At 35.1% G+C, this 72089-nt stretch overlaps 2 protein-coding genes across 3 annotated transcripts in view; both read right to left on the bottom strand.

Moving 5' to 3' along the window:
- LOC101887228 (aquaporin-like) overlaps nucleotides 1-3157 on the bottom strand; it is a 5997-nt gene extending 2840 nt beyond the window's left edge. The window contains exon 1 of the mRNA XM_059127867.1: nucleotides 2957-3157. Within this exon, the coding sequence (XP_058983850.1) occupies nucleotides 2957-2982 (26 nt within the window). The 5' untranslated portion in view covers nucleotides 2983-3157. The remainder of the gene's footprint in view (nucleotides 1-2956) is intronic.
- Nucleotides 3158-15166: 12009 nt separating this feature from the next.
- Nucleotides 15167-67928, bottom strand: LOC101901020 (aquaporin AQPcic). Of its 2 annotated transcripts, none has more exons than XM_005182943.4 (3): nucleotides 67772-67928; nucleotides 15698-16262; nucleotides 15167-15633 (listed from the first exon to the last, which is right to left on the bottom strand). In XM_005182943.4, the coding sequence occupies exons 1-3, from the start codon at nucleotides 67774-67776 to the stop codon at nucleotides 15421-15423; spliced, it is 783 nt and encodes a 260-aa protein (XP_005183000.1). In that variant the 5' UTR covers nucleotides 67777-67928; the 3' UTR covers nucleotides 15167-15420. The 2 variants fall into 2 exon arrangements, with proteins under 2 accessions (XP_005183000.1, XP_011292304.1); XM_011294002.3 differs by lacking the exon at nucleotides 67772-67928 and adding an exon at nucleotides 38861-39064.
- Nucleotides 67929-72089: the final 4161 nt, after the last annotated feature.

The raw sequence follows: 72089 nt of genomic DNA, 5'->3' as shown, positions 1-72089 counted from the left end.
AATGGTACTAATTTTAGTACAAATTGTGATGAGCAGATGGAGCTGGAATCCTTAAATTTGGCACCAAAGGTTTATTGGAAATTGGAACTTCAAATTTATGAAATTTTCTAAAATGATTCTAAACTTCTAAAATGGTACCATTTGGTATTATATGAACGGATAAGACTAATAACTTGAAATTTTGTATGAGAATCAAGGTTGGAAAGTAAGATTGATATATGAAGGTGGTTTTGGAAATGTTACTACACATTTCAAGGAAATGTCCTAAATGGTACTAAATTTGGAACAGCTTGGTTTAGTGTGAACGGATGAAACTGCAATTTTGTATTGGGATTCCTGTTGGTAGTAGGTTCGAAATAAAGAGGTGGGTTTAGAAATGAGTACAACAAGCTCACGAAAAGTACCGGATAGGACTAGGTTTGGCACAATTTAGCTTTGGTTGACAGATAGTGCTTTAAATTTGACATTATTGTCGCTGTTCATGTATAGCCTGGACATATGGAAGTGATTGCAGAAATGTGTACTTTAATTGTACGAATAGTACTGAGTGCTACTATACTTGGAATTGGGATAGAGATAAAATTCTGAAATTTGATATTAAAATTACTAAAGGTATTTGTGTTTGAGATATGGTGGTGGTGGCTTGGAAATTCGTTCTATATTTGTACGAAATATAGTAAATGGTACTTTGATATTGAGATCTGTGTTCGGAACCCGGCATTTGATTTTGAGTCTTCTGTTGGTCTCTGGAATTAAGATATGGTTTTGGATATTGCACGAAAAGTACTAAATAGTACTAAATTTGATATTGGGAAAGGGATAGAGCTGAAACCGCTTAAATTTTATATTGCGATAACTGTTGGTCTCTATGAATATGGTTTTTGGCTGTTTTACAAATGAGTGCTAAAAGTACTAAATAGTACTATTATACTATTATATCATTGGATAACGCTGGAATAGCGCTAATTTGATATTGAGGACTCTGTAGGTATTTGGATTTGACATATGATGGTGTTTTTGGATATGCATACTGTAATTTAAAAAAAAAGTACTAAATAGTACCAAATGCGGTATTGGGCTAAGGAAAAGAGCTAAAATCCTGTAACTTGAAATAATTGTTACTGTTGGTGTCCTCTATTTGCATGAAAAGTATTAAATGGTACTCAAATTCATATTAGGTGAAAGGATAGGGCTGAAGTCCTCAAATTTGATATTGAGGTCTCTGTTGGTATCTGGAATTGAGATATGGAAATGGTTTTAAAAATGTGTACTATAATTGTACGAAAAGTACTGAATGGTAATATATTGAGGGAATCTATGGAGCTGAAATCCCAAAATTTAATATTGAGGTATCTCTCATAGTATCTTGTCTTGCGATATGAAGGTGGTTTTTGGAAATATGTACCATAGCTGTACTAAATGGTACTAAATTTGGCAGCAGAACTGAAATTCTGAAATTTGATATTAAGGTCACTGTTGGTATCTAAGGTTGAGATATGGAGATTCTTTTGAAAATGTGCACTATAATTTTTCCAAAAGTACTAAATTTTCTATTGGTTGAAGGGACAAAGTTGTAATCCTCAAATTTGATTTGAATTTGTAGTACCTACTAATGCAAATATCCGAATATCAAACTTTATTAATTTCCTTTCCTTTATTGACCACATACAATTTTTATACCCTCCACCATTCGATGGAGGGTTTATTAACTTTGTCATTCCGTTTGTAACTCCTCGAAATATACATTATAGACCCTACAAAGTATATATATTCTGGGTCAGCGTAAAATTCTAAAACGATCTAGCGAAGTCCGTCTGTCTGTCTGTCTGTCTGTCTGTTGTAATCACTCTATCTTTCGAACAAATTGAGAGAGGAGGCTAAAATACATTTGCATATATGCATAGTTCACCAGTAGACAGGCTAAGTTTGTAAATGGGTCATGTCGGTCCAAGTTTTCGTAGAGCCCCCATATTATTTACCGGAATTATTTGAAATTTCATATTTAAAGTTCGTAATTCGTATAGGCCCCATATAACGGTACCTTCCGATAGTCGGTATTTTGACGTTTTTAACAATATTATTCACCGGAATCGTTTCAAATTTCGTATTGAAAGATCTTAATGTAGGTCCACGACTTCGTATGTCCCCATATAACGATTTTCATTTAAGTGGTATTTTCCAGATTTTTTTTTTTAAATTTTTCAGGTTCCTTCCAAATGGTGAAGGGTATTATAAGTTCGGCCAGGCAGAACTTAGATGCTTTTTTACTTGTTTTAGATTTTAGCCTCAGTCTTGTCATCTGGGCATTCAGTCTCTTTAATGCAGCACTTGTATGACTATTAAGCCAAGTTCAAGGTTATTTTTCAAATAATTGCTGTGATGGCAACACTGCTCTCTCTCTCTCTCTTTCCCTCTCTCTCTCTCTGACATGCAATATCATTTCTTGTACCACGTATATACATCCAATTGGAATTTTTCCAATATTTCGTGGTATTATCTAAAATTAAAGATTTATATCTTAATTCAGTTCACTACCACCTTGGCAATAGCCAGGGCAACGCACGAGTAGCAAAGAAATATTTGTTTTAAACAATTTTTTCCAGTTAAAACAACTTTTTTGGTTATCTTCAGACAATGTGGAGTGCTTTTCAAACCGTCAGTTTATCATTTATTAACGATCAAAATAAGTAATATATAAATAAATATTGGCAATGGCTGGAATTTTGTGGATGGCCATGTTAATATGTCTGCCATTCTATTAGACTACCTAAATAGACGTCATGATGGACGATATATTTTCAAAATTGTAATCATTTTTATATCACAGGGTTATAACACTTTATTTTCATTGACACTTTGAAAATTTGTTTTATTTATTTATTTATTTATTTATTTATTTATTTTTTTTTTTTTTTGTTTGGAAATTTTCAATGACATTTATGAAAACTAAGCCCACCTTTTAAACGCTTCATCTGCTTTCATTTTTCGTTTCAAAAAAAAAATAAGACAACAAAACCGGAATTTTTCTTTCAAAATCAATGAATGTTTTTGTTGTGGTTGGTAAACTCTTTGGCAATGAGACAACACTTGTCGTTTTTCCCGCTTAAAAAATCTCTGACTTCCTTACATCTTAAGACCACAATTGAAACTGTGTGTGCGGCGCATTTGTCTGCATTGCAGTCTGCAAGAGAATTCCGATGAAATATTACAAACTTGTTGTGTGTTTTGTGACCATCACCAAATGCATTTTGTATCTTTGAATGGCTAAAAAATTTAATCTTGGAATTCCATAAAGCCTAGGTACAGGCTTACGCTCTCTCTCTCTCTCTCTCTCTCTATTTCTCTCCCGCAATGGATACCGGTGTCGTGGTTGTATTACAAGAATTTCTTGATTCATGTTCTGTGTCAGAGGAATGTGCGTTGTGTGAGGTGCATGTCAATGAACATATATACATACATACTTATATTTGTTTAACGGAATAATAGCCATTGGCGTAGTTTTTTAGATTTTGCTAAAATTTGAGTGCCCCTTCAACAAACTTTTCATTGGCACCAAATAAGTACCCTGAATCTTCAGAATCAAGTGTGATAGGAAGTAGTAACGAATCGCTGACTTGTTTCGCAAGTTACGACAGATAACATTATTGAACCAGTAAAGAACGTCTTAAAGTCGGGCGGGCCGACTTTATGATACCCTACACCACTTTGCTAATTTAGTAGAACACCGCATAACAATTAAAAGTTTTTACGGGAGAATTCAATCATACACGCAATGATTATAATTATAATTTAAAGTTCAAAAGACTAAATATGCCAAAGCATTTGTATCTTTTAAGTTCGGACTTGTATTTGTATTGGTGCACAATTAATTTGGTGCACAATTAATTTGAAATCGGATAAATATATATATATGGGAGCTATATCCAAATCGGAACCGATCTCGATAAAATTTGGCAAAGATATTTCTGAGCTGTATTTGATGTATTTCCCTGCATATCGTTGTTACGGAGTGCATATTACGGCTGTGGGTAACAAATATAACAAATCGGATAAAGAGTATATATGGGAGCTATAGCTATATCTGAACCGATCTTCACCAAATTTGACATACTGGCTTCTAGACTCAATTCGGTCGTAAGTGCCAAATTTTATCCCATTTGGGCAAATATTAGAGGTGGTACACAATCAAAGGTAAATCGGACGAAGTTATATATGGGAGCTATATCCAAACCTGAACCGATCTCGATATAATTTAGCAAAGGTATTTCTGAGCTGCATTTGATATATTTCTCCAAATATTGTTGTTACAGAGTGCATATTACGGCTGCGGAGGACAAAAATAACAAATCGGATGTACAATATATATGAGAGCTATAGCTATATCTGAACCGATTTCGATCAAATTTGGCATACTTATTTTTAGGTCCAATCTGATCATACGTGCAAAATTCCATACCATTCGGTCTGATATTACACGTTTGGAGCACAATAAAAGGCAAATCGGGCGAAGATATATATGGGAGCTATATCTAAATTTTGACCGATTATCTCCAATTTCAATAGGGTTCGTCCTTGGGCCAAACAAATGATTTGTGCAAAATTTCATCTGGATAGGGCAATAAATGCGAACTGTACTTTGTTTACAAAAATACATGGACAGACGGAAGGACGGACGGACATGTATAAATCGGCTCAGAATGTGATTCTATGCAGATCATCAAAAGGAACTATGGGTCTATCTCGTTTCCTTTTGCCTGTTACAAACAAATGCACAAAGACACAATACCCTGACCACCTTGTTGTGTAGGGTATAAAAATGTGTTATCTTGGACCCCATATGGGGGAGCCACCAGAAGAAATGGTCCGATCTCTAACATTTTTATAATATATCTTGTGTTAATGGAAATATTGGAATGTAACAAGTCTGAATGGAATCGGATGTTAATTTTGTGTTTTATGAGCTCAATGGATATTTAAAATCGTTACCCTCTGTAAGGGAGGTACTAGAACTGGAACCGATATATTCCATATCCACATCAGACCTTGGTTTAATAAAAATATTGTGATGTGTGTAATTTGAAGACACTCGCGCTGTTACATCACATGTTATAAGAGTTATAATTCAAAATTTTGAATCTTTGTGGGGGACGTTCATGATAGAGTGGACCGATATTACTCATCTCCAAGCTCTATCTAAATTTGACAATAATATTACGATGTACCAAGTTTGGATCAAATCGAATACTCCCTTCGAGGGTTATGGTGCTCACAAGCAGCCAGACAGACGGACGTCGCTAGATCGACTCCAAATGTCCTGAAACGGATTTAGTCCAAAGAGACCTAGGGTCTAAACCAGTTATTTCTGTGAGGCACGTTTTGCCGTATCAAATGATATATACTCTCTTTAGCCATATGGCTGTGGGTATAAAAAAAAAGTATTTCTCAAGAAGAAGTTCTTTTCTTCATAATCACTGTAGAATCCACATTATCTGCAACCAAATTAGCAGAAACTTGACAATAGGGGTTCTCGGTAGGTTTATACTCTTCTTGCAAAAAATATTTGATTCAGGGCCTCAATTCTTGTTCTATGAAAATGCGAAATGGAAACTTTTATAAAGGAAAGAAATGTCAAATGAAAAATTTTATAAAGGAAATATTTTTTCATTTCATATTTTTATAGAACAAGAATCCAGCCCCAGGTCCATTACTTGGTATAGCCCCCATATAACGGTATAACGGCATAGCCCTCATATAACGGTATTTTTGAGATTTCTGACACAATTTCTAACCAAATTACCTGAAACTTGACAATTGGGGTTCCCGATAGGTCTGTTCTCATTTTGCGAAAATATTCGATTAAGGTCCGCTAATTGGTATATCCCCCGTATAACAGTTCCACCCATTTTATTGTAATAGAAATTTGCATATACAGGTCCACATTTTCGTATAGGTCATATTTAAATGTATGTAACTTTATTCGGTATTTTGACGATTTTTCAATTATATCATCTTTATCAGCCGCTTATTTTGATCTAATTATCACCCAATTTAAACCTAAATGATAATGCAAATAAATCGGCACATTAAAGCGGCATTAAGACGTTTACACGGGCTTAAACGCAAATCAATCAAAATCAATTAACACCTTGAGAACAATTGCAAACGAGCCGAATGAGTGAAACATGTGTCGGCGGGTATTTAATAGATTAAATAAATAACAGCGAAATGGTATGGAATGTGATGTACATAAATCGTATGTATTTTTTGAAAAGTAGATCAACGATCTTTACTCACAGGTAGTTCTCAAATTTAGGAAATAATTTAGTTGTTTGTCTTGGGTACGAGATTAATATTTTGTATCTAATACCAACAAATATTTGAAGCCAGACACTTGGGCAAATATTTTCAACCAAAATACAATATGCTAGACAAAAGTTTACATAAATAATTAACTTAAACATAATAGCATGAATGGAAATTTCTGATTAAGTAATATTTTTTTATAAATATTTTTATTCTCGCCTACATCAAAATATGATATTTTTTGCTTAAAAGGTTCTACATCACACAAATATACCACTAATACTTAGACTACGGATTTATATAACCGACATCCGTTCATCAGTCCATGTATTTGTACCCCACAACGCTATGGTGTGAGAATATTTTAAATTTGCTTAGGTCAAACAATTTTTAACACCTCGAAATAATTTGAACTAATCCCTGTATTTTGAAGTAATTTTTATAGCCAGTAATATTAAAAACTACAGTTAAAAATATATCTAATATTATGTATTGGCAGCGACAGTAAAGTTTGACTTTTTGAAAAGATGTATCACAATTCCTCAACTACGAAAACAAAAATATATCACTTGCTCTCGGAAAACCTAGAATGGCAAATAAAAACTGAATAGCTCGAAAAGTTAGATGCACACATTAAATAAATTCAAAACAGGAGCGAACTTTTCAAAGTGGCGCCCAATCAAGCATAAGGTTTTTAATACCTCGAAACATTTTACAACAATTCTTGTATATTAAAATAATTGGTATTATCAGCAAAATTCAAACAAGTAAACAAACCTGTAAGTTCGGCCGGGGCGAACTTTGAATACCCTCCACCATTTTGGTACAAATTTAGCAATTTTCAAATAATTAAAATCCGTTAAAAATTCTGTTAAAATCTTCAAAAATACCGAATGCAGCCGTACATTAGAGTCTATACGACAACGTGGACCTGCATAGGCAATTTTTGTCATAAGCTATTACAATATTCAAATGCGAAACTTGAAAAATCTGTTTATAATGAAGCTAAAATCATAAAAACACTGAATATCAGAGGGTACCTTTATATGAGTGCTATACGAAGACGTGGACAGGCAATTTTCTGTCATAGGCTGTAGTATGCATTACGAATACCAAATTTGAAATAGTTCCGGTAAATAATGTCGCTAAAATCATCAAAATACCGAATATCGGAGGGTATCGTTATATGAGGGCTATATGAAGACGTGAACCTGCACAGACAATTTTCTGTCATAGACTGTAGTATTCATTACGAATTTCAAATACCAAATTTGGAACGGTTCCGTTAAATAATGTCGCTAAAATCATCAAAATACCGAATATCGGGGGGTACCGTTATATGGGGGCTATATAAAAATTTGGACCTACATGACCCATTTACGAACTTAACCTGCCTACTGGCAAAATATACATGTGTGCAAAATTTTAGCCTTCTATCTCAATTTGTTCGAAAGATAGCGTGATTACAACAGACAGACAGACAGACAGACAGACGGACAGGGCTAAATCGTCTTAGAATTTTACGCTGATCAAGAATATATATAGTTTGTTGGGTCTGACGTGAGTATTTCGAGGAGTTACAAACGGAATGACAAAATTAGTATACCCTCCATAGTATGGTGGAGGGTATAAAAACTACAGTTAACAAGTTAAAAAGCAGTAAGTTCTGCCGGGCCGAACTTTTAATACCCTCCACCATTTGCAACGAATTTGGAAATGTTTAAAAAATAAAATCCTTAACAAATTCTTTTAAAATTTTAAAAATACCGAATATAGCCGTTATATTGGGGTCTATACGACGTGGACATACATACGCATTGTTTGTCATAAGCCATTACCATATTCAAATTCGAAACTTGAAATAAACAGTGAATAATGTAGCTAAAATAATCAAAATATCGTATATAAGGAGGTGCCGTTATATCGGAGCTGTGCGAAGACCAGGACCAGCATAGACAATTTTTTGTAACAGGCTGTAGCATCCATTATGAACTTCAAATTCCAATTCTCAAACAATTTCGGTGAGTATTGTACCTAAAATCGTCAAAATACCGAATATAGGGAGGTACTGATATATGGGGCCTATACGAAGACCTGAACCCGCACAGACAATTTTCTGTTACAGACTGTAGTTCCCATAACGAACTTCAAATACCAATTTTGAAACAATTCCGTTGAATAATGTCGCTAAAATCATCAAAATACCGAATATTGGGAGGTACCGTTATATGGGGGCTATATGAAGACGTGGACCTGCACAGACAATTTTCCGTCTTATGGTGTAGTATCCATTTTGAACTTCGAATGCCAAATTTGAAACAATTCCCGTGAATAATGTCGCTAAAGTCATCAAAATACCGAATATAGGGAGGTACCGTTATATGGGGGCTATATGAAAACGTGGACCTACATGACCCATTTACGAACTTAACCTGCCTACTGGAAAAATAAACATGTGTGCAAAATTTTAGCCATCTATCTCAATTCATTCGAAAGATAGCGTGATTACAACAGACAGACAGACAGACGGACAGACAGACAGACGGACAGACAGACAGACAGACGGACATCGCAAAAATCGACTTAGAATTTTACGATGATCAAGAATATATATACTTTGTTGGGTCTGATATGAGTATTTCAAGGAGTTACAAACGGAATGACAAAGTTAATATACCCTCCATAGTATGGTGGAGGGTATAAAAATATGTCTAATATTATGTTTTGGCAGCTGCAATAAATATTGACTTTTTGAAAAGATATATCACAATTCTTCAAATACGTAAACAAAAATACATCACTTGCTCTCGGAAAACCCAGAATGGCAAATAAAAACTGAATAGCTCGAAAAGTTAGATGAACACCTTGAATAAATTCGAAACAGGAGTGAACTTTATAAACTGGCGCCCAATCAAACCTAAAGTTTTTAAAACCTCGAAATATTTTGCAATAATTCTTGTATATTGAAATAATTGGTACTATTAGCAATATTAAAACAAGTAAAAAAACCTGTAAGTTCGGACGGGGCGAACCACCTCCACCACTTGGTACAAATTTAGTGATTTTCAAGAAAATAACATCCGTTAAAAATTATGTAAAAATCTTAAAAATTCCGAATGTAGACGTATATTAGGGTGTATACGACAACGTGGACCTGCATAGGCAATTTTTGTCATAAGCTATTACAATATTCATTGCGAAACTTGAAAAAAAATCTGTTTATAATGTAGCTGAAATCATCAAAATACAGAATATCGGAGGGTACCGTTACATGAGGGCTATATAAAGACGTGGACGACGTATCCGTTACGAACTTAAAATAACAAATTTGAAAAAATTCCGGTAAATAATTTGGCTAAAATCATCGAAGTACCGAATCTCGGAAGGTAGCGTTATATGAGGGCTCTACGAAGACGTGAACAATCATGTCATAGGCTGTAGTATGCACTAGGAACTTCAAATACCAAATTTGAAACAATTCCGGTAAATAATGTCGCTAAAATCATAACAATACCGAATATCTAGAGGTACTGATATATGGGGGCTATACGAAGACGTGGACCTGCACAGACAATTTTCTGTCATAGGCTGTAGTGTTTATTTAGAACTTCAATATATATATATATATATATATATAAACAATCACTTGTTGTCGAAGCTTTTATTTGAAAAAAAAGTAATAATAACTTCGTCAGCAAGTGAACAAAATGCAGGTCGCATTTATTTTCCCCTCGAGATGACATTTTTAAACAATATTTGTTTATCCAAGGGATGACGCCCAATTGAAATTAGTGACAATCGGTTCAAATTTAAATATAGCTCCCATGTGTATCTTCAACCAATTTCGTGTTAATTGTGCACCAAATGGCCAATCTCAGTCCAAATGACCAGAATTTTGGCACATCCGACCGACTTCAGTCTAGAAGCAAGAAAATCAAATTTGAAAATCGGTTCAGATATAGCTATAGCTCCCATATATATTATCCGATTTGGTGTTTTAAGTCCCTCATATGCGTAACATGCACTCCACAATAATCATATTTGAAACTAGATACACCTCAGAAGAAGAATTTGGACAAAGCTCCTATATATATTTTTATCCGATATCAGGTTTATTGTGCACCAAATGGCTAGCATCAGCCCAAATAAACTGAATCTTGGCAATTCCGACAATTGATATTTAAGTTCCTCTAACAAATTTTATCGAGATCGGTTCAGATTTTTATATACCTTCGATATACATCGATTTTACGGTTATTGTCCACAACACCTATATGTAATATCAGCCCAAATTGGATAGAATTTTTAATATTCAACCAAATTTTTCCATTTAGTGAAACTCGGTTCGATATATCTATTGTTCCGATAAATATTTTTTTACCATCAGTTATATGGCTAGAGAGAGTATATATACCGTCAAAACATGCCTCATCGAAATAACGATTTTGGACAATAGGTCTCTTTGAACCAAATCCATTTCAGATCAAGTCGATCTAGCGATGTCCGTCCGTCCGTCCGTCTTTCTGTCTGGCTGACTGGTGGGAAGAGAGTATCCGATTTGATCCAAACTTGGTACATCGTAATATTAATTTCAAACTTAGATCGAGTTCGGATATGGGCAAATATCGGTCTACTCCTTCTGGTACATCCTCCACGAAAAATATTTTACATCACAGAGAGAGAAAGGATGATCCGATTTTACTCTAACAAATCCTAATATTTGCAACAGTGCCCCACAAAGGGCCAACATTTTGAATGACAAAAACGATTATAGAATCCGAAATATGAATCCGGTTCTTTTCAAATTTCACAAAGATGGGATATATCGGTCCACTCCTTCTGTTACCTCCCCCACAAAGGGTCAACATTTTAAATACCCATGAAGCTCATAAAACGTGAAACTAAGATCCGATTCCATTCAGACTTGTTACATCTCAATATTTCCTTCAGCACATTATCTATTATAAAGATGGTAGAGATATAACCGGTCCTGCTGATACCTCCCCCACAATGGATCAAAGTTTTTAATAACCAACACGATTATAAAATCCGACATAAACATTCGGCTTTCGTCATATTTCACATATTTCTTTATTTCTAGTAACACAAGATCTGCTGTATAGATGGGATACATCGGTCCACATTTTCTGGTACCTCCCCCACAAAGGGTCAAAATTTCAAATATCCATGAAGCTCATAAAACGTGAAATTAACATCCGACCCGATGTATCTCAAAACTTCTATCAACACAAAATCTGTCATAAAGATGGTAGAGATCGAAGCATTTCTTCTAGTAGCTTCCCACATAGGGTTCAAAATTTTGAAAAACAAAATGCCCTCACAGCTGTTAAAAAAGTTCCAGTGTCAGCTCATTATATTGTTACAAGCGTACAAAAGCATTTTGGAGAGAATTTTCCAGAAAAAAAGTTATTCGTGATGGAATTCAAGTGTGATATCTTTATATTTGGCTGGAAAACCACAAGTGACTATCGATGGAGCACTCCAGCATTTAAATGTGAATAAATCGTTTATGTCTCGTACAATCCCTCGTTACCGTGAAACTGGTAGCGTAGCTCGACGTCAAGGAAGTGGACAGAAGAAAACAGCAACATCAGCAGAAATGGTTCGAAGAGTAAAGAAGCGACTTGATCGAAACCCTCGTCGCAGTGGTCGAAAATTGGCTCGTTAGCTGAAAATATTGCAATATTCCAATCGGCAAATATTGAAAAATAAGCTCGGGGTAAATCCATTGAAATTCCAAAAAGTGCCAGAACTAACACCGCAACAGAAAGAAAGTAGACTCAAAAGAGCTAAAGATTTGCTTCGCTTGGTCGAAAGTGGTGAACTGCCGAATTTGGTTCTCTCCGATGAGAAAACATTCGTTGTCCAGCAGTTTGTAAACACAAAAAAATGATCGTGTTTACTTACCAAAGAGGTCAGCTAAAAAAGTGTACCTTCGGTTGACCATCAGAACTCAAGTGCCGGTCATGGTGATGGCGAGGGCCGTAATAACAGCCGATGGTTCCTCTCCACTCGTATTAATCGGCCATGACATTAGAATAAATGCCGAATATTATCTCGAAAATATTCTGAAGGATGTATTAAAGCCTTGGGCACGCAAACATTTTGGCCGCAGACCTTGGACATTCCATCCGGACTCAGCACCATCGCACTCAGCATGCGCCACCCAAGAATGGTTACAAAATGAGGTTTCTCGCTTCCTTTCCAGCGCACAATGGCCACCAAAATTTGCCGGATACCAATCCGTTGGACTATTGTGTCTGGAGTATTTTGGAAAGCAAGGTTGGCACTAAAAAATAACAAAGTGTCGATCACCTCAAGCAAGCGAGCGAAGAACAACATTCGGCAGCGTGTGACGGTTTCATTGGCCGTTTGAAAGCCAGAATTCGCGCCAAAGGCGACCAATGCGAACAAATCTAAACTTATTCTGAAATTTGATTATATTTTCGACATTTTTGCTTTCGTTCAATAATATTAAAAAAACAGTAAAGAAAGTCTTAAAGTCGGGCGGGGTCGATATTATGATACCCTACACCACTTTACAAATTTAGTAGAGCTCCGCATAACAATTAAAAGTTTTTATAGGAGAATTCAATCATACACGCTATGATTATAATTATAATTTAAAATTCAAAGTACTAAATATGCCGAAGCATTTGTATCATTTAAATTCGGACTTGTATTGCCCATTTGGTGCTCAATTAATTTGAGATCGGATAAAGATATATATGGGAGCTATATTCAAATCGGAACCGATCTCGATCAAATTTAGCAAATATATTTCTGAGCTGTATTTGATATATTTCCCTGAATATCGTTGTTACGGAGTGTATATTACGGCTGTGGGTAACAATTATAACAAATCGTATGAACAGTATATATGAGAGCTATAGCTATATCTGAACCGATCTTCACCAAATTTGACATACTAGCTTCTAGACTCAATTCGGTCGTAAGTGCCAAATTCCATCACATTTGGACAAATATTTTGTGTACAATAAAAAGTAAATCGGATGAAGTTACATACATATATCCAAATCTGAACCGATTTCAATAAAATTTGGCAAATGTATTTCTGACCTGTATTTGATACATTTCCCCAAATATGATTGTTACAGAGTGCATATTAATTATGCGGAGGACAAAAATAACAAATCGGATGAACAATATATATGGGAGCTTTAGCTATATCTGAACCGATTTCGGTCAAATTTGGCATACTTATTTTAAGGCCTAATTTGGTTGTATGTGCAAAATTCAAAACTATTCGGGCTGATATTACACGTTTGGTGCACAATAAAAAGCAAATCGAACGAAGATATATATGGGAGCTATATCTATATTTTGACCGATTATCGCTCTCTATTTCAATAGGGTTCGTCCTTGGGCCAAACAAATGATTTGTGCAAAATTTTATCTGGATAGGGCAATAAATGCGAACTGTACTTTGCTTACAAAAATACATAGACAGACGGACAACGGACGGACATGCATAAATCGACTCAGAATGCAGAATGCATGCAATATGCAGATCATCAAAAGGAACTATGGGTCTATCTCTATAATACCCTAACCACATTGTGGTGTAGGGTATAAAAATGTAAAAATTATGGCGTTTGACTTTTTTGCAGTGTTTTTTATCTCACCCTGTATATGGAACGTCACACACATTTTAACATTTTCTAATCTATCAGTAATCCAAACCTGGCACGTCGCAATATTTTTACCATATTGGTGTTGCAAATAACATGTGAACAATATACCAAATTATTAATATTGGCCTATTCCTTCGAAATGTACACCATAGAGGGTCAACAGTTTGAATTCTCTTAACAGAAGTCAAAATATATTTAGGCAATCGAACATTGACTGAGGATATACATCTGTCGGCAAAACCGACTGATTCTTTTTAACTGGTTTTTCTAAGGGCAATTCACACAGACTAAGTTGTAATTTTTTCAGCTTTAAGGAGTCCTTTCCCCATTTCCTAACCCTTTTTATCCCAAATATTTTACAGGGTTGCCCACATTCGACGGACCTTTGGGCCCATTCCAATCGACGACGCATGACCGCAGGCAACATTCTTTGCGTCAATTGAATTTTGTACGGGAACAAATGCAAATCAATGCGAATAATCCGTTGTAAAGTGGACCGAGCCATGCCCAACTGCAGAGAACGGCGTTTTTGGGTTGTTCTTGGGGACCTCTCAACACTGGCTCGTACGGTAGCGATATTCTCGGCCGATCGCCTTGGTCGACTTTTATATGGCCTCTTCGGATTAGAAAGAGCCATACCAGTCGAAAATTTTTCGTATAAATGCATAATGGTGTTCCTAGAAGGCGCACTTCTCACATTTTTTTTCACAATTGACTTCTTCTGTTGAATGTAAATTTCAACTATTTCAGAGCGCTCGCGTGGCGTGTATTGGTTCATGGTAAAAATCTGCTTGGACTGACGCTTCAAACGCGGTATGTCATTAAGCGATGTGACATCTCTGTCAAAAGTTATGGCGTTGCCAGATGGGTCCGTCGAATATGGGCAACCCTGTTTAAAAATAATGCGATCATAATGTGTTTTCCATTTAACTAAGAGAATATAATTAAAAAACTTTTCTGCAACATATTTTTTTTAAAAATTAATTTATTATTAAAATTCAACAAATGTAAATGCATTTACAAATAAAAAAATTCTTGTCAATTTCTCCGCGTGTGCCTTCAACACAACACATTCGAGGATACGTTTTTTTAAAAAAATATTTTATTCAAAGTTAATTGACTCTAAAAAAAAAGAAACGGAGGCACTTGATTTTTTTGTTTTAAATTTAACTTAATATAAATATTTATGTGTATGTTTGTGTGTCCATTTGATCTAAACTAAACAGAATAGCTTGAACTTTTATTACTCGGTAATAGAAGACAAATTTTACGAAAAAAGAAGGGGGAGAAAATAAATTCTATATTTGGTGTTAACATCCGCTTAAATGATATAACTTAGACGACAATCTTGTATCATATGGCAAAATGGCATTCTTTTTGGGGAAATTCTTCGTAGAATTGCCCTAAGAAGTCCTGATGAGCAATGGAGGGAGCAATGGATTTATGACAAGGGTACATCCTCCAAGTTGCGCAACTTGTGGTGGACGGCTTCTTCTTTGACTTCACGTCTGAACACAATCTTGTAGCCGAAGGCAGCAATGACGGCAGCCGACATGGGACCAACCCAGTATACCCAGTGCATGGTGAAGTTGTTGTGCCACAAGGCGGGGCCAAAGGAACGGGCGGGGTTCATGCTGGCACCGGTGAAGGGACCCTATGGGAGGAATAGACCAATGAGTTATGTTGAAAAATCCCGGGGAAAAATCCGCAATACTTACAGCAGTGATGGCCAAACAGGCAATGGCCAAACCGAAACGAATTGGTACGGAATCATGGAATTTGGCATTGCGAGGATCCCAGACACCACAGCAAACCAAAATCAAAATGGCGGTAATAATGAATTCAATAATGCAACCCTGGCCGGCAGTGATCTCGGGATGAGGCAAAGTTACACACAAACCAGTCGAGGGGGTATTGATGACACTGTCGGGCAACACAACCTTCAACAGACCATAACCAATGAAACCGCCCAACATTTGACCACAGAAATAGACAATGGCCATGGGTGCCGAAATCATTTCATAAACATAGGCAGCAATGGTAACGGTTGGATTCAAATGTGAACCGGATACACAACCGAAACATTGAATTACGACCATGACAACCAGACCGAAATTCAAACACATTTGCAAATGGTTGTTGTGGAAAACGTCGGTGCTGACACAACCCATACAGCCTAAAAAGACCAGCATGGCAGTGCCCAAGAGTTCGGCCAGGAAGACACAGATTTTATCCAAAGTATCAGTCTTCATTTTTAGTTTTTCCGCTAATTTGTTGCAGCAACTGGAAGAACGGAGAAGAAAGGAAATGAAAATTATTAATAAATTCATTTAAATAATAAATTGTTTAATGCAGGACTTTTCAAGGAGTCATTCTATAGTTATTATAGAATTAATTAATTAATTATTTAACCCTTATATTTTTGTAAATTAACATTAACTCAAAAAATATATCTGCAAATAGATATACCTCCAGATATCAAGAAATTTTTTAAAACCTTAAATTCTAAGACTGTTCTACAAGCCCCAATTACCTCCCAGCAGACCACATGCCATTAGGTCTTTGAGATCTACAAATTTCCATTCACAAACAACCCCCCCCCCCCCCCCCCCCCCCCGATATCTCAAGCACTCATATATCAACAAATTTCAAAGTTCATCAAACATGGGCGATAGCACATGTCAATCGCCAAGGTGCTTATCTGAGAACTACCTCCTCCAGTAATTTCGCCCATATTTACTTAACAATCATTAATTACCCGATGGCTTCCTTGAGATTCATAAACTTCGTCTGTTTTTATTGTTTGCCTTCAATAAATATTTGAATAATATCTGAGTCAATATTTGGAATCGATCAATCGATTCTACTCATACGACGAAGCGCCTTCGCCATACGATTATCTAATCGCTTCGGTTGATGATTATTTTCAAAAATATTCTATTTGACATTGCTAGGAAAGAGGGAAGGAGGAGGGGGTTGCAGTTTGGGGCCACATGTCGTCGATAATTGAATAAGGTTGCTTTGTTGACAAATTCAATATTTGTGTTGCAAAATGTTGCAACAAATTGTTTGTTTGCAAGGTGGTTGGATCGATCATTGACTGTAATGAAAGAGAAAGAGAGGCAGAAAAGTGGAAGAGGTCAACATTTAAGAGAGAGATGAAAAGTTAAGCTCGTCTGTAGAGGGAACAACCGATATGATTTCAAAAGTAATTTTACCCTCCACCATAGTATGGAGGTTATATAAACTTTGTCATTCCATTTGTAACACCTCGAAATACACATTTTAGACCCCACAAAGCACAAAATTCTATGTCGATTTAGCGATGTCCGTCCGTCTGTGGGAATCACTCTAGCTTCCGAACGAAGTAAATTAGATTCATAAAATTTTACTCAAATGTATGTTATGTCTGCAGGACTTTTGGTATTGAAAATGGGCCATGTAGGTCCACCTTTTGGTATAGCCCACATATAACGGTACTTTCCGATATTCGACATTTTGATGATTTTAGCGACATTATTCACCGGAATTGTTTCAAATTTAGTATTTGAAGTCCATAATGGATACTACAGCCTAAGACAGAAAATTGTCTGTGAGGTCCCCGTCTTCGTAGAGCCCCCATATAGCGGTACCTCCCGATATTCGGTATTTTAATGATTTTATGGACATTTTTTCACCAGAATTGTTTCAAATTTGGTATTTGAAATTCGTAATGAATACTACAACCTATGACAGAAAATTGTCTGTGCAGGTTTACGTCTTCGTAGAGCCCCCATATAACGGTACTTTGATGATATTAGAGACATTATTCACCGGAATTGTTTCAAATTTGGTATTTGAAGTTCGTAATAATTACTACAGCCTAAAACAGAAAATTGCCTGTGCAGGTCCACGTCTTCGTAGAGCCCCCATATAACGGTACCTCCCGATATTCGGTATTTTAATGATTTTAGCGAGATTTTTTGCCGGAATTATTTCAAATTTGGTATTTGAAGTTCGTAATGGCTACTACAGCCTAGACAGAAAATTTTCTGTGCAGGTCCACGTCTTTGTATAGTCCCCATATAACGGTACCTCTCGATATTTTGTATTTTGGTCATTTTACCGGAATTGTTTCAAATTTGGTATTTAAAGTTCGTAATGGATACTACAGCCTGGGACAGAAAATTGTCTGAGCAGGCCCACGTCTTAGTATAGCCCCAATATTTATTTTAGATACCTTATTCACCTATTTTTTTCGTATTTGAATATGAATTAGTTTCGTATTTGAATATGACAAAAGTTGCCTATGCAGGTCCACGTCGTCGTATGGAACCTAATATAACGGCTACATTCTGTATTTTTAAGATTTTAACAGAATATTTAACGGATTTTATTTTTTTTGAAAATTGCCAAAATCGTTTCAAATGGTGGAGAGTATTCAAAGGTCGGCCTGGCCAAACTTACAGCTTTTTTACTTGCGGTAGTACTCTCTACTCGAATTCAAGCCGTCATTTCGGAAGTCTATTAAAACCAGGAAGCCTTGTGCAGATCCTTTAGGTTCAAAAGACGACGCAAAGGCTTTCCAGAGACAGAAGATAGGCAGAAGACCTTTTACCTACTCTTTAGGATCGGAAGATCTTATATGGGACTTTGTAGGGGCCTTCCATGCTCAGAAGGCATTGCAAAAGTCGTTTTGAGACCAAATGATCTCTGAAATCTCCTAGAAGCAGAACAACTTCTAAAGGTCTTCAATAAACTTAAACGGTCTTCTGGGACCAATATCCTTCGTTTAAGATCTTCAGAATTAGGTCCGAGATTTTCTAGAAGCACACTTTAAGGGTATTAATACCCAGTAAGGATACTCCGTGCCAGAAAGCGTTTTTAGGGTCTCCAATACGCAGACAGGTCTTTAACGAACCTTCCAGTGGCGAAGTCCTAAGAAAGTTCAATAGAACTTCAAAAGGTATGAAGACCTTGTAGAGGTCTTCGCAAATATGTTCTGGGATCGTAAGAACTTGAAAAGGTTTACTAGGGACAGAGAACCTTGCAATGGTCTTCAAAGGTCAAAAGACGTTTTATAGGTCTTCTAAGAGCAGGAAACTTAAGAGTCAGTAGACCTCGTTTATTATTAGAAGACCTCTAAAGTGTCTCTTATGTTCACTGGAATACATTTTTTTAAGGATTCCAAAGACATTGTATACGTCTTCTTCGACCAGATCACTTTTTTCTCTGAACTGGACCGGTATGTACTTTATGGCTACTCCGACGAACTCTTTGAGGTGTTACAAACAGAATGGCGAATTTAATATACCCCCTTAGTATGGAGAAGGGTATATAAATTACAAGCAGTTTTGCGCGTGTAGCGAAACCACAACGCTTCTTTCATTCTTATCAGATGCAATTGAACAATGATTGCAAAACGATTGCCCCACATTTGTGGCTGTTGTTATTGTTGTCGTTCTTCTTATTCTTTTTTACATTATTTAAACAATTTATTATCTACTTGTTGTCCATTAAAGTGCGTATGGCGAACGTATAGTTTTCCACAATTCTTATTGTTGTCTTTTTTTAAAGTCTGTGATTTCATTTAACTTTTACTCGGAATGTTGACGCACTTCAGGCGAATGAGTGAGTGCGTATGTATGTTTCTTTATCAATATTGACATTCTGCCAACATTCCACTTAAAGAATTGTATCGCGGGGACTTCATCAATCAATTTTGCATGTTACTTCGTTTATTGTGCCCTGGATTTCTTTGGCGTTGTTGTGGACAACTAGAACTAGAACTCCTCTACCGATGACAGTCTATGGGGAATGCCATTGATGATCGGATAGTTGACAAAGATATATTATTTACAGTCAATAATAGTTCAATAATTGACAATTTTCAATTGAACTTCGCTTTCATGTCGATGATATTCAATCAATTTTCTTGCTGGATTTTTCTTCGGTCAATGGCATTTGCGAAGGATGATAGTCGGAGATATTCAATGACTCAGAACAAAGTTTGTAATCTGAATATTAAACCAAGGTAAATGGAGACTAGAAATGTCTGATCCTGGAAAATTAGCATCACGTGAATTCAAGTATATCACTACAATAGCAGTCCAAAAATTGAAAGAGAGAGAGAGAGAGAGAGACAGAAAGATATTAAGTTTATGTGAGAATAATGTTCCCTTGTTAACCATCGGCTGACGGAGACATAAAGTTAGGGTTTTTTATACCCTCCACCATACATATTAAGGAGGGTACATTAAGTTCGTCATTCCGTTTGTAGCTTATCGAAATAATAATTTTAGGCATAACAAAAGATATATATTCTTGATTCCAATACGATTTAGCCATTGTCTGTACGTCCGTCTGCCCGTCTGTTGTAATAACGCTAGAGTCAAAACGAATAAAGATAGGAAGCTAAAATTTTGCACAGATCAGTCTATTGTCTCCAGGCAGGTCAAGTTCGAAGATGGGCTATATCGGTCCATGAAATCGTATAGCCTCCAACAACCGTATCCACATTTTTTAATGGAATTGTCTTAAACTAAACACAAGGAGTTCCTTGCAAGTACTTTACTTCCTGAAAGAGAATTTTCTATACAGGTCCACGATATCGTATAGTCCCCATACAACGGTACCCCCCGATATTCGGTATTTTAATGATTTTATCCACATTTTCCGATGGAATTGTTTGAAAATCCACATAAAGATTTCTTTCTGAGTACTTCATCCTCTGGAAGATTATTGTCTATATAGGTACACGGTATCCTATATCCCCAATATTACGGTACCACCCTATATTCGGTATTTTGATGATTTTAGCAACATTTTTCTATGGATGTCTAAAAATCCATACTAGAAGTTCTTTCAATCTGTTTTACCCCCTGGAAGAGTATTGTCTATATAGGTCCACGATATCGTATAGCTCACATACAACGGTGCCCCTCGATATTTGACGATTTTAGGGGCGTTATTCACCGGAGTTGTTTTAAATTTCCTATGTCCTATTTTGTCCTATGACAAAAAATTGCTTATGCAGGTCCACGTCTCCGTATAGCCCCCATATAACAGTACCTTCCAATATTGGTTATTTTGATGATTTTAGCGTCATTTTTCACTGGAATTGGGTTCCCACAGTCTTCGACAGAAAATTGTCTATGCGGGTCCAGGCCTACATTATTCACCGGATATTTTCATGTTTTGTATTTCAAAATTGTAATGGCTTATGATAAAATTTGCATATGCAGGTCCACGTCTTCGTATAGACCCCAATAAAACGGCTATATTCGGTATTGTTAAGATTGTAACAGAATTTTTTGCGAATGCTATTTTTATACCCTCCACCTTGGAAAGGAGGGTACATTAACTTTGTCATTCCGTTTGTAACATCCCTAAATATTCGTCTTAGACCCCATAAAGTATATATATTCATAATCAGCATTTAGTCGATTTAACGATGTCCGTCTGTCTGTCCGTCTGTCTGTCTTTTGAAATCACGATGCAACCCACATTATTTTACGTAGAGCACCAAAATTTAGCAGAGCAATTTGCATTGTGTCTAGGATAGTTGATATTGAAAATGAGATATATCGGTATTTGTAAGTCATAAAGGATCCCTGAGCGTGTGGCAAATCATTGCATGTATAGGTCCACGTTGTGGTATAGCCCCCATATAACGGTACCTCCTTATATTCGGTAATTTGATGATTTTTGCCATATTTTTCACAGATTTGTCTGAAATTTGGTATTTGGTCATAATGGGTTCCAGCTCCGGTGGCGAAACATTGCTGGTATGGGTCCATGATTTGGTATAGCCCCCATATAACGGTACCTGCCGATATTCGGTATTTTGATGGTTTTTTCCACATTTTTTCACTGATTTGTCTAAAAATTTGAATTTGTGGGTCATAATGGGTCCTAGTTCGTGTGGCGAAACATTGTAATAATAGGTCCACGTTTTGGTGTAGCCCCCATATAACGATATTCGGCATTTTAATGGTTTTTGCCACATATCTTCTAATGTTTCTTTTGCCCTAAGGTGGAGGGTATTAAAAGTTTGGCCCGGCCGAACTTAATGTTTTTATACTTGTTTTTTTTTTTTTAATTTTCAAATTCGTTCCAAATGGTGGAAGTTATTCAAAGTTCGGCCCGGCCGAACTTACTGATTTTTTACTTGTTATAACTCAACGATGCATAGACGGACACCGATGGTCATCCTAGCAACAAAACATCCTATTTTCCTAAAAATATTCGAACAGGAAAAATATATTTAATTTAAAAACAAACTGCTATAAAAAAACAAAAGTAAATCGTTCAATTTAATTCATTCCTAATTTTATTTTAATTTCAGTGTGTACTTTTGCAAGGAGCTGTATAAGATCAACACATTTATATATATTACAAAGCCAAAAATTGTATAAACCTCTCAAAATTTTGCAATACCGCCTTACATTATCTTATACAGAGGAAATGACGCAGAATTATTTAATTCTGTTGGATCATCATTAGCTCAGCCCAGAAGCTCTTATTAATATACTGACACATATTTTATTTAATATAATTATAAAATGAAATGATTTCTTATCGCTTAAATTTGTTGACTGGTGGATGAGTTTTGTTTACTGAAGAAACTTTTAATTTTTTTGTCTCTGTTATCATTTTAATACACCAATGGAAAAATTATGATTTAACAGGAGAGAGAGAGAGAGAGAGAGAGAGAAAGAGAGAGGCATGTAAGATAAGGCATTTCACAAAAAAATGGATTGAGAATTTTTTTTCAGAGCAACATCGCTGCAAAAATTGGTTTACTACTTGATTCTTGTTGGACGTAATGTAAAAATCTCATTTCTAAAAGCTTTAGACCTTCAAACCCTATAAAGACATCTATCCATCGGAGAACCTAAAATTCCTTCTATGAGTAGTAGAGAATTCTATTTATAGAAGACATTGTGTATCCTCCATTCCAAAGTAAGGGAATAATGATTTTTCTTTCAATTTTCTAACTCCTGGAAGAAGTGTACATCGAATTTTATTTTCTCTAAGAGTTTAAATATTGAAAATACGTAATAACGGTTCAAGTTATGGTAGTTTCTATTTACCAAATTTAATTTTAATTGTCAATAGAAATCCCGCAAAAAAAACTTGGAAATTTTATGAGCCGAAGACCTGGAGTTAATGTTACTAAATTTGGAACAATTGTGGTTTTGGGTGAACGGATGGAGCTGGGAATTAAAATTGTTGCTTGAAATTTGAAAACTTGAAATCTGAAATTTGGTCTTTAAGGTCACTGTTAGAGTGTAGGGTTGAGATTCGGAGATGGTTTTTAACAAAGTACTAATACGTAAGAAAAGTACTAAATATGGTGCCTGGAAAAGGAATAGATTTGGAAAACTACAATTTGGTACTGGGGTCACTTTTTGAGTGGTGGGTTTAATATAAGAAAGTAGATTTGGATAAACGCACTAAAAAGTTTGAAAAATACTAAATGATACTACATTTGGTATTTGGGGATATGATAGAGAAGAATTCTAAGTTTAAAATGAGGTTCGCTGTAGGGATGTACCCTCCACCTTGGTAAGGAGGGTATATTAACTTAGTCATTCCGTTTGTAACATCCTTAAATATTCGTCCCCATAAAGTACATATATTCATAATCAGCATAAAATTCTAAATCGATTTAACGATGCAGACGGACATCGTCTGTCTGTCTGTTGAGGAGAGCAATTTGTATTGTGTCTAGGAGGGTTGGTATTGAAAATGAGATACATTAGGTACAAGAAGTATATTTAGGAAATTATCTTGATATCAGAAGGTCACGATTTTGGAACTATGTATTAAATGTACAAACCATACTAAATGGCACCAAAATTTGGCTGAACGGAAGGAGCTCGAAATTTGAAATGTTGTAGGTGGAGTTAAGATTTAAAGGTGGTTTTAGAAATATGTACTAAAAAGTACGACTTTTTGTGAGGTTGTGTTGAAAATAACAAAAAATAACCATTGGTATTAAATTTGGTATTTGGAAAAAGTATAGAGCTGGAAATCTGAAATTTGGAATGAGCATTCCCACTTTGTTCAAATTTTCAAATGCTTTGTAAAAAATGTAAAAAGAACATATGCGGATAAAATTTAATTTTTTTAATAATTATAGGGAAATCCAGAAGATTCTAAAAGCAGATCTAATAATGGGGGTATCTTTATATACAGGTTGAGATTTAACCAATTTCAGACTGCTGTAATGTCTAAGCCACTAGACCGACAACTGTTAAAATTATTCCAGTGGCAGCTCATTATATTGTTTACATGCGAACAAAAGCGTATTGCTGAGAATTTTCCGGAAAAAAGGTTATTCGTGATGGAATTCAGGCGTGATAGTGTGATTTCTTTATATTTGGCTGGAAAACCACAAGTGGCTATCGTTAGAGCACTCCAGCATTTAAATGTGAATGGATCTTTTGTGGCTTGTACCACCGCTCGTTACCGTGATGCTGGTAGCGTAGTCCTACGTCAAGGAAGTGGACGGAAGAAAACAGCAACATCAGCAAAAATGGTTCGAAAAATAAAGAAGCGACTTGATCGAAACCCGCGTCGCAGTGACCGAAAAATGGCCAGTGAGCTAAACATATCGTAATATTCCATTCGGAAAATATTGAAAAATGAGCTCGGGGTAAAGCCATTGAAATTTCAAAAAGTGCAAGAACTTACATCGCAACAAAAAGAAAATAGACTCAAAAGAGCTAAAGAGTTGCTTCGCTTGGCCGAAGTGGTGAAGTGCCGAATTTGGTTTTCTTCGACGAGAAAACATTCGTTGTCCAGCAGTTTGTAAACAAACAAAATTATCGTGTTTACTTGCCAAAGAGGTCAGCTGAAAATGTGAAACTTCGGTTGGCCACCAGAACTCAAGCGCCGGCGCCAACCATGGTGATGGTGTGCGCCGCCATAACAGCCGATGTTCGCTGTCTGCTCGTATTAATCGACCGTGGCATCACAATAAATGCCGAATATTATCTCGAAAATATTCTGGAGGGTGTATTAAAGCTTGGGCACGCAAATATTTTGGCCACAGACCTTGGACATTCCAACAGGACTCACCACCATCGCACTCAGCACGCTCCACCCAAGAATGGTTACAAAATGAGGTTTTTCGCTTCATTTCCAGCGCACAATGGCCGCCAAAATCTCCGGATACCAATCCGTTGGACTATTGTGTCCGGAGTATTTTGGAAAGCAAGGTTGGCACTAAAAAATACCTAAGTGTCGATCACCTCAAGCAAGCGCTTCGCCGGGAATAGGCCAGAGCAACATTCAATAAAATTAAAAAAATATATATTTAAGTTATGGCGTTTGACTTTGTGGCAGTTTTTTATCTCACCCTGTATTTCAAGAAATGTGGGAGAGAGAGAGAGAGAGTTATTTAGGTTACTTTGTGATGTAAACTCTAAGCTCTACTTTTATAATCTGCCGGATCTTCATTGTAATTTTGCAGAGGGTTATCTACAAAAAATTTCACACATGACAACTTTTCAATAGCTATTTTGCATTTTTCAGTTCTACAATGTAACATAAGACCTAAGCATAGCATTAGCCAATCGACCACATTTCCAACACATAGTAAGTGGCTTGTAACCACAACAAAAATACATTCATATTTATATTTATTGTGGTTACTGAATGCGGAATCTGTCAGGTATTTAAAATATTTACACTGCAATGGAAGTTGTCAAATATTCGTTGGAAATAGGAAATATTTGGTAAAATTTAAAATTACTTTTAGATTTTTGTACTCTTCTCCGCATATTGAGACCTTTTATGGTCTTTACGGTAATGGTGTTTTTATTTAATGGCAATTTTCATCTTTCACTGGAATACCTGGAAGAACACCTTCTCAAACGGAGAGAAACAGGCTCAATATTGTAAAAGTAATGGTGTTTTTATTTAATGGCAATTTTCATCTTTCACTGGAATATGAAAAGCATTTGTTACATTTGAGGTAAGAATTATTGATATTTGCCATCAGTGAATTATTTTGAAGTCAGGACAGCTGGGATACAAAATATCACACGTTGGCAAAACCCCACAGAGAACAGAACATCCCGCTTAAATATTATTAATAGCTTATACATTTATTTCTGAATCGACGTTATACTTCCTTATAAAATCCAATTCCTAATATAAGTATTGAGTGTTCTTTAACCACTGTGCATCATTAGCTTTATTCACTTCATTTGATGTCTGATCACTTGAACTAAAATTAACCACATATTAAACTCGGTGTGGTTTATGTGGGAAAACAGTTTGTCAGCCAATGGAAACAGGTGAAATTTAATAGCATCTCTGTAGGCTTTTGTAATTAAATACCTTGGGGAGAACTACTGATGACGTACTTGACAAGGTCATTTGTATGGGGGGGGGGAAAAACTTAATGATGCATTTATTTGTTAATATTTTATTAAGTGTGCAAATTATTGATACGACAAAGCAAACAATTAAAAGCTACTGACTTTATGTAGCGGTACTGGCAAATCTGCACACGATAACTCTCAAAGGTAGTAGTTAGTTAGTTAGTCCATATTTGGTACATCGTAATATTATCGTCAAACTCAGATCGAGTTCGGAGATAGGCAACATCGGGCAACTCCTCCTCCACCACAAAAGTTCAACATTTTAAAACAAAATATGTTTCCTTATAGAACAAGAAAGGATAATCCAATATCTCAATTTTTTATAACACAAGATCTGGTGTGAAGATGCGATATATCGGTCCACTCCTTCTGGGACTTCCCCCGCAACGGGTCAAATTTCGAATAATCAAAACGCTAATAATTGCGAAGTAATCATTGCCTTCAAATTTCACACATCTCAATATTTTAAATAACGCAAGATGTGGTGTGAAGATCACAAAAAGGTCACAATTTTAAATATTTATATTTCTCGGAGATTATTTTAAAAACAGATAATGAAGTTTCAAAAAAGTATTATTTAAGAGCTTTACAGTGATAGCTCTGAAGGTTCATTGACGATATTCTTTAAAAGCTGCGCGTTGATAGGTTTAAAGGTTTTTTAAAAAATAATCTTTAAAAATTGCATGTTAATCATCGTAAAGGGAATTAAAAATATTTTTTATTTAAATACACCTTGGGCATCTGGAAGCCCTTAAAAATTAGACTTGAAAAACAGCCAATGATGATCCTAAAGGTCTTTAAAAAAATCCACGCTAATGGAGTCTATCAAACATCAGGTTTGAGGGTCCTAAACAGCTGGGTAAAATATTCTTAGGCCTGAAGAAACTTAAAAAATTACCTTTAAAAGCTTTGCGTTCGTAGCAAACTAGGATGGTCATGAAGGTCCTTAAAAATGAAAACCCAGGCTAATTTTTTATGCATTAAAAATGTTCAATAAAAATCCATGTTGACAGCCCTGACTAGATCTTTTACAAAATATTCTGCAAATTTTCAAAAAAAAAAAAAAAAAAAACCTGATAAATACTACTAAGACCATAAAAATATCGAGTATAGGGAGTTACCGTTATATTGACGCCTAATAAGGCGCGGACCAGCATTGGTAATTTTCTGTCACAGGAAGTACCCATTAAGAACTTCAAATACGAAATTTCAAACAATTCCGATTAATAACCTCGCTGAAATCTTAAAAATACCTAATATAGGGGGTACCATTTTAGGGGAACTATACGAAGACGAGGACCTACACAGGCCATTTGCTGTCACAGACTGTAGTATCTATTACAAACTTACAATACGAAATGCAACAATGTAACAATTCCGGTGGATAATGTCGCTAAAACCATCAAAACACCGAATATAGGGAGGCACCGTTATATGGGGACTGTACTAAGACGTAGACCGGTTTGAGCAATTTTCTGTCATTGGATTGGATTAGGAACTTCAAATTGTAAATTTGAAACATTTCCGGTGAAACGTGTGACACAAATCATCAATATTCATATTCAAAACTTTGATCAACATTTACAGTTCTTTGCAAGGATGCTTCTCACATAATGGGAGCATATGTACCAATTTGCAGCAAATTTGGGTTAAAATTGTGACTAAAAAACTTTAGGTCTGTCGGTACAGTTATATGGTCCTCAAAAGTACTGCAGAACAAACAATCTGATTTCATCAACCTACTTTACTTCGTTCGGAAGCTAGAGTGATTTCCAAAGACGGGCAGACAGCCAGACGGACAGAATAGAATAGAATTTTATGCCGATCAAGAATATATATACCTTGTTTGGGTAACACCTTGAAATATGGTGTTACAAACGGAATGACAAACTTAATACTCTCTCTTAAACTCTTCATACTATGGTGAAGGGTATAAAAGACATTAGGTTCAGTTGGTACGTAATTGTGAAAATTTGACTCAAAAGTCAAATATTCTCTTTTGGTCAAAACTTTGATCCAAATTTCAAAGTTCTATCCTCGATAGTTCTAGCTCTATCAGGGGTTTGTGACGGATATTTCAAGGTGTTGCAAAAAAATGATAGATTTAATATACCCTCCATTTTATGGTATAGAATACAAAATTAGCCTTAGGCTTAGCAAAGCTTTGATAACGAGATCATCCCGCCACTTATCACAATCTTACCCATTGATTGATCAAGAGGAATGGGGTGTGAGGGGACGGCCTGTAATTAAGATGGAGCAACATTCAGCTGAATTTCGGATTTTTGCTACCAATAGCTAAATTCTCGGCAGCAATATATAGGGTAACACACAATTATCTCCACCCATAATAGCTATCGTTATTTTAGGTATTCTATTTAAGTTTGTTTTTTTTTTTTTTCAAAACTATGTATAGAATGCAATCTAGTTTGGGCAGTTATGCACAGTCACATTGATTTTGTTTTGATTATGTTTTGATTATATTTTTCAATTAGAAATTTTTAAATTTTATGACTTTTAGTTAAATTTATTGGTGCTTATAAAAATGCTGAGTTGCAAAACGTGTTAACTGGTTATCATACGATTCGGTATTTTCAATTGATTAAAAATATAAAAATAGAATTTATTATATTATCTTTGTTTTAAATCGTTAAATATAATTTGCAACTGCATTGCAAATATTTCTATTAACAACTGGACAACAAAAAATAGCAATTTATTGAACAATCTTGCATGGAGATAAGCATTTGTTTCTAAATAGGCGAAATAGATTACATTATTAGGCATTGTTGTGGTGAAAGGGGGCAGTGTACTTTAGGGTTGTCAAGGTGAATGCAAAGAGGAAAGTAAATGTTTGTATGTATATATTTATATTATTAATTTTTGATATTTTAATTAATTCTTTCTAATATATACGTAATATCAAATTGAATAAAACTCGGTTTAAAATAGAAACAAGTAAAAAAGCTATACATTCGTCCAGGCCGAAATTTGAATACCCTCTACCAGTTGGAACGAATTTGGTAATTTTCAAAAAAAAAAACATCCGTAAAAATTTTGTTAAAATCGCATATCTGCCACAACGTGGACAGATAATTTTCTGCCATTGGCTGTACGAACTTCAAATACCAAATTTGAAAGAATTCCGTTGAATAATGGCCCTAAAATCATCAAAATACGGAATATCGGGAGGTACCGTTATATAGGGGCTATACGAAAACGTGGACTTGCACAGACAATTTTCTGTCATAGGCAGTAGTATCCATGACGAACTTCAAATACAAAATTTGAAACAATTTCGGTAAATAATGTCGATAAAATCATCAAAATACCGAATATCGGGAGGTACCTTTATGTGGGGGCTATACCAAAACGTGGAGCTACATTTTCACCTTTGGTTGGCCACCAGAACACAAGCACCGGCCATGTGGGCCGCCATAACAGCCGATGGCCGCTTTTCGCTCGATTTAATCGACCGTGGCATCTGAATAATGCCGAATATTATCGCGCAAATATTCTGGAGGATGTATTAAAGCCTTGGTCACGCAAACATTTTCGCCGCAGACCTTGAACATTCCTACAGGACTCAGCACCATCGCACTCAGCACGCGTCACCCACGAATGGTTACAAAATGAGGTTCCTCGCTTCATTTCAAACGCACAATGGCCACCAAAATCTCCGGATACCAATCCGTTAAACTATTGTGTCTGGAAGGTTGGCACTAAAAATACCAGAGTGTTGATCACCTCAAGCAAGCGCTTTGCCGGGAATGGGTCAAAATACCGCAGAGCAACATTCGGACAGCGTGTGACGGTTTCATTGGCCATTTGAAGACCATATTTCATGCCAATGGTGACCAATTCGAAAAAAATCTAAACTTATTCTAAAATTTAATACTTTTTTTTCTTTGATTCAATAAAATTTAAAAAAAAATATGTACAAATTATAACGTTTGACTTTGTTGCAGTTTTTTTATATCACCCTGTATATATTGGAGCTATAGGAATATCTGAACCGATTTTAACAAAATTTGATGTGCCTGCTTCTAGAGTGAATTCGGGCGGATATGCCAAAATTCAGGTAATTTCGACTAATATTGGCCATTTAGTGCACAATTAACCCGAAATCGGTTGAAGATATATATGGGAGCTATATCTAAATTTGAACCGATTCTCACCAATTTTCAATAGGGTTCGTCCTTGGTCCAAACAAATATTGTTTGGAAAATTTCATCTCAATCGGAAAAAAACTGCAACCTGCATTTTGTTCACAAAAATACATGGATGAACGGTAGGACTGACATGCATAAATCGACTCTGAAAGTGATTCTGTGAAGATCCTCAAAAGTAACTAAGGGTCTATCTCGCTTCCTTTTCCGTGTTACAAACAAAAGCACAAAAACATAATACCCTCACCACTATATGGTGTGAGGTATAATAATCGAAATAGGAGAAAGACAGAGAGAGAACGAGAGCGAGAGAGATACAGATCTATTTCTCTTCAACTTAATAGGCCGTTTGCAAATATTCTAATGAATGAATTGCATAATATATGTTTAAACAAGTAAAAAAAATAGTAAGTTCGGCCGGTCCGAACTTTGAATACCCTCCACCATTTGGAACGAATTAGAAAATTTTCAAAAAATTAAAATCCTTTAAAATCCTTTACCCCCACGGTACTCAGTATTTTGATGATTTTAGCCACATTTTACAACGGAATTGTCTGAAAATCCACAAAAGTAGTTCCTTGTGAGTACTTCACCCCCTGAGAGAGAATTGTCTATACTGGTCCACGATATCGTATATCCCCCATATAACGGTACCCCCTGATATTCGGTATTTTTATGATTTTACCCACATTTTTCATCGGAATTGTCTGAAAATCCACACAAGGAGTTCCTTGTGGGTACTTTATACCTCGGCAGAGAATTATTTTTTATAGGTCCACGATATCGTATAGCCCTCATATAACGGTACCCCCGATATTCGGTATTTTGATATTTTTAGCCATATTTTTCAACGGAATGGTCACAAGGGGTTCTTTGTACACAAGGGGTTCTTTGTCAGCACTTTACCCCCCGACAGAGAATTCTCTATATAGGTTAACGATAACGTATAGCTCCCACATAACGATACCCTGCGATATTCGGTATTTTGGTGATTTTAGCCACATTTACCAATCGTACCTTCCTATATTAGATATTTTAAAGATTTTAAAAGAATTTTTAATGGATTTTATTTTTTTGAAAATTTTCTAATTCGTTCCAAATGCTTTTTTACTTGTCTTAAATAGAAACCACATTATATTAAAATCTCATTATTGTTTTGCTTAACTCATCTCAAATGAAACCAAATCCAATGTAAATGAGAATTATATGCCTTACAAGCAAGGACAACTTGAAATAATTTCTCTTGTGAACTTATGAATATTCAATTTTAATTTTTCCACATCATTTTCAATTTCCAACAATTTAATCACTTTCCATTCAAACAAATGTTTAAAGGAATGTCTAGAAATAAAAAATTTGCCATCACATGTCGTAGCATACAGACAGTGCCTAACATTTCTATCTCTCTCACTCCCACATACCTCAATGCTTATCACATTAAAATAAAATTTTATTTTTATAACTTTAAGTGTCTTTCAAGTCATCAAAAACTGTTCATACATATATTTAAACATATCGTGTGATTATTGTTGTGACCGACCGCTCACATAAGAGGACTAACACTTGACAAGTCATACGATTGGGTCTCAATGCACACAGGTTGATCACATGGAAATGGGATCAAAATGGACACACTTTTTTATATTTCACATTCTAGTTCTTATACTCAAGAAAAATATTGATGTACACATGTCACAGAGAACTTTATCACCGTACATACTGCGAATTTTCAAATAGTCTTCTAATTACTTTTGGAATACAATTCCTAGGCGCCAAAAAAACCCACTCTAGTTCAACAGAAAACTGTCGCCATTTTAAGTGCTCTTCAGGCGATAGATAAGACAAACTTGAAGTGCAAGTGAATTCTTAGTAAGGATACTCTTAAGTTACTAAAAACATTTTCAAATTTAAGCATTCAAATGAAATGGGAAATTTTAAAAATTTAGCAAAAATACATATGTTATCAAATGTTTATGGGACCGATCTTATTTTTCGATAATAATTTGTTTAATACCGGAAATATAAAAAAATCGACTAAGTATATAAGGACCATATCTAACGTAAATCGGGACGGTGTGTCGTTGCCGTTTAAATCAAAATTTCCCAAACAAATGTTTGACCAAAAATGTTTGATCATAATCCATAGTGTCTTCATTGAGATAAACCGAATTCAAATTTTTAAGAAGATTTTTCGCCTTTTTAAAAAGGACATAGGGCTAACATTAAAAGAAAGAAGGAGTGAGCCGATGAATTCTATATTCGCATCAGATCTCAGGTTACCAAGTTTTAAAAGATTTGTATCGCAAATTATGAGAGACATACACATTGAAAATTGTGACCCTCTGTGGGGGAAGTACCAGAAAGGAAATATTTAATGTGTGCAATTTGAAAGAGAATCGGATGCTAACCTCGCATTTAAAAGCGTTTTTATTATTAACAATTAAAAAAGCTGTAAGTTCGGCCGGGCAGAACTTTGTATACCCTCCGCCACTTGGTACAAATTTGGCAATTTTCAAAAAATAAAATCCGTTAAAAATCCTGTTAAAATCTTAAAAATACCGAATGTATCCGTTATATTAGGGTCTACACGACAACGTGGACCTACATACGCAACTTTTGTCACAGGCTGTAGTATCCAGTACGAACTTCAAATGCGAAATTTGAAACAATTTCAGTAAATAATGTCGCTAAAATCATCAAAATACCGAGGTTCCATGGGGGTTATAAAACGCGGACCTGCACAGACAATTTTCTGGCATAGGCCATTAAGAACTTCAAGTACCAAATTTGAAATAGTTCCGGTAAATAATGCCGCTAAAATCATCAAAATACCGAATATCGGAAGGTACTGTTATATGGGGGCTATACGAATACGTGGACCTAAATGGTCCATTTTCTGTAGTATCCATTTTCTTAAGCTGTAGTATCCATTACGAACTTCAAATATCAATTTTGAACCAATTCCGGTAAATAATATCACTAAAATCAACAAAATACCGCATATCGGGAGGTACCGTTATAGGAAGACGTGGACCCACATAGCCCGTTTTCAATACCAAAAGTCCTGCAGACATAATACACATTTGAGTAAATTTTTATCAACTTACTTCATTTCGTTCGGAAGCTAGAATGAGTTCCACAGATGGACAGACCTACGGACATTGCTAAATCGACATAGAATTTTATTCTGATCGAAAATGTATATACTTTGTGGGGTCTGAATGTATATTTCGAGTTGTTACAAACGGAATGACAAACTTAATATACATGGAGGGTATAAAAATTGTGACCCTTTGTGGGGGACGTACCAGAAAGAGTGATCCGATATATTCCATCTTTACAACATATGGAGGGCTCACTGCTATACCGAACCAAGTCATGAAAAATAAAAAATGCCGAAACTAGTGCCAATGTCCCCGCATATGGCAACTCTGTTTACTCTGTAAAGCACAATGTTAAAAAGTGTTTCGTTCCAAAGATAACGTTAAAAAACCTAAGTCCACGACTGTCATTTTCGTTTTTATTCAAAGCAAAAATGAACCAAGTCAGTGTGTTTCACTTTGAATCAGCGTATATATAGATATCAGCAATGATTCAATGTCGATTTAGTGATGTCCATCCATCTGTCTGTCCATCTGTGGAAATCACTCTTGCTTCCGAGGCGTTTGTAGTAGGTTGATAAAATTTACTCAGATGTGTGTTTGGTCTACAGGGCTTTTGGTATTGGAAATGATCGGTATTTTGATGATTTTAATGACATTATTCACCAATTTTTTTCATATTTCGTATTCGGTATTATGATGTTTTTGCGATATTATTTACCGGATTTTTTCAAGTTTCCTATTTGAATATTGTAATGGACTATGACAAAACTTGGCTGTGCAGGTCCACATTTTCGTATATACCCCCATATTACGATAACTCTCTATATTCGGTATTTTAATGATTTTTAAAAGTATTTTTTAATATCCAAATCCTTTCCAAATGGTAGAGGGTATTCAAAGCTCGGCCCGACCGAACTTACTGCTTTTTTATTTGATATTATTTTTCCTAATACACATTAAATATTAGTATGGGCACAATTACAAGAAAATCGTACATTATTCCATATTCATCTCATGTTTCTGGTTGAGAGAAATATTTAGATATAGCATAAATAATCATCGACTTGTTTCGCAAGTTATGACAGATAAAGGCATTGAAAATTGTGACCCCTTGTGGGTGATGCACCGGAAGGGGTTCGCAGATTTATTCCATCTTCACAACAAATATTGTGTTAGCGAAAATGTTTGTATGTGTGAAATCTAAAGGGAGTTGGATGATTATTTCGTTTTCTTTCAGTTTTGTTTTTCAAAATCTTGAACCCTGTGTGGGAAGGTACCAGAAGAAATGGTCCGATCTCTACCATCTTTATAACAGATCTTGTGTTGAAGGAAATTTTTAAATGTACCCAATCTGAATGAAATCGAATAATATCGCGTCTTATGAGCTTCATGGATATTCAAAATGTTGACCCTTTGTGGGGATGATACCAGAGGTAGTGGAGCGATATATTCCATATTCACAGCAGAGCGTGGGTTAATAAAAATATTCTGATCTGTGTAATTTGAACACAATCGGAAAATTTCATCACATTTTATAAGAGTTATAATTATTCAACATTTTTACCCTTTGTGGGGGAGGTACTTGTTGGAATGGACCACTGGAGCACTGACCGAATAAGGATAACTTTCGTATATGTGATGAACTTAACATGAAAATAAAATTCGATGAAGACGAAAATACAAATTTAATTTGGCAAAAGGAACTTCACATAAAAGCAGCACAGCTAGCTCGAGACTCACTGAATACAGAAGTGCCATCTGATGAGCACTATTTCTGTACTTTCGACATTCAAAAAGCATTGCCTTTTCCAAAGCTATCAACATCAGTTGCTTATTACAAGCGGAACATCAACTATATTTAGTAATAAAATGAACAATTTATTTATTTTTTTGACTTGGTTCGCTTTAGCTGTAAAACCTTCAAATTTTATTCAGAGTAATAACGAACCAAAGCAGGTTTTTTGTTTTTGAATATTTTTTTAGTAATATATTTAAATTATTTTTCTTTTAACTTTATATCATTAGTTAATTTTGAATATAGACTTTTACATTTTCTTTTGGTAGACTAAAATATTGCTTCCAGAAATTAATTGCAGTACATTTACTTTACCTCTAAATATCTTGGAATTATGTTTTTATGACTTAGTTCGGTATAGCTGTGAGCCCTTCATATCTTGTGTTAGTAGAAACATTCTAATGGGTGAAGTCTAGAATGTATCGGATGTTTATTTCGCATTTTATGAGCTTCATGGTTATTCACAATTTTGCCCCTTTGGGGTGAGGTACTAGAACGAGTGGGCTGATATGTTCCATCTTTACATCAGATCTTGCGCTGGTAGAAATGTTGGGATTTGTGAAATATGAAGAGAATCAGTTGCCTTTTTGGCATTTTATGAGGCATAAAATTGTTCAAGATGTATACCCGTTGTGGGGGAGGTACCAGAAAAATTGACCTGACATATTCCATCTTCACACTTGATTATGTATCGATAAAAAATTTTGTGATGTAACAAGTTTGAAAATAATTGGATGCCCATTCCGCTTTTTATGAACGTCATAGCTACATAAAATGTTGACCCCTTTGTGGGGGAGGTACCAGATCGAGTGGACCGATATATATATCTTTACACCAGATCTTATCTTAATATCAAGCAAAAAAGCAGTAATTGCGACCGGGCCGAACTTTAAATAGCTTCCACCATTTGTAACGAATTTTGAAATTTTCAATAAAATAAAATCCGTTGAAAATTCTGTTGAAATTTTAAAAATACCGACCATTGAAAGTCGTCGTTATATTGGGGTCTTCACGTAGACGTGGATCTGCATAGGCAATTTTTTCATAGGCCATTAAAATATTCAAATAGGAAAAATCCGATGAACAATGTAGCTAAAATCATCAAAATACCGAATATCGGGAGGTACCGATATATAAGGGCTAAATGAAGACCTGGACCTCTATAGAGAATTTTCCGTCACAGGCTGTAGTACGCCTCGGAAACTTCAAGTACGAAATTTAAAACAATTGCGATGAATATGTCGCTAAAATCATTAAAATGCCGAATAAAGAGAGGTAATTCTGTCATAGACTGTAGTAACCATTAGGAACTTCAAATAACAAATTTTGAAACAATTCCGGTGAATAATGTCGCTAAAATGATTAAAATACGGAATATAGCCAGGAACCGTTATATCCGGTGAATATTGTAACTAAAATCGGAAAACTACCGAACATATGACGGTACCGGTATATGGGGACTATACGAAGACCTAAACCTGCATATACAATTTTCTATCTCAGCTGTAATCGGAAGAAAACAGCAACATCAACAGAAATAGCTCGAAAAGTAAAGAAGCGAATTGATCGAAACCCGCATCGCTGTGGCTCGTGACCTGAACATATCGCAATATTCCATTCGCCAAATATTGAAAAATGAGATCGGGGTAAAGCCATTTAAATTTCAAAAAGTGCAAGAACTTACACCGCAACAGAAAGAAAATAGACTCAAAAAAGCTAAAGAGTTGCTTCGCTTGGCCGAAATTTGTGAACTGCCGAATTTAGTTTTCTCCGATGAGAAAACATTCGTAGTCCAGCAGTTTGTAAACAAACAAAATGATCGTGTTTACTTGCCAAAGAGGTCAGCTGAAAATGTGCATCTTCGGTTGGCCACCAGAATTCAAGCGCCGGCCATGGTGATGGTGTGAGCCGCCTAATAGCCGATAGTCGCTCTCCGCTTCGTATTAATCGACCGTGGCATCAGAAAAAATTCCGAATATTATTGCGAAAATATTATGGAGGGTATATTAAAGCCTTGGGCACGCAAACATTTTGCCCGCAGACGTTGGACTTTCCAACAGGACTCAGCACCATCGCACTCAGCACGCGCCAACCAAGAATGGTTACAAAATTAGGTTCCTCGCTTCATTTCCAGCGCACAATGACCACCAAAATCTCCAGATACCAATTAGTTGGAAAATTGTGTCTGGAGTATTTAGGAAAGCAAGGATGGCACTAAAAATTACCAAATTGTCGATCACCTCAAGCAAGCGCTTCGCCGAGAATGGGTCAAAATACCGCAGAGCAACGTTTGGGCAGCTTGTGACGGTTTCATTGGCCGTTTGAAGGCCATAATTCGTGTCAAAGGTTATCAATTCGAACAAATCTAAACTTATTCTAAAATTTGATGCTATTTCCGAGACCCGAGATATTCGGTATTCACCGTAATTGAGTCAAATTTCTAATTTGAAGTTCGTAATGGGTACTACAACCTATGGTGGAAAATTGTCTATGTAGGTCTATGTAAGTCCACGTATTAGTGTAGCCTCCATACAACGGCACCCCCAAATATTCGGTATTTTGGTGATATTAGCGACATTATTCACCGAAATTTTTTCAAATTTGGTATTTGAAGTTCGTAATGGATACTACAGCCTATGACCGAAAATTGTCTGTGCAGGTCCACGTCTTCGTATAGCCCCCATATAACGGTACCTCCCGATATTCGGTATTTTAATGATTTCAGCGACATTTTTTACCGGAATTATTTCGAATTTCGTATTTGAAGTTCGTAATGGGTAATACAGCCTATGACAAAAATTTTTGTATGCAGGTCCACGTCTTCGTATAACATGGAAATGGTGGAGGGTATTAAAAGTTCGGCCCGGCCACTAATTTAAATTACAGCCACTTGACTATTTGGCGTTTACAAAAATGGCAAGGCTGGAGTCACCAGATTTCAAAATTTCATTTCTTTTATTCTGAACAAAAGGAATACACATATTGACTAAATGTTTATTGCTTTTAACATTCTTTTTTCGGATCAACGAGGATCAATCAATTTTTTTAAGGATCAAAATGGATCTATGATCGAATTGGTCATAGTGCCCAAATTTAATCCGTATAAGTTGGTTTATAATTTTTTTATTAATCTTATACATTGTTTCAGCTTTCCATATATTTCCATTGAACTTTTGACTGAAATGTCTTGCTTAAATGTTATCTCTTTCGAATAACAAAATATTATAAACAAAGTTCACTTTTTCATAAATTTTCATCCATATATATTATTTTCCAACATTTTGTTTTTATACTTTTAAAAATATTGTTTATTTTTTCAAAATTTTCAAAAAAATATCAGACCACTATAAAAATAACATTTTTTCCTTATAAAAATTTCCATACGAATTTAATGGAATATATTATTCCTAGTTTCATGTACTTGGACTTTACTCACAATTAATGCAAAAAACAAAAATTAAATAAAAATTAAATATATTCAAAAAAAAGTTCTTGATAACGGTCGTTTATTCGTCGATTGTTTTGACTTTGATTTCTGTTTTACACGACGTGAGATAGGTTAATGCGCGGCGCCGTGTACGAACAAAAGTTGGTGGGCCAACGACAACGACGACTGTAAAAACTAAACTGAATACAAAACGCTATAAGGGAACTGACCATATAGACCTAGTTCGTAAAGAATACAGACAGCAGCGGCAGCAGTAACAGCAAAACAACAACAACAACAACATCGGCAACATGTGAATACAATAACAAAACCAAGCCAACAACATCACCACAATACACTCACAAATAAATATCAGTTGCAGCAACAACGGCGATAGCAACAACAACAACAACATAAACATAACAAATTTTTTTCGGTATATGGGAAATTTCAGACGAGAACAGGTGCCGGAACGTGGATTGCTAATTAGGGTTTAATTGTCTCTTAGGGCTTTTTTTTGGTATTAAAAATTGGAGTCATTGTGACGACAAGTGGTAAATGAGAGAGCGTGGATTCATAGGAAAAGTGTTTGAGAGAAATAGACATGGGGTTCGATTCTTGTTCTATGCAGAGGGTAAATGAAACATTTTACACGGAAAATATTTTAATACCCTCCACCTTGAAAAGGGGGGTATATTAACTTTGTCATTCCGTTTGTAACATCCCTAAATAAGTGTCGTAGACCCCATAAAGTATATATATTCATAATCATGTCCGTCTGTCTGTTGAAATCACGATACAGTACACATTATTTGACGTAGAGCGTCAAAATTTAGCAGAACAATTTGTACCTCCGATCTTTGGTATTTTGATGGGTTATGTCACATTTTTCACGGATTTGTCTAAAAATTGATATTTGTCCTAATGGGTTCTAGCTCCTTTGGCGAAACATTGTACATATACGTCCACGTTTTTGTATAACCCCATATAACGGAATTTCCCAATATTCGGTATATTGATGAGTTTCGGCACATTTTCCCATGAATATGTCTAAAAATTGGTATTTGTGGGTCATAATGAATTCTAATGTTTCCTTTACCCTCCACCATAGTATGGAGGGTATATTAAGTTTGTCATTCCGTGTGTAACACCTCGAAATATACATTTTAGACCCCACAAAGTATATATATTGTTGTTCAGCATAAACTTTTATGTCGATTTAGTGATGTCCGTCCGTGTGCCCGTCTGTGGAAATCACTCTAGCTTCCGAACGAATTGAAGTAGATTGATAAAATTTTACTCAAATGTATACTATGTCTGCATGACCTTTGTTATTGAAAATGAGCCATATAGGTCCATGTTTTGGTATAGCCCCCATATAACGGTACCTCCCGATATTCGGTATTTTGATGATTTTAGCGCCATTATTCACCGGAATTGTTTCAAATTTGGTATTTGATGTTCGTAATGGATGCTACAACCTAAGACAAAAAATTGTCTGTGCAGGTCCATGTCTTCGTATAGCCCCTATATTACGATACCTCCCGATATTCGGTATTTTGGTGATTTTAGCAACATTATTCATGGGAGTTGTTTCAAATTTGTTATTTGAAGCTCGTAATAGATACTACCGTTTCGCATTTGAATATTTTAGTGACTTATGACAAAAGTTGCCTATGCAGGTTCACGTCGTCGTATAGACCCTTATATAAGTGCTACATTCGATATTTTTAAGATTTGAACAAAATTTTTTACGGATTTTATTTTCTGAAAATTGTCCATATTCGTTCCAAATGTTGGATGGTATTCAAAGTTCGGCCTGGCCGAATTTACAGCTTTTTTACTTGTTTTAATAATAATATTACGATAAACAAAGTATGGATCAAAACGGATACTCCCGTCGAGAGTTATTGTGCCCACCAACCAGTCATACGAACGGACGGACGGACACCCCTAGAAACCTAGTTGCTAAAACCGTTATTTCCATGAGGCACTTTCTGGCCGTATCAAATGATATATACCATCCGTAGTCATATGGCTGAGGTTATCAAAAAAGGGCTGGTGTTTGTTGAAAGAAGTACGATACATAATTTTCGGGTGGGCCAATTTAACTTTAGTATAATATTCGCATTGAATAGAAAGTTTCGAATGTTCTACATAAAAAATTTGGTCCATTCGACCTTTTTATATCCCTAACCTTGGAAAAGAGGGTATATTTAATTTGTCATTCCGTCTGCAACACCTACAAATATTCGCCATGAAATCACGATACAGCCCACGTAGAGATTAAAAATTTTCCACAGTTGTCTGTATTGTGACAAGGATGGTTGGTATGGAAAATGAGACATATCGGCCCACGCTTTGGTATAGCTTCCATAAACGGTACCTCCCTATATTCGGTATTTTAAAAGTTTTAGCCACATTTTTCCCACGGATTTGCATAAAAATGGTATTTGCACACACACAGCCAGATCAAATAAACTCGTCGTGATATATTGATTGCTATACCATATGATAACTATACTACCAATATTTCGAGGTGAGGTGAGAATTGAAAACATAGCTCGATTTCTTCTAATGCCTCCCCCCATATATTCCTCAAACAACGTAAAGGCAAATATTTTAAGTGCTTAGATTAAAAATAAGTAAAAAAGCAGCAATGTTCGGCCGAGCCGATCTTTTAATACCCTCCACCATTAAAAAAAAAAACTTCAGAAAGTACAACTTCAACGAAAACTCTTATATGGAGACTATCCGAAGACGTGGACCTGCTTACGAATTTTTTTAATAGAATTTAGTACCCATTACGAACTTCAAATATCAAATTGAGCTCGATTCCTTCTAATGCCTCCTCCCCCAAACTACAGAAAATCTAATATTTTAAGTGTTTAGATTAAGAGCAATAACGAGGTAAAAATATTTACTCCCTCTGAACCTACACACGATTTTTTTGTCATAGGCTGTAGTAGCCATTTCGAACTTTAAATACGAAATTTGTTACAATTCCGGTGAATAATGTCGCAAAAATCATAAAAATACCAAACATCGGGAGGCTATACGAATATATGGGGGCTATACTAAAACGTGGACCGACATGATCCATTTACGAACTTAATCTCGCCTACTGATAACTTATCCATGTATGCAAAATTTTAGCCTTATATCTCAATTCGTTCGAAAGATAGCGTGATTACAACAGACAGACGGACATCGTTAAATCGTCTTAGAATTTTACGCTGATCTAGAAAATATATACTTTGTAGGGTCTAGGTCCTTTAACCTTTGATATATTATTTGGCTCATACAGCCCCTTAATTTTTTTCTGGTTTACCAGTTCGAAATTAATAATAGAACCTCCCTTTAACTCCATATGTACCTTCATATAAAAATCACTTCTAGCATGTACTAACTATTTTCTTCGAGTGTAATTAAAAAATCGTTAAATAAATAACATTAAAATCCACTACAAATCGCACTCCCTTAGAATAACAATTAGTTAAATACCATTGGGAATAGCTCATATACAAATTACCCTCCAAAAATCAAAAAAGAAAAAAATTAGGGAACAATTTTGAAATAGAAACAATTCAAAGTCGAGTCGAGCAAGAAACAATTCAAAGAAGCGCCATACGAACATGTTGAGCATTCAAACATTTAAACCAATGTCGAACGAACAAACGAACGAAATCGAAAATGAAACATATTTTACCATTCATGCTATAATAGAATTTTGTATATTATTTTGGATAATAGCAAAACAAAATAACAGATATTAATCAAATTTAAGGAAAAAGAAAACAACAAGACAAGAAAACCGATCGTATTGAATGAATTGTGTTGTGTTTGAGTGCTTTTTTCAAAAGGTAATAAGACGTGGGCAATGATTGTTGTAATTAATTACCGATAAATTCCAAATAAATGACGTAGAAAATGTAAACACTCATACATCATACATGCATGGGGTGTCCGAAGTAAGTATTTTGTGTGTGTGCGCGATTAGGGCATAGAGATTTGGGTAAACCTGTTCGATGCCCATTGTTGACCCCCCAAACAAAAAATGTCACATATGTTTGAAATGCATATAAATTAGACAGGTTGAACAGTGGTTTTGCGGTATCAAGATGTAGAGATTTTGGAAATAAAAGCAGAAGGAAATCGAGCAAACTCAATTGTTTGAATGGGAGCAAAATTGGCTAAAATTCGAGTAAATTCTACTCTTACCGAGCTTTCTTATACAGTTCTTTATAGGCATGCTCAAAGGTCCTCAATAGCTATGCACTCAAATATTCAGTTGCCCAAAGTAATATTTCTATAAAAATGAGACCATAAAACCATCACTTAGGTATTTATCGAACTTCTACCATTTAATACCAATTTGGGGTTGAGATAAAAATTTGCTTTTATGACTGTTATCATAAACAAAAAAAAAAAAAAAACATTGTTTTCTTTGTGTTCAAAATGTCACAACATGCTTTGACAACATGCCCATTTGTGACGTTGAGTGATATTGGGGCTGAAGAGAGCAAAAAAGAGAGAGAGAGATTGAAATTTAGCGTTAAGTCTCGCAAAGATATGTAAACATTTGAATATAATTGTGAGTGAAAGTAAAATAATTTCTAGAAGACCTTGGAAGTTGAGTGGATTTTTAAACCCTCCACCATAGCATGGAGGATATACTAAGTTTCTCATTCCATTTGTAACACCTAGAAATATAAATGTTAGATCCCACAAAGTTTGAAGTCCGTAATGGTTACTACAGTCTATGACGGAAAATTGTTTATGCAGATCCACGTCTTCTTATAGCCGCCATATAACGGGTTTCATTTAAAGGGTATTTGTAGACAGATTTTTATACCTTCAACCATACGGCTAGATAGGGTATATATCATTTGATACGCCCACAACGTGCCTCATCGAAATAAAGGTTTTAGACCCTCTCTTTGGACCAAATCCATTTCAGGATATTTGGAGTCGATCTAGCGATGTCCGTCCGTCCGTCTGTCTGGCTCGCAAAGGGAGTATCCGATTTGGTCCAAACTTGGTACATCGTAATATTATTATCAAACTTAGATCATGTTCGGAAATGGAAAATATCGTCCACTCCTACTGGAACCTACCCCCCAAAAGGACGAAATTTAAAAAAAAAATGTTTTGCTGCACAGAAGGAGAAATGATAATCCGATTTTGCTCGAACTTTGCAAATCCAAATATTTGCATCGGTACGAAAATGGACAATGTCGGTCCACTGCTATTGGTAACTATCACCATAAAGGGTCAACATTTTGAATATCCATGAAGCATATTAAACGCGAAATTAACATCCAATTCGCTTCAGACATGTCACATCTCAATATTTATATCAACACAATATCTTTTATAAAGATGGTAGAGATCGAACCATTACATCTGGTACCTCCCCAACAAAGCGTCAAAATTTCGAATAACCGAAACGGTCATAAAATCCGAAATGAGCATCCAGTTTTCTTCAAATATCCCGCATCCCATATATCGGTCCACTCCTTTCGTACCTCCCCTCCAAAGGGTCAACATTTTGAATATCCATGAAGCTCATCTAACACGAAATTAACATAAACAAATAGCTCGGTCTACCAACTCGTGAACATGACAGGAGCAGTTGACTATGAGAAAAGCAGGAACATGTCATGCATACACAAAGCGTTTGTCCTTCGGATTTATTAATTTCATAGCAAATGCCAGGCATGCAGGAAACGGCAATCTTTTGAAGTTGAGCGGCATTTCTGTTGCAATTAGAGAATTCGAGGTAGCAACATACTTCCCCGTAATAATCGTCAATTACATTGTTGTATAGTTTTTTACCGTTAGCCCAATACCATAATCCAATCTGAACCGATAATCATATCCCAATCTGAACCGATTCCAATATAATTTGAAAAAATTTACTTTTACTTCAAATTCCGTCACACCTTCCATATTTCATTGAAATTGATGCATCAAATCGAATGCGTGAAATCGGCCGAGAATATATATATGGGAGCTATATCCAACTCTGAACCGATTTCAATACAATTTGGCAAATTTATTTTCTGAACACATCTCGTCACTCGTTCCAAATTTCATATCGGGTTTGATGCATCAAATAAACGAAATCGGTCGAAAATATATATGGGAGCAACATCAAAATCCGAACCGATTTCCATATAATTTGGCAAATTTATTTTTTTTCCAAATTCCTTTACACATTCCAAATTTGTAATCAATCATTAGATATGTGTGTATAAAATCCAAATGTTTGGGAGGTACCTCCAAAGCTGATGCTATATCTCCAGTTCTAAGTGGAATTTCAAAAATTTATATAGCCTATGCTACTTTCAGGCGATGTTGTAGTATTCTTGAGTCCATAAATTAGAAAAAAATCAAAAATACAAACATTTTGCTCTTTATAGATATTGATTGTTTCAAAATTATATATTTGAAACATGTGCATAAATCCAAAGAGTAAACAGCAATCAAAAATCGGAACCGATTTTTTCTACTGATAAATTTGAAAAGGGTAATTACTTTGATACTGTGCAGGGACTTTATGAACATTTTGGGATGTTTACGTTTCAGTTGTAGATGGAGAAGTCCATAACTTGTAGGCCCCCTGTCATTACTTTCAATCACCGATTTCAAATTCTTTATGTTCCGTAATTATCGTCTTTTAGATATTGGAGACATTGATTGTTATATGTCCACATATACATGCCATAAATTAGGCCTAATATTTTGAAGATTTTTTTTTTAACTTTAAAAATTCCAATAAATAATTCTGATTTTTTTTTCAAAATTTAAAACTGATAATAAATTATAAATATTCACTTATCAAACATGAAATTTTGCTAGAGGTCAGTCGGCATGTATATACTATACTATATCAGCAACAAACATCTGCTATATATATGAACAAATATAAAGACAATTTGATTTGATAATAATTAGCTAGGCAGCGGCATCTATTTCTGATAATTCTCGCCAGAGAGAGAAGACAATTTATGGACAAAAATATATATGTACATAAATATGATTTTATATATATATATATATATATATATATATATATATATATATATATATATATATATATATATATATATATATATATATATATATATATATATATATATATATATATACATATGTATATTTAAATACCAAACAAGTTGCCGATAAGACAAGCGGATACTAAGCTCTGCTCTCATTTAAACTGGACAAACATTGTTTTTATAACCTCCACCATAGTATGGAGGGTATATTAAGTTTGTCATTCCGTTTGTAACACCTCGAAATATACATTTTTGACCCCACATAGTATATATATTTTTGATCAGCATAAAATTCGATGTCGATTTAGCGATGCCCGTCCGTTTGTCCGTCAATCCGTCTGTCCATCTGTGGAAATCACTCTAGCTTCCGAACAAATTGATTGATGACATTTTCCTCAAATGTAAATTATTTCTGCAGGACTTTTGGTATTGAAAATGGGTAATGTAGGTCCACGTCTTCCTATAGCCCCCATATAACGGTACCTCCCGATGTTCGGTATTTTGATGATTTTTCCGATAATATTAATCGGAATTGTTTCAAATTTGGTATTTGATGTGCGTAATGGAAACTACAGTCTGTGACAGAAAATTGTCTGTGCAGGTTCACGTCTTCGTGTAGCCCCCATGTAACTGTACCTCCCGATATTCGGTATTTTGAGGACTTTTGCGACAATATTCATCGGAATTGTTTCAAATTTGGAATTTGAAGTTCAAAATGGATGCCACAGCCTAAGACAGAAAATTGTCTGTGCAGGTTCACGTCTTCGTGTAGCCCCCATATAACGGTACCTCCCTATTTTCGGTTTTTTGGTGATTTTAGTGACATTATTCACCGGAATTCTTTCAAATTTGGCATTTGATGTTCGTAATGGATAATACAGCCTCTGACAGAAAATTGTCTGTGCAGGTCCACGTCTTCGTATAGCCTCCATAGAATGGTATCTCCCTATTTTTGGTATTTTGGTGATTTTAGCTAAATTATTCACCGAATATTTTTTCAAGCTTCGCATTCTAATGACTTATGACAAAAGCTGCCTATGCAGGTCCAGGTCGTCGTATAGACCCTAATATAATGGCTACATTCAGTATTTTTAAGATTTTAGCAGAATTTTTAACGGATTTTTTCTTCTTTGAAAATTACAAATTCCTTCCGATTGGTGGAGGGTATTCAAAGTTCGGCCCGGTCGAATTTACATCTTTTTTACTTGTTTTCTATGTTTTGATCAATCCACAAAGGGAGATTTTCAATTGTGAGTTCTCTCTCTATTTTCACAAGCGCACAACAACCTCTCACCCCCTAAATCGCCTTTCCTGTAATTGATAAGATATGTATGCCCCAATACTTTTACTGCCACTTACTTTAACCCACTTGACATTGATATTTTATGCTTTATTTACAAACTTTTGAGAATAGAAGCCAAGACCTTTTAAACAAAAAAACATAGTTCTCTGTTCCGACCTCGAATTGTGGAGCAGATACGTACTCTATTTACTTGTGTGCCTATGTATATGGCCCATATGTCTTACCTACTGTTTGATTGCTAAAGTACACATGGGTTTATCATCCTCCTCCTCATCATCGTCAGAAACAACAACAACAGCAACGTCGAAAAAGAGAACAACTTAACGAGATCTTATCTTTTGGCCGATACCCGTACAGCAGGCAATACCCAGTTATCAGCCAACACCTCGTGTTAACCACACACCTACAAACTACCACAACAATAATAAAACTGCTCAGCTCAGTAATTTGACGTTAGCTGGTGATGGGTAGCCGGGATTATAATTGCCATTAATGGTATTTACTTGACAATAAAAAAAGCACAAATCACTACCAAAATATGTGAATTATTAAAACAAAACGCTTCGTTTTTAAAACAAAACGCTTCGTTTTTTGTTGCTGTTGGCACTTTTTACAAGTGTTGGTAGGCGAAAGATAGTGACATGTCTTAGATAAGACCATTATTTGATTGACGTAACGAAATTGCAAAAATTTCACGTTAGACGCCCGCCACATATCAACATGGCGTGATGAACTTTCTTCTTTCGGCGTGACAGCAGTATGAGCCTAGAATAATTCGGTGCCGTGCCATAATCCCCACGGACATAATCCCCATTACAATTATGGGGATTATGACCATTTTCTCGGTCATACCCCCATAATGGCAGGGGATTACGTCCAAGCAAAAAATCGGTCACAACCCCAGAAAGTAGCGAACGTAATCCCCATTATAGGGGTAGGTATTTTTAACATAATTACGTCAAAGTAATTTTTCAATAGAGGAATACCCAGTTACCCGGTTATTCAACCCGAAAGTTTGAATATAAAATCCGGGTTTTTATCCAACAACCGGTTCCGGAGGAATACAAGAAAATTGGTATTTTTGTACCAGAAAACCCCCTAAGAGATCGAAAATGGACCCATTACGACATATTTAGATCTACATACTACATTTATTTTGGGCTAATGTTACACATTTGGTACACAGCTAACATGGTATAGAACAAGTGAAACAAGTAAAAAAGCAGTAAGTTTGGCAGGGCCGAACTTTATGCACCCTCAACAATTTGGAACGAATAAGGAAATTTTCAAACAAATAAAATCCATTAAAAATTCTCTTAAAATCTTAAAAACACCGAATATCCGAAGATGCCGATATATTGGGGGATATACGATATTGTGGACCTATATAGACAAATCTATGTCTGGCGGTAAACCATACTATGTATGGAGGGTATAAAAAGAATCAGTCGGTTTTGCTGACAGATGTATACCATCAGCCATTGTTCGGTTATTTAAATATATTTTGGCTTCTGTTATCATTATTCAAATTGTTGACCCTCTATGGAGTAAGTTCCGTAGGAATGGGCCAATATAGTCCATTTCGTATCGGACCTAAATAAATATGATATAAATATTGCGACTTGCCAGGTTTAGACTATATTGGTTACTTCCTTCACTTTATATGAGATATGTGATAATTTTTTAATATGGTCGACCGAAGCATTCCATTTTCACAGTTCATCTAGTACAGATAAAAATACTGATATGGGCAAAATTACAAGAAAATCGAACATTTATATCCAATTTTATGAGAAATCATAAATTCCGCTAAATTCCATATTCATCTCAGGTTTCAGAGAAATATTTAGATATAGAGAATCGCTGACTTGTTTCGCAAGTTATGACAGATAAAATTATTGAAAACTGTGACCCTTTGTGGTTGAGGTACTAGCAGGGTTTTACAGATAAATAGCATCTTCTCAAGAGATCTTGTATTAGCAAAAATGTTTGTATGTTTGCAATTTGAAGAGAGTTGGCTGCTTATTTCCCTTACTTTGAGAGATTTGTTTTTCAACAATTTGAACCCTTTGTGATACCAGAAAAAATGGTCCGATCTCTGCCATTTCTGTAACAGATCTTGTGCTGATGGAAAAATTGAGATGTGCCAAGTCTCAATGGAATCGGAGCTTAATTTCGCGTTTTATGAGCTTAATGGATATTCAAAATTTTGACCTTATTTGAGGGAGGTACCTGAAGGAGTGGACCGATAAACCTACATTTTACACTAGACCTTAAGTTAATAAAAATATTGTGATGTGTGCAATTTGAAAACAATCGGACTCTTACATCACATTATATAAGAGTTATAATTATTCAAAATGTTGACCCTTTGTGGGGAGGTAATTGATGGAGTGGAACGATATTGTCATTTTTGCACCTGACGTAGCACTGATACAAGTTTTTCCAAAGTAGGAGCAAAATCGAATTATCCTTCCCCTTATTGTGCGGTAAAATATTTTTTGGAATATTTCGACCTTTTGGGGGAGGTACCAGAAGGAGTGAACCGATATATTCCATCTTCGCATCAGATCTTGGGTTAATAAAAATATTGTGATGTATGTACATCAAATATTTTAATAGTCATAACTATTTAAAATGTTTCCCTTCTGAGGGAGGGACTTGATGGAGTGGACCGATATTGTCCATTTTCACACCTGACGTAGCACTAATGCAAATATTAAAATTTGCAAAGTTGGAAGAAAATCGAATTATACTTTCTCTTTCTGTGTAGTAAATTGTTTTCTTTGAAAATGTTGATGTTGGGGGAGGTACCAGAAGGAGTGGACCGATATTGTGTATCTCCCAAGTCGATCTAACTTTGACAATAATATTACGATGTACTAAGTTTGGACCAAATCGAGAGTCCCTTCGAGAGAAATCGTGCGCACCAACCAGCCAGGACGGCCGGACGGACGGACATCGTTAGATCGACTCCAAATGTCCTGAAACTGATTTGATCCAAAGAGACCTAGGGTCTAAAATCATTATTTCGATGAGGCACGTTTTGGCTGTTCTACACATATGTCTGGGTATAAATTGCCATATGGCTGAGGGTGTAAAAATATTTATTGGAGCAATAGATATACCAGACCGAAATGGGAAAAAATGGATTGAATATGAAAAACTCGATCCTATTTGGATTGATATTACATATATGTTGGACAATAACCGTAAAACCGAATGAAGAAGGTATATAAAAATCTGAACAGATCTCGATAAAATTTGTCAGAGGTATTTTCTAGCTGTATGTGATGTCCGATATCAAATATCCTTGCAGTGGAGTGCATATTATTCATGTGAGGGATTATAACACAAAATCGGATGAAACATATATAGGGGAGCTATAGCTATATCTGAACTGATTTTCATCAAAATTTTAAGTACTTGCTACTGGGGCTGAATTCCGTCGGAAGTGCCAAAATTCAGGTCATTTGGACTTATATTGGCCATTTGGTGCGCAATTAACCCGAAATCGGTTGAAGATATATATGGGAGATATATCCTAATCTGAACCGATCTCGACAAAAATTTTGCAGAAGAATTTCTGGGCTCCATCTGATGTCCGGTCCCAAAGATCATTGTTGTGGAGTGCATGTGAGGGACTTAAAACCCCAAATTTGATAAAACATATATATGTATGTATGATGTACTTGCTTCTAGATTGAATTCGGTGGGATGTACAAAATTTAGGTTTGATTGGGTCTAAATTGGTCATTTGGTGCGTAATTAACACGAAATCGGTTGAAGATATATGGGAGCTATATCTAAATCTGATCCGATTATCACCAATTTGTATAGGGTTCATCCTTGGGCCAAACAAATGATGTATGGAGAATTTTATCTCAATAAATGCGACCTGCATTTTGTTCACAAAAATACATGGACAGACAGCGGCAGACGGACACCCATAAATTGACTCAGAAAGTGATTCCACGAGGATCCTCAGAAGTAACAACGAGTCTATCGCGTTTCCTTCTCTATGTTACAGACAAATGCACAAAGACATAATACCCTGAACACAATGAGGTGTGGGATATAAGAAATGAATGAAACTGGAATCCTCAACGATAAACCAAAGCGTGATAATTAGATACGACTTAGGTCAAGTAGATAACATTGACTAACACCATCGGTACCTACACCACAAAGGGGAGTTGAGCTGTGAATAATCCGAAAATATTAAAAAAAATCCGAAAATATTTAAAAAAATCCGAAAATATTTAAAAAAAATGGCATTGGCTGAGTGTGGCAAAGTCGATTTTTTGATTTCCAAAATTAACTCTCCAATCAAAAGATACAAATATACATGTACACATTTTTATACCCCCATAAAAAAATCTTAACTCTTCTGATTCGTCGAAAGGTATATCAACAACTTTTCCTAAAGACCATTAAAACAGTCTGGTATCATAAACGTATTCTTAGATAAAATTTACTTTTTTAACTCATTTAAGGCGTGTTCAGCCATTTGGCAAAATCATGCGAAATTCGTGCACTGCTTCTTTCATAATTTAGCATTTATCTTTTAGCTTTGGAAGTGATAACTTACACGTGATGCCAATTTTTACAATCATTCTTACCTGGAAATTGAAAACAAAAAACAAAAATGATTAAATTTAATGAAGAATTAAATATAGTACTAAATATAATACTACTAACACAATACAAATTAAATGATGCAACTCAAGGGGTGAAATAACAGAAAATAACCCGTGACAATTTTCGTGTGATGGATTTTATGGCTTTCGGGATTATTATTATTATTATTATTATTATTATTATTATTATTATTATTATTATTATTATTATTATTATTATTATTATTATTATTATTATTATTATTATTATTATTATTATTATTATTATTATTATTATTATTATTATTATTATTATTATTATTATTATTATTATTATTATTATATTTATTTATTATTTATTTTTTTTTAAATTTAGTTCTTTTATTTAAAACTAGCAAGTAGCCGCTACTTCGTCAGTCAAAAGTCCAAAAGTTCGTGGTAGGTCTTTTTAGACTCGAAATGCATAATTTCTTTCTTTTTGACGAAATTTTCCAATCATATCTTCGTACATCGTACATAATTTGCAGTCTTTTACACCAAAAAGTCTTTAATATTTTCGATTTTGAAATTGGTCGAGGAGAATATTGGCAAAACCATTTCAAAATGGACCCACATCCAATTTTCCGTCCAAAAAAAATCAACGTCTCCATATGTAGACCCAAGAAACAAATAGTGCCCTCAATAGTAAATTTCAGATTTTCAGCTCTATCCCAGTAATAAATCTCCAAAAAAATCCTCACCTCGCCATCCAGGACAACAACAGTAATCCAAAATTAGTACCATTTAGTATATTTCAAACATTAATAGCACACATTCCCATAACCACCACCAGATCTCAACACCAGATACCAAGAGAGACTTCACTATTAAATTTCCAGATTCCTGCTCTATACATTTACTAAATACGAAATTTAGTAACATTTTTGTACTTTTCATATAATTTTAGTACACATTTCCAAAACCATCTCTACAGGGTGAGATAAAAAACTGTAACAAAGTCAAACGCCATAATTTTTCTTTTTTTCTTTTTAATTCTATTGAATGAAAGCAAAAAATATCGGAAATAGCATCAAATTTTAGAATAAGTTTAGGTTTGTTCGAATTGGTGACCTTTGGCACAAATTGATTGACGTCGGGCTACGCTACCAGTATCACAGTAACGAGTGATGGTACGAGTCGCAAAATATTTATTCACAAGCCTACAACTCCCAATTAAATTAGTTGTCTTGTTATTATTTCCATTAAATTTATTATCATAACATCATCACAGATTATTAGTAACTAACTAATTTATCTTGATTGCTGAATTAATAGTACTTAACATTTATTCTTCTTTATTTATAATTTCCATGGCTAAAAAGGGGGTGGGGCTTTTGTGATTTTTTATTCACCCAGTTAATCGACAATATTTTACTTTCAATTTTTTTGAAATTCCTTTGTGACAATCAGTCAGACATTCTTGGCTTCCCGTATTTAATTCAAGTATTAAATTATTCTCTTGTCCCTGCTGCTGTTGTTGTTGTTATTATTAGTATTCAATTATTTATTTATTTTTTCTTTTTTTTTTTTTTTTTGGTATATTTTTTATGCAAATTATGTTGTCGTCGAATGTTGCTGTGATTGTAGGTTGTGTCTCTGTGTTCGGTATCGACGACATGAATGGAATAAATTAAACTGAGTGATTTGATCAAACTTGACTTAGAAAAATGAAAATAATTTCAATATTGATAGATGTAAACAATCAGCAACGACAACAGCAGCAACTGTGATGTGATGAAGAATTTATAATTTTAATGTAAATACATTTGTGAGTAATTTTTTAGCACTGGGGGTTTTAGTTTTTCCATAGTTTCATTTATGTAATAGGGTGTATATTAAATCTGTCACTGATAGCCGTTGGAAAATTGTTGTGGATCCTAGGTCTTTTTGGACGAAATTGGTTTTAGGAAATTTAAAGTCGATTTAGCTGATGCACACGATAACTCTCGAAGGGAGTATCCAATTTGTTGCAAGCTTGCTATGTTCTAATGTTATTATCAAAATTAGATCGAGTTCGGAGATGGGCAATATCGGTCCACTCCTTCTGGTACCTCCCCCACAAAGGTCGAAATTTTCAAAATATATATTTTTTGCACAGAAAGAGAAGGGATAATCCGATTTTGCTCTAACTTTGCAAATCCTAATATTTGCGTCAGTGCTAGGTCAGGTGTGAAAATAGACAATATCGGTCCACTCCATCAAGTACCTCCCCCACAAATGGTCAAAATTTTGAATAATTATAACTCTTATAAAATGTGATTTTAAAGTCCAGTTATCTTCAAATTTGTCACATCACAATATTTTTAATAACCCAAGATCTAATGTCAATATGGAATATGTCGGTCAACTCCTTCTGGTACCCCCTCACAAAGCGTCTAAATAATGAAAAATAATAACTCTTATAAAATGCGATGTAAAAGTCCGATTGTCTTCAAATTTCACACATCCCAATATTTTTATTAACCCAAGATCTAGTCGTAAGATGAAATATATCGGTCCACTCCTTCTGGTAGCTACCCCACAAAAGGTCGAAATTTTGAATATCCATAAAGCTCATAAAACACGAAATCAACATCCGATTTCATTTAGACTTGACACATCTGAATATTTCTATGAACACAGGATCTACTATAAAGACGGTAGAGATCGGACCATTCCTTCTGGTACCTCCCCACAATGGGTTAAAGTTTTGAATAACGAAAACGTTTATAAAATCCGAAATAAGCAATAATTTCTCTTTATATTTTAATCATCCCATTACTTCTACTAGAACAAGATCTCTTGTGAAGATGAGATATATAGGTCCTTCTAGTACCTTCCCACAAAGGCTAACAATTTTGAATATCCATGAAGCTCTTAAAAGACGAAATTAACATCTGATTCCATTCAGACTTAGTACATCTCAATATTTTAATCGGACCATTCATTCTGGTATCTCTCCCACATAGCGTTCCAGCTTGTGATACGCTCAAAGAAAGCAAAGTAAATGATATATATCTGCGAACCTCTTCTGGTACCTCACCCACAAAGGGTCACAATTTTCAATACCTTTAACTGTCATAACTTGCTATGCCTAAATATTTCTCTCAACCAGAAACCAGATACGAATATGAAATTTATCGGAATTTATGATTTCGCATAAAATTAGATAAAAATGTTCGATTTTTTGTAATTTGGGCAAAATAATAAAATATAAATATTGTTATCTGTATTAGATGGAGTATAAAAATGGAATACTTGGGTCGACTATATCTGGTACCTCACGCACATTTTAACTTTTTCTAAAACTGATCATATATCTCATATAAAGTGAATAAAGAAGTCGATATAGTCCATACCTGGCACGTGACAATATTTATATCATATTTATTTAGGTCCTATACGAAATGGACAATGTTGGCCTATTCATTCACAGTTTGAATAATCATAACACAAGTCAAGATATATTTAAATTATCGAACATAGGCCGAAAGCCAGTCTGAGTTGTGGAAAATGGACTTGATAGTACTCGTTTTTAGATCAAACCCACAAAAGGAGCTCTGGGTTCTTAGAACAAACGATGTAAAGGCTCTTTTACAGTTTTGACGATACACAGATGGACCCCTATAGTTTAAGATATATTCCGCAATATGTGGGATAGAGCTTTGAAATTTGATAGAGATCTTTGAATTACATCCAGAATCATTGGAACCGAAAATGGGTCATATCGGTCCAATTTTTGGAACAGTCGCCTTGTATGGATAACTCAGATTTCAAATATTTTTTACGATTTGGTCATGTTTTCCAATTAATTTTCCGTTTAATTTTGCACTCACTTTGGCATTTTAGGTCCTTATATATTTTTTAAAATCAATAAAAGGTCCACCATTTGGTCCGGTAGTTATATAATGCTACCCCTGATTTTAGTTATTACAAGGGTCTCATATAAAATGTCTAAAGTCCAAACCTGACATGCCACAATATATTTAATAAGACTTGTAAACGGACGTTTTAACTTGTTTTCTATAATTTTTATCACAACTGTAGCCGCTTAAGAAAAAACTAAATACACGTATTTCCCCCAGACATTGTAAAAATTACGGTAACGTTTAATTGCCTTTATCGTAGTAATAACATTCCCGTGAACATTTGTAATTTTAATGAACACTTAATAAAAATACCGACCAGTGAGGCAATTAAAACCCACAACTGAGGACAGGTATTTGAACAGAATTTACTAAAAATACATAGAAAGAGAAACTTAAAATTATTTGAGGATTTTTTTAAAAGTTATAATTTAAAGATTTTTTGCTATTGACTAACAACGTTATAAAATACTTATGTCCTCAGTTTTTTTTAAGACCAAAGATATTGTATTTTAAAGACCCATAAAATGTTTGTCCTAGATCAGAGATAAGCTGACATCATAAATTAAAGTGGCATCCATTGTCAATACAAATCATTAATGTCTGTATACAGCTCCGTTGTTCTCTGCTAAATATTGCGAGCTCTGCCAAGATTTCAGGAGACGTGAACACAAACAAATTGAAAAATCCAAATAATCAAGCATACATATATTCAATAGGGTCTCTGGAGAATGATAAAATTTTAGTGGTTCAATATATTCCATTTTCGGCACTAACTCCAATGTAGGCAAAAATATTTGAATGTTATGAGTTTAAATCGGACGTTGATTTCTCAACTTAAGGGAGTTATTATTATTATTTAAAATCGATTGCTTAAGTCTGGGAATTCCCCCATTGTACAGTGGTCCCCAGGCATGACAAAAACAAAAACCTGAATACAAATGTTGTGGTACCTTTATATGAGAGGTATACCAAAGAGTGAATATTATTTGACCATTTTTTACAGTAGTATATATTGTATTCAGAATCCAAAATGCCTTATTACATGAAAATCTAGTGAAAATTTTTGCCAAAATCTGGAAAAACCCTCAAATCGGTTGTAGGGTTCCATGGGTGCTATATAAAAAGCATGTTCAATGTTAACAATTTTTGACACATCACTTTGTTACTCCATCCCAAACAAGTATTTATAACAAAATTTGATGAAAATATATGGTAAAAAACCCTTCAAGGTAGATCGGGGGTAGGGTTCTATGGGATCTATATCAAATTGTGAAAACTTATTTACATTATTTTTCGAGGATATCATGTATCCATTAAGAACACCAGATGTCAAATTTCAATTAAAAATGTACCTAAAGTCTACAAATTTCTTTAAATCGGAGGGTACCGTATTCCTAAACGGGGATCAATTTTCCCATTTTTATGATTACATTATTTTTTTAACCGATTCTCGCCAATTTCAATAGGGTTCGTCCTTGGACCAATCAAATATTCTTAGAAACATTTCATCCTAATCGGATAATAAATACATCCTAATCGGATAATAAAAACATGGCCAGACGAACGGACAAATAGACGGACGGACTGACATGCATAAATCGATTCAGAACGTGATTCTATGAAGATACTCATGTTACAAACAAATGCACAAAGACATGAAACCCTTACCACTATGTGGTGTAGGGTATAATAAGCAAGTATAAACAAGTAAAAAAGCAGTAAGTTCGACCGGGCCGAACTTTGAATACCCTCCACCATTTGGAACGAATTAAAAAATTTTCAAAAAAATTAAATCCAATAAAAATTCTTTTAAAATCTTTAAAATATCTACTATAGGAAGGTGCCGATATATGGGAGGATATACGATATTGTGGACCTATAAAGACACATCTATGTCTGCGTGTAAAGTACTCACAAGGAACTACATGTGTGGATTTTAAGACAATTCCATTGAAAAATGTGGCTAAAATCATCAAAATACCGAATATCGGGGGTACCGTTATATGGGGGCTATACGATATCGTCGACCTATATAGATAATTCTCTGCCGAGGTATAAAGTACCCACAAGGAACTCCTTGTGTGGATTTTCAGACAATTCCGTTAAAAAATGTGGTTAAAATCATCAAAATACCGAATATCATCAAAATACCGTACCGTTATATGGGGAATATTCGATATCGTGGACCGATATAGCCCATCTTACCGATGGGCCGATATAGCCCAAAATACCGAATATCGGGAGGTACCATGGGGCTTTACGAGAACGTGGACCGACATCGCCCATTGACGAACTTAATCTGCCTACTGACAAAATACACACGTGTGCAAAATTTTAGACTTCAATCTCAATTTGTTCGAAAGATAACGTGATTACAACAGACAGACAAACGGACGGACATCGATAAATCGAGAATGAATTTTACGCTGATCCACAATATATATACTTTGTAGGGCCTGTCATGAGTATTTCGATGAGTTTGCAAATCCTGGCAATGACAAAGTTAATTTACCCTCACGTGGAGGATTATATTTATTAAAGTAGAGTTAAGCTTTTTGATGACATATTTCGTAGGAATTGTTTCAAATTTGGCATTAGAAATTCATACTGGAGATCCAACCCATCTACCAAAAATTATCTATATTTAATTGCTATAATAATTCAGACCAGATCCATATTTTTGAAAAATCGCAAATATTTTAATTTCTTTCGTGGTGGAGAGAATGACATTTTCATTCGCCCTTTTCACTTGCTCCATCAGAGATATATGACAGCTACTAATAATATCTGTCGTTGAAATAGCAACCTACTAATATTTTTCACTTTGGTAGAAAATCTACTAAAATCATTCAAAAATCCCACAGCCTCAAATATCACCCAAAAACTATCGAACTTACGGCAATTATATTAGGACACTACGTCAAAAATCTCTAGCTAAATACTTCCATTACCAACATTCGTGGAATTTTATCAGTTGGTCATAATCATGTAACAATAATAAGCATTTTAATGGATTTCTGGTGGCGAGACAACTGCCAGCCATTGTATCCAAAAAAAAATAAAAAAAAAAAAAACAACAACAACATGTCCCTCCTTTTTATCACAACACTTTTATGACAGCCACTAATCCTATTTTTATTTATTACTATCACTTTCGATGAGATTGTCGAAGCGATAACCGAATTCACGTATTACAGCATATGTGTGAGTGAGTGAGTAAGTGGGTGTCTGTCAAATTTTCTCGAAACAAATACAGCAGCAAAAGAGGGATTCCAAAATAATTTGACAATTATGCCAAACATTTTTATAAACTTATTGGAATGATTTATTAATGGGGGCTTAGATAATTTTTGCTTGGATTTCTAATAATCTCCAATTATTAGCCATGGCTAAAATTTTTCCGTTTATTTGTCTATCATTCCACTTCAATTAGCCACATTAAATTGCCACCTAGCCATATAAAGCCGCTTATCAGCCTGACTTCTTCTTAGAAATTAAAGCAAAGTATTTATTTGATTGTTATTTATTATCAAAATAAAGAAATAAAAATAGTAGTTAATTGTGATTTTTTTTATTGACCAGAGATTAAATTGGCAGCCAATTTGTTATTTGGCTTAGGAAATGGGAAGATCAGTAAATTTTTGCAATGCAATGAGGTAATTAAAAGGTAATAATTATAATCATACTATATCACAGGATTTCAAACACACATTATTTATTTAAAGTCAAATTTATTTCAAAAATTCAATTGCTTCCGTATAAAAAACCAAAAGTCGGGCGCGGCCGACTATATGATACCCTACAGCACTATGCATATTTAGTAGAGCTCCCGTAACAAAAGAATTTATTTGAAATAGATCATACCACCTATGAACATTTGACTTTAGAGCAGCTAAAGTTGGGTTAAGAGGAAACTAATATATGGGAGGCATATACAGTTCTGAATCGATTTTCACTAGAAACATTTTAATCTTTTATACCAAATAACATTGCTATAGAATGCATGATATCACTTTGAGAAGGATTATAATAAAAAACATATATTTAGGCTCTAATACTAAACTTCGGATTTGTAACCATATCTCCTCCCCAAAAAAACTAAATTTTAGTACTATTTAGTACTCTTTAGTACGTCAGTAACACAGATTTCCAGCTCTAACTCTTCCCGAAATACCATTTAGTAGTTTTTGGTACGTTTTTTAAAATCAACCTCCATATATCAACACCACCTAACAAAAAGTAACTCTTACACAAAAATTTAAGATTTCCAGCTCTATCCCTTCCTCATATACCAAATTTAGCGACCTTCCCTCCAAATTTAAGAATACTACCTTCAATACGATGGATTCAACTTTTAGTACACTTAGGAAATAAATAGTATTCTATGTCCGCCTCCTAATGTCCGCCGCTAATTCCCTGCCAATTTTCAGCCATATTACTAAAGTCGTTCATGCGTTATAAATAATAGCGTAACTAAGGCGTCTTTTTATATCCTCCACCATAGTATGAAGAGTATATTAAGTTTATCATTCCATTTGTAACACCTCGATCAGCACCTCAAGATCATAAAATTTCATGTCGATTTAGCGATGTACGCCCGTCTTGAAAATCACTCTAGCTTCCGAACGAAATGAAGTAGATTGATAAAATTTTACTCAAATGTATATTATGCCTGCAGAACTTTTCGTATTGAAAATGGGCCATGTAGGTCCACCTTTTGGTATAGCCTCCATACAATGGTACCTCCCGATATTCGGTACTTTAATGATTTAAGCGACATTATTAATCGGAATTGTTTCAAAATTAATACTTAAAGTTCTTAATAGATACTACGATCTAAGACAGAAAATGGGCCATATAGGTCCACGTCTTCGTATGGCCCCCATATAACGGTACCTCCCGATATTCGGTATTTTGGTGATTTTAGCGACATTATTAACCGGAATTGTTTCAAATTTGTTGTTTGAAGTTCATAATGCATACTACAGCCTGTGACAGAAAATTGTCTGTGCAGGTCCACGTCTTCGTATAGCCCTCATATAACGGTACCTCCCTATATTCGGTATTTCGGTGATTTGAGCGACATTATTTACCGGAAATGTTTCAAAATTGGTATTTGAAGTTCGTAATGGATACTACAGCCTATGACCGAAAATCGTCAGTGCAGGTCCACTCCTTCGTATAGCGCCCATATAACGGTACCTCCCGATATTAGGTATTTTGATGATTTTGACGACATTATTCACCGGAATTGTTTCAAATTTGGTATTTGAAGTTTGTAATGGATACTACACCCTGCGACAGAAAATTGATTATGATAAAACATGCCTATGCAGCTCCACGTCGTCGTATAGATCCTAATAAACGGCTATATTTGATATTTTTAAAATTTTAACGGATTTTATCTTTTTGAAAATTACCAAAATCCTGCCATATGGTGGAGGGTATTCAAAGTCCGGCCCGGACGAACTTACAGCTTTTTCACTTGTTAGTACTTAAAATTCCCAATTTGTTTAATCTGACAAAAATTTTAACTTTATACATCATAATAAATTTTCTGACTTTCCCGGTTCAGGATTCCAGCTCTATCCCTTCACCCAATACCAAATGTAGTACTATTTAGTACATGTATAGTACACATTTCCAAAGGTATCGCCATATCTCAATTCCAGATACCAATAGAGACCTCAGTATCAAAATTCAGGATTTCAGCTCTTTAATTTGCCCCCATTACCAATTTTAGTACCATTTAGTACTTTTTGTATAATTATAGTACATATTTCCGAGACCACCTTCATATCAAAACAAAGGCGCCTACAGTGACATCTATATCAAATTTCAGTATTTCAGCTATATTCCTTCACCCAATACCAAATTTGGTACAATTTAGTACTTTTAAGTACGTATTTCCAAAACCACCTTGACATCTCAAACTTAAACATTAACATTGACCCAAATGTCAAATTCAAGCTGTATCTTTTCAGGTAATACCAATTTTAGTACCTTTCGTACGTTTGCTGAACGCATTTCCATGCCAAAGTCTTTCCTTATCTTAACCCTACCTGCAGAGACTCAAATACCAGCTAAATAAATTTCCAGATCAATTTATTCAACGAAACCCATATTATAGCGAATTTAGTATCATTTAGTACACATTTCCAAAAATACCTACTTATAACAACATAACTTCCCAAACATAATTCTTATACCAAACTCCAACCCTACAATATCGACCATAATTAAAATTAGCGCCATTTATTATCTTCGGTACGTCAACGATACGTATTTGCAAATCCACCTCCATATCTCAACACTACACACCAATTCAGAAAACTAACTCTATCCGTATCCAATCAATACTAAATTTTGTACCATTTGTTGCTATTGGTACTCTTGTAGTACCTATTTCCAAAAATAATTCCAAATTCCGAGACACAAGATCTATGAGTTCACCCAAATCAAATTTGTACCATTTAGTACACATAGGTACGAACTTCCAAAAGATTCTGCAAAACCCAATCCTATACTCCAACTGGAAATCTTTATTCAAAATTTCAGGATTACAGCTTTATGTGTTCTTTCTAATCCAAAATGTACCAAATTTAATACCATTTAGTACATACCCCAATCCCATACTCACACAGTAACCACAATTCCAAATTTAAGGATTCCAGCTCCATCCGTTCATCCAAATCAATATTGTACCAAATTTAGTACAATTTAGTACTTTTCGTGCACATATAGAGTGAAATGGAAAAACTGCAAACAACTTCAGACCACTGTCATGTCTAAGCCACTCGTCCGACAACTGTTCAAACTATTTCAGTGAGAGCTCATTATATTGTTCACAAGCATTTTGGTGAGAATTTTCCAGAAAAAAAGTTATTCGTGATGGAATTCAAGCGTGATAGTGTGAGTTCTTTATATTTGGCTGGAAAACCACAAGTGGCAAGCACTCCAACATTTAAATGTGAATAAATCTTTTGTGTCTCGTACCATCGATCGTTGAAGTGATACTGGTAGCGTAGCCCGACGTCAAGGAAGTGGACGGAAGAATATAGCAACATCAGCAGAAATGGTTCGAAAGACCGAGATATGGCTCGTGAGCTGAACATATCGCAATATTCCATTCGGCAAATATTGCAAAATGAGCTCGGGGTGAAGCCATTGAAATTCCAAAAAGTGCAAGAACTTACACCGCAACAGAAAGAAAATAGACTCAAAAGTGCTAAAGAGTTGCTTCGCTTGGCCGAAAGTGCTGAACTGCCGAATTTGGTTTCCTCCGATGAGAAAACATTCGTTGTCCAGCAGTTTGTAAACAAACAAAATGATCGTGTTTACTTGCAAAAGAGGTCAGCTGAAAATATGCACCTTCGGCTGGTCACCAGAACTCAAGCGCCAGCCATGGTGATGGTGTGGGCCGCCATAACATCCGATGGTCGCTCTCAGCTCGTATTAATCGACCGTGGCATCAGAATAAATGTCGAATATTATCGCGAAAACATTATGGAGGGTGCATTCAAGCCTTGGGCACGCAAACATTTTGGCAGCAGACCTTGGACATTCCAACAGGACTCAGCACCATCGCACTCAGCACACGCCACCCAAGAATGGTTACAAAATAAGGTTCCCCGCTTCATTTCCAGCGCACAATGGCCACCAAAATCACCGGATACCAATCCGTTGGACTTTTGTGTCTGGAGTATTTTGGAAAGCAAGGTTGGCTCTAAAAAATACCAAAGTGTCGATCACCTCAAGCAAGCGCTTCGCCGAGAATGGACCAAAATACCGCAAAGCAACATTCGGGCAGCATGTGACCGTTTCATTGGCCGTTTGAAGGCCAAGGATGACCGATTCGAACAAATCTAAACTTATTCTAAAATTGAATGCTATTCCCGACATTTTTGCCTTTCATTCAATAAAATTAAAAAAAAATGTAAAAATTATGGCCTTTGACTTTGTTGCAGTTTTTTATTTCACCCAATCCAATAGAAAACGTTTTTTTTTAATTTCAGAATTGCAAATCTATCGGTTCTCAAAAAAATTAAATTGTACAAAATTTAGAACTATTTAGTACACATAAGTACGAATTTCCAATACTTCCTACATACCTCAGTCTACAATGCAATAAAAATCTTATTTCCAAATTTCAGCATTCCAGCTCTATTATTTGAACCAAATCTATATTGTACCAATTTTAGTACCATTTAGTACACATAAGTACAAATTTCCATAACTACCTGTAGCATACAATCCATTAGAAATCGTATTTTCAAATTTCGAATTCTAAATCTACCGGTTCTCTCAAAATTTCAATTGTACCAAATACAGTACAATTTAGTACACATAAGTACCAATTTCCTAAACTTTCTACATACCCCAATCCTACAATGCAATACTAATCTTACTTCCAAATTTCAGGATTCTAGCTCTATCATTTCACTCAAATCGATGTTGTACCAAATTTAGTACTTTTCGTACACATAGGTACATATTTCGAAAACTACCTCCGTATTAATATTTGTTGTTTCCCCAGTGTAATAACACTCCCTCTACAATTATTTAATTTCACAAGACAGTTATTATTATTTGTTCAGTTAATTATTTTCCCCATCGGTTAATGATATGGCATTGATTTGTTTAGTGCTTTGCTCAAATTATCACAACGAAAATAAAATTCAATACAAAATTTCTTAATTAAGTATTCTGAGAACCGAACAGAACTGAATTCATGTAATCTTCATTGAATATTCATTACATGGCGAACGTCTACCGAACGAAAATAAAGTGGCGGCGTTTTGGAATACAAAATTAAAGACAGTGGTGGCATTTAAGAAGTCTGAAAACAATAAAAATTAAAAATAATTCTAAAAATAAAAATTAAAATATTTAATTATTGGAAATTAAAAGCTCTATTTCCATAATTTGTTTCTATTAATTTTTGGTCCAAAAAACATAAAATTGTCAAATCATCTCAATACTGTCTTTCTCAAAAAAACGACCACCTTATATTACCACAAAAAAAAATGCTGCCCCTCCATTGCCATCCTCTCGTCGTGTTGGAATATGTTTTTTTTTCTGAAAATGATAAATAAAATGGACACAGCGACAAACATGGGGAGAGCCGAACACACACACACGCACACACTCATATTATAAAAATAAATACGCACAAAAATTAAAATTTTAAAATATAAAATAAAATATGTTAAAGATATTTGTTCGTCTGTTTTTATTTTCTTTGAAAAGAACAGAACAGAGAAATTGTTGGCACACACACACATGATCCGGCCTCGTGCCCCACACCTTTTCTCTTATCTCGTTTCGGAGGAGTTGATGTCTGTCTGGGGTGTGTGCGTTTGTTGGCTTTTTATCCAAAATTTTGATGCTACCAAACAGAATAGAATAAAATGTAAATATTTGGCTTTTTTATGGTTTCAACTCATCAACTGGTGCGACGCGTGACACTTAAAATAGTCTATTTTTAAAATATCCTAAATTTCAACATCAACGGCCTTCAAAGCGAAGAAAGGGCAAGTTTAGTGTGTCGGTCATTAACATTTGACTTAATGACCAATTAAAAACCGATCTGGATGTTTGCATTTTAAATTATTCTGATTTGACTTGTAAAATCAGAGATTGAAATCAGGGCAAGTTTATGGAAATGAATTATTGAATGTTATCGGAATTCCTTATCATCATAGACTAATGGATATATAGACTACAAAATTATCTCGCCGCTTATCATCGAAAAAAATCGGATAAGCAGATGTCGTCTATGTCGTTCAGGGATATGAGTGAAAATACATTTTTTGGATATTTTGGAAGTTGAAAACTATTCCATAATTAAACAAGTAAGCAGAGGCTATAGTCGGGCGGGCCGAACTTTTAATACCATCCACCATTTGGAAGGAATGTGAAAAAATAACAAGTAAAAAAGCAGCTATGTTCGGCCGGGCCGGACCCTCCACCATATCGAAGGAAATTGAACATTTTCAAAAAAACATTCCGAAAATTATAACTTAAATGAAAACCGTTATATGGAGACTATACGAAGACGTAGATCTGCATACGAAATTTTTTGTCACAGGCTATAGTGCCCATTACGAACTTCAAATACGAAATTTGTTACAATTACGGTGAATAATGTCGCAAAAATCATTAAAATACGGAGTATCGGGAGGCAACGTCATATGGAGGCTATACGAAGACGTGGACCTGCATACGACTTTGTTGCCATAAGTTGTAGCACCCATTAAGATTTTTCAATACAAAATTTGAAACGATTCCGGTGAATAATGTCGCTCAAATCGTCAAAATACCGACCATCGGGTAGTACCGTTATATGGGGACTATACGAAGACGTCGACCTACACAGACAATTTTCTGTCATAGGCTAAGCCATTACGAACTTCAAATACGAAATTTGAAATGATTCCGGTAAATAATGTCGCTAAAATCATTAAAATATCGAATATCGGGAGGTAACGTAATATGGGGGCTAAACGAAGATCTGAACCTGCATACGAATTTTTTTGTCATAGGTTGTAGTATTCCGGTGAATAATGTTGCCGAAATCATCAAAACACCCAATATCGGCAGGTACCGTCATATGGGGGCTATACGAAGATCTAAACCTGCATACAAAATTTTTTCCATAATAATTTTGCTTAAATCATCAAAATACCGAATATCGTAGCCCGAAGTCAAGGAAGTGGATGGAAGAAAACAGCAACATCAGTAGAAATGGTTCGAAAAGTAAAGAAGCGACTTGATCGAAACCCGCGTCTCAGTGGCCGAAAGATGACTCGTGAACTGAACATATCGCAATATTCCATTCGGCAAAAGATCTAAAGAGCGAAAGTGGTGAACTGCCGAATTTAGTTTTCTCCGATGGGAAAACATTCGCTCTCGAGCAGTTTGCAAACAAACAAAATGATCGTTTTTACTTGCCAAAGGGGTCAGCTGAAAATGTGCACCTTCAGTTGGCCACCAGAATTCAAGCGCCGGCCATGTGGGCCGGTGATGTTGTGGGCCGGCAAAAGCAAGGAAAGGCACTAAAAAATACCAAAGTGTCGATCACCTCAAGCAAGTGCTTCACCGGGAATGGTGATCAATTCGAACAAATCTAAACTTATTCAAAAATTTGGTGCTACTTCCGAAATTTTTTGTTTTCATTCATTTAAATTAAAAAAAAAATGTAAAAATTATGGTGTTTGACTTTGTTACAGTTTTTTATCTCACCCTGTAGATCCACGTTTTTATATAGCCCACATATAACGGTACCTCCCTATGCATATACGGTATTTCTACGGTTTTAGCTACATTTTTTGCCGGAATTAGTTCAAATTTCGTAATGGCTACTACAGCCTGTGACAGTAAATTTCCTACACAGGTCCAGGTCTTCTTATAGCCCCTTACAACGGTACCTCCCTATATTCGGTATTTTGATGATTTTAGTTTCTTTATTCATAGAAATTGTTTCAAGTTTCGCATTTGAATATTGTAATGACCCATGACAAAAATTGCCTATGCAGGTCCAAGTCTTCGTATAGACCCCAGTAAAACGGAAACTCTTTATATCCAAGTTCGTCCCAAGGGTGGAAGGTAGTCAATGTTCGTCCCGGTTGAACTTACTGCATTTTTACTTGTTTTTGCTTGAAAAACTTTTCTATTGCTCTTAAAAAAAGACAATTTGTATAAAATTTGATACGATAAATCTAGCCATATCCTTCAATCTGGGACTAGTAACTCCGATGTGAATATCGAACTCGATTTAAATTTGGTACATCTTATATAACTTTTATAATAACTCTTTTCCACTTAACCAATGTTTTTATATGCAGCAACATATGTTGGAAATGTCGACTTTTTTTAACAAAATTCAAAACACTCAAAAAAAACTCTATGCTTTTATATATTTGTACTCTTGAGAATACTTTTAACTTGATAATATTTACAACACTTTTTCAAGGCCATCCTGCCATCACATCAGTGAACATCTCACCCCAATGCACTTGCATTCACTCGAAACACCACAAGCTTACCTCATTTTAACGATTTTCTTTCAAAATTTACGTTCGAAACAAGTAACGATAATTTATTGCGACAATATCAAACCGATTATACCACAAAAATTATTAAACGTCAACTTCTGGCAACCGAACTGACCGAGTGTCGACAGACTTCTCATTGATTTGTCTTTGAGGCAGTTTGCTGTGGAGGTGGTACTTGCGCTTTTCAATTCACGCACATATATTTTTGCGCTCTTGACTGAGATGGGAGAGAAAATATACAAAAGATGGTCAAAAGACTTTGGCCACCTTACCCCACATTGTTTCAGCTTATTCTTCTTTCAATATCTTCAGATTCTTAGACTTCATATATTTTAATGCCTATCGGCCGGTCCAGACATTGTCATCATCATCAGCGGCAGCAACCGCGGCCAACATTGGCTAAGGTCGATCATACATTTGGTGAAGCAACAACAACAACACATGGAACAATTCAAACACACATATACACAAACCATAAATTAAGAGAAAATTTCCACAACACGTTTGGGAGGATTTGTTTGAAACAAAAAAAAAAGAAAATTCTAAAAATAAATAATTTCAAGTAAATTGAAAATTAATTACAGCATTGAGATTTATTGGTTTTGAAGAATGGGTGAAATATTTTGAGACAAATCACTATTATGTTATTATCGAATTCAAAATTTCAGGAAATCTCCGGATATCTTATCACTCATCGTTTAGTACATTATTGAATAAATAATAAACCTTCGAGAGAAATATATACCTCCGCCAATAAATCGAACTTGACTTCAATACCGTCGTGTGTTTTCGAATAATACTTGTTTTTCAAATTAGAATAACAAACACCTCTGAGCATTCACTTGACAACATTTGCCGCATTAATTATTAAAAACAGAATTAAACAACAACATTGCAGCTGTACAAACTAAACAACATTTCACGTGTTTTTATTTCCATGGATGAGTGGAGAAAATAGAATTTATTAAACAGCCGATTTCGAAATGTGAGTATGTAAATGTTTTGAAATACATTGACCCATTTGAAACACATTGACCCATTTTGTTTTATATTTTGTTAATGTGTCGAGAGGTGTTAATCAATATTAATCAAAGGTATTAAAAATTGTGACCCTTTGTGAGTGAGGTACCAGAAGGGGTTCGCAGATATATATCATCTTCAGAACAGATCTTGTGTTTGTGCATGAAGTTTGAGGAGAGTGGGATGCTTTTTTTTTCTTTCTTTGAGCGTTTTGTTTTTCAAAAACTTGAACCCTTTGTGGGGGAGGTACCAGAAGAAATGGTCTGATCTCTACTATCTTTTTAACAGATTTTGTGTTGGTGAAAATATTGCGATATACTAAGACTGAATGGAATCGGATGTTAATTTGGCTTTTATGAGCTTAGTGGATATTCAAAATGTTGACCCCATATGTGGGGGGGGTACAAGAAGGAGTGGTCCGATATATTCCATTTTTCGCACCAAATCTAGTGTTAGCAGATATTTTTTATTTTTAGTCGTTTTGGCTTTTCAAAACTTTGACCCCACGTGGGGGAGGTACCAGAAGGAATGGTCCGATATCTACCATCTTTATAAAAGATCGTAAGTTGATAGAAATATTGAGATTTGTCAAGTTTTAATGGAATAGAATATTAATTTGGCGCTTTATGAGCTCCGTGAATATTCAAAATGTTGACACTTTGTGGGGCAGGTACCAGAAGGAGTGAACCGATCGGATTCGCAAACTTGGAACAAATTCAGATTATCATTTCTCTTTCTGTGCAGAAAAATATCAACCTTTTTTGAAAATATCGACCTTTTGTGGGAGAGGTACCAGAAGGAGTGGACCGATATCGCCGAACTCGATCTAAGTTTGACAAAAATATTACGATGTACCAAATTTGGACTAAATCAGATACTCCCCTCGAGAGTTATCGTGCGCACCAGCCAGACAGACAGACGGACGGACGGCCATCGCTAGATTCCAAATGTCCTGAAACGGATTTGATCTAAAGAGACCTAAGGTCTAGAACCGTTATTTCGACTAGGCGCGTTTTGACCTATCAAAGCCATATGGCTGAGGGTAAAATCTAGCCATAAGGGTGAGGGTAAAATAATGCAATAGCCACTGGGATTATAAGAAAAATCCCCCCAATATATTGAAATACATTTCGCCCTATATAAGGGTAACACCCGATCTTAATATTATTTCATATAGTCATAAATAGTGAGTCAGAACGCCTAACTACAATAATAAACAGTTTTAAAATTTTGAAACATGTTCTCTTTAATTATTATTTTCGAAAAAAAAAACAACCCATCTCACCCAAAGTTTCAATGAATATCGTTGTTTTGAAACGCATATTATGGCTGTGGAGAACAAAAATAACAAATTGGATGAACAATATATATATGGGTATCTAAATTTTGACCGACCATCCCCAATTTCAATAGGGTCCAACGAATTACTTATGCAAATTTCATCAGGATCTGGCAATAAATGCCACCTGTTTACAAAAATACATGGACAGACGGACTAACGGACGGATATGCATAAATCGGCTCAGAATGTGATTCCGTGCAGATCATCAAAATGAACTATAGGTCTATCACGTTTCCTTTTGCCTTATCACCTTGTGGAGTAGGGTATACAAATATACTTATGCTGGACCACGTCTTCATATAGCCACCATATAATGGTTTTATTTAGACGGATTTTTTTTTAATTTTTAAGTTCCTTTTTAAATGTTGGAGACCGGGCCGAACTAGGCTGCTTTTTTACTTGTTTTCATAAGAATATTAATGCATGCACCGCACAACTTTATCACAATATTTTCCTGGAGTGACATTACACAAATTTTGATATTGAACCGTCAAAACATCTTATTCGTATTATTTGTATACCCTCAGTCATATGGCCAGAGAGGGAATATATGATTTGATACGATCAAAACGTACCTCATCGAAAAAATTTTTAATAGACCCTAGGTCTCTTTGGGCCAAATCCGTTTCAGGACATTATACACATCACTTTATTATACCCTCCACCATAACATGGAGGGTATATTAAGTTTGTCATTCCGTTTGTAACACCTCGAAATATACATTTTAGACCCACCAAAGTATATAAATTCTTGATCAGCATAAAATTCTATGTCGATTTATGTCCGTCTATCCGTCTGTGAAAATCAATCTAGCTACCGAACGAATTGAAGTAGATTGGTATGGCCCCTCCCGATATTCGGTATTTTGATGATTTTAGCGACAATATTCATCATAATTCTTTCAAATTACCTCCCGATATACGGTATTTTTATGATTTAAGCGACATTATTCACCGGAATTGTTTCAAATTTTTGAAGTTTTGAAGTTCGTAATGGATACTACTGTCTATAACAGAAAATTGTCTCTCCAGGTCCACGTCTTCGTAAAGCCCCCATATAACGGTACATCCCGATATTCGGTATTTTGATGACTTTAGCTACATTATTCACCGATTTTTTTAAGTTTCGCATTTGAATATTGTAATGGCTTATGACAAAATTTACCTATGCAGGTCCATGTCGCTACATTCGGTATTTTTAAGATTCTAACAGAATTTTTAATGGATTTTATTGTTTTTAAGAATTGCCAAATGGTGGAGGGTATTCAAAGTTCGGCCCGGCCAACTTACAGCTTTTTTACTTGTTTTATTAACCCAAGGTCTGGTGTGAAGACCCCGAACCCAGTCTGAAACCTCACTCACAAAGGATCACAATTTCCAATGTTTATATCTTTTATAACTTGCGAAACAAGTCGGAGATTCTTTACAACTTGCTGCATCTAAATATTTCTCTTAACCAGAAATCTGATATGAACATGTAATTTATCGATGATTTCGCATAAATTTGGACATAAATATTCGATTTCCTTCAAATGTTGCACATACCAAATGTTAATCTATTAGATGAAGTAAGAAAATGGAATATCTCGGTCCTTTATATATGGTATCTCACAAAGGAAGTAGAAAACATAATCCAAATATGGCACATTGTAATATTTATATAAGATTTAGGTCTGATACGAATTGGACAATATTTGCCAACTGCTTCGCAACCACCCTACTTAAGGGTCAACAGGGTGAATAAACAAAACTCAAGTCTGGGGGTATACATCTGTCAGCAAAACCGATTGATACTATTTAACTTGTTCACCTTTGTTTTTGCCACCTACGTCTGTCTGACCAGAGAGTCACAAAATTTGAATAAAGCGCACTCGCAACAGATATAGAACTGTTCACACCAATGATAAAAGTCCGTTATTATTATTATTATTATTATTTTTTCTTGTT

The sequence above is a fragment of the Musca domestica genome, unplaced genomic scaffold (assembly GCF_030504385.1).
Source record: "Musca domestica strain aabys unplaced genomic scaffold, Musca_domestica.polishedcontigs.V.1.1 102, whole genome shotgun sequence".
NCBI lineage: Eukaryota > Metazoa > Arthropoda > Insecta > Diptera > Muscidae > Musca > Musca domestica.
The sequence above is the reverse complement of the archived record's forward strand: the minus strand, read 5'-3'. Positions and strand labels throughout refer to the sequence as shown.

Bases quoted from the DNA above. Each gene is read 5' to 3' on its own strand.
- LOC101901020 (XM_005182943.4), bottom strand. The intron at 15,634-15,697 runs GTAAGTATTGCG...TTCCTCCCATAG, and splicing joins CCTGTTTGGCCATCACTGCT to GGTCCCTTCACCGGTGCCAG.